The sequence below is a fragment of the Delphinapterus leucas genome, chromosome 8 (genome assembly GCF_059928025.1).
Source record: "Delphinapterus leucas isolate spDelLeu-1000000601 "Yukka" chromosome 8, BTC_Dleu_Yukka2, whole genome shotgun sequence".
Classification (NCBI taxonomy): Eukaryota; Metazoa; Chordata; class Mammalia; order Artiodactyla; family Monodontidae; genus Delphinapterus; species Delphinapterus leucas.
Genome location: NC_143136.1, coordinates 98,167,924 through 98,240,012, shown reverse-complemented (window position 1 = coordinate 98,240,012; position 72,089 = coordinate 98,167,924).

The following is a 72,089-nucleotide window of genomic DNA, read 5'->3' as shown; positions in this document are numbered from 1 at the left end:
AAGGTATGATGATCATGATTTTAAAAATGATTTGTGTCAAGCAGTGCCAATTTTTTTTTAAGAATAAGCAGTATGTTGTAAAATTCCCAATATTTTTTATTCATATTAAGGTATTAAGGGGTTCTGTTCCATAAAAAGAAAGGTCCTTTTAATGCATCTCTTATTTTTAGGAGAGTATCGATATAATTTTCTTCAAAAATGTTAGACTAAGGCCACTGACTCCCTAATAAATGAAAGGTGCCTGGGACCAGAGCCAATAATAGTAAGAGAAAACTGGTGTGTTACCTAGATTATTTTGGTCACACTGTGATTAACCAGACTATTGTTCCTGAACTACCTCTTGCCTATTGCTAGTAGGAAAAATATTTTTGTGTTTTGATATCCACTTTTCTGTGGAACATGGATCTCTTCTAAGAAGTGAGTTTAAGCAAAAGTGTTTATAAATCCTCTTGCCCCACCTCACATACGTAAAACCTGACAGAAGACAGCAAACAGAACACAGACACAGACTGATTATTTCAGAGAAGCTGAGGTCCTGGGGCATCACACAGCCACATGGAAATCAATCAATAAAAGCTTGGTAGTCTGACTAAATGTATACGCGAAGAAGCCGGAAACAACCAGTTCAAGGCTAACTGGGCCACATGAATATTGGCGCCAACAGACTTTCACTGGATCCGGTATCCTACAGCTACTATATTAAAATGTCTTTGAGGTCATTCATTCGTAGGCACTTTTGCTCTAAAAACTTCCTGAACTTTAAATTCCTTTTCTCCTAAAACACAAACCTTCTCAGTTCTCCTCAAACCGATAAATAAGACACAATAAGACTAGGCTTATGTAGTCATTGTGGCATGATATTTATTGCAGCGAATTTTTCTTCAGCTTCACAGCAAGGTGGTCCTCAATGAAGATCCTTGTGGTATCTATGTGACCCCATGTATTTGAATCTCAAATATTTGGAACATCAAATAACAATGTTCCTTTATTTATAGTCCTTGGGACATCATTTTTCCATTTTTCGCATCTTCTGATGCTTCCTTATTGTTACTTATTTCAAGAGGACTGTAATTTTTACTAGAACTCATTTTTGGTTGGAGTTGGTTTATTTATGCTTTGAGTACTGTGTGCCCTGGATTGTGAAAGTACCCCTGTAGAGTAGTTTACACTTCCTTTGTTAGAACCTCAAGGGCTTCATGAATTAGATCCTATCGATATTGTATTCTTGGCTTTGACTGGTGCAGAGGGAATCTGACCTCATTTCCATGCACAGCACCAGACAGCGATTTCAGTTTCTCACTGGAAAATTTCTTCTCCACAAACAACGGATGGATTGTAAGCTTCCCTGTCATCTTCTACTTGTTGGTCAAGTTCCTCTAGGTTCTGTTCTATGGACTTGGGCTATCCTTTGAAGATCCCAAATCTGTGTAGCTCCCCACATCAGCTGGGTGCAAGGTCAGGTGTCTTTGACCCCCTTTGGCTTTTTAACATTCTAGGTGTATAAGACTATTTCTCAGGTCTGACACTTTCCGCAGCATTAGTGAAGTTAACTACTTTGAGACTGACTTTGTCACACCTACCAATTTCCCTCTCACTGTCTTTAAAATCTTCCAGATGCTGCTATTGTTGATGGTGGTATTATTAGTATAATATTATTATGCATCAATGTTAGTGGATACAGGCAAGGTTGGTTTGCTCCTGTATCTGAACCATACATGGTTCAGTACTCTTTCCATAACTATGGCATTGGCCTACCACTTATCTTGTGCATTTTATCTAGTGAAACCAACACGTTTACATAAAGGAGTGATTATTACAGCAAGGCCCGTTAGAATATAACTTTTATGCAGATGAACTTTTACCAAGACTATTAAAAATCACACAATGGAAATAAAGGAGGTAGTTGCTTATTTCACTTATGCAAAAGGCTGTCTCTGATTGCACTCACATAATATCTATTTTCTACCGATGAATTGCTTCTTTGCTTATTCATTTATTAGGGAAGTCTTTCTGAAAACATTTATCCATAGACTCAATCCTGTTAGGCACTCTACAGGGACTGGAAGTACAGAGATAACTAAGGATGTGTCCCTCTTCTCAAGGAATTTACAGACTACATGGCTATAGACTCAGAGATCAAAGACTGTAGTTAGGACACAAGGAGCAAGGAGACGGACAGAACTCAAGAAAGTCAGACATCATCCCAGCACTGGGCAGAGTGGATCGGGGTCACCAGTGTTTGGAGATCGGGTATAGAGAAGTAGATAGTCCAGGTGTGCAATTATGAAGGAGTCTGTAGATAACAGAGCTGTTAGAAATTGGTACGCAAGGAGCAGAGTTTGAGGCCCAGGAAGACGCAAGGTCCTTAACGTAACAAGGGACCATACCATAAGGTCTGGAAAGCAAGCAACGGTAGCAGTGCTAAGAAAAAAAATTAGGCAGAAGGTTGTACGATCAGACTTTGTGTTTTAGAAAGAATTTTTGCCTCCTATGACAATCAGACCCCAATATCTGACCCTATGAACACATGTTATAAGTTCCCTTCTTCATCTTGCCCCCCACTAAGCACAATTTGAAGACAACTTTTAGCCAGAAGTCACGAGGATGGTCAATGAAGATGTTTTTCTCCTTCACATTTTTATGGACAGCTCTGAAACTGCAGTCTACGGATGGAGAATGTGGTGCTTGATGAAATCAGGCAGTACTCATGAGGTCTCGACCAAAGTCAGGCTCGAGCTGGTGCAGAGATGGAGCCAGAAGACTAAAACTTTGGCCATCTTGAATTGTCATCTTAAAACGGAAAAATCAGAATCTGAGTGCGGAAAACAGTAAGACTGCACTTTATCAATTTGGTTCTAAATTGTGGAAAAGAAGGAAGGGACAGGGAGACAGTTAAGCTTCTTGCACATTATTCTGTTGTGGACTTTCAGATCTGTTTTTGCTTTTGAAAGATGATTTTTTGTTTCTTGAAGATGCATATTTCTGATACTTTGTAATCACGTAGATCCTCACAGCCTTCTCCTGGGGTATTTGTTGAGTAATTGATCGGCACATTTAAATTCATGAAGACAACTTGAATGTCATGGCCTGGTATTTTGATTTCTCAACAGAATATGTCATAGGAATGAGACAGGTTCTTAGCCTTAATTCAAGGTAAACATATTAAGAATTTTTTTCAAAATAATGATTGATTTTATTAATTCACCATCACAGGCACATTATGCTGGATAAGATATTATACTGAAATTAATAATAGAACATTGAGCTGTGTTGGCCCCTAGCTTGGTTATGTTAGCACCGTCTTTTCCCTACGTTTGTTCTCAGTGAGACCTAATATATAAAAATGTATTTGCATGGGAAAAAAGTACCTGCAGTCAGTCAGAAGGAAAATGTGATGATAAAAAAAGGAGTTATCTCCTCAGGCCCCTCATGGTCTATTCTTCAAAGTCTCAGCCCGGGAAATAAACAGGTTCAGATGGAGTTTGACTCTTCTAACACCTTAAACTATTGCATATTAGCCCTGCCACGAGAGAGAGTGAGAAACAAGAAAGGAAACATGCTTCCTGAAAAAGTGTCCATTTAGAAGTGATTGGCAATATTCCGATGGCTAGATTTTTCACACCTCTTGACAATCCAATGATATTTCTTCACACCTTTTGCAGGTGTCAACCTGCAAAGGTGCTGCAATTCACTTTTTGCGGTTCACATACCATCCAGCTGAATGAGGCAACACTCTGGGGGAACCCAGTGACACAGAATTTGCTGAGAAACAACTAAACTGCTGTTAAAACTTGCTTAGATCTCAGGTCTGTTCTTGGTGGCTCTCTCTGACTCACAGTGATGTTTCATATGCATTGGGTTGGATTAGTGATTCCAAAATGACCTCATTCTGGGAACTATAAGAATTCCAAGGAATCCTCAACTCCTCCTGATTTTTTCTTTTACATTAATAAACTTTATTTTTAGAGCAGTTTTCATTTCACAGCAAAATTGAGTGGAAGGTACAGAGAGTTCCTATATACCTCCTGTTCCCATGTATGCACATTATTAAGTTGTTAGGCAGAGTTTATTAATCATTTAGTACCTGCTATCCTTGTTTTCCTAATTAGACTGTAGGTTTCCTGATTAGGAAGACGATGTGTGGCTCTTCTCAGCATCCCACATGTGGGAGGACCCTTATATGTTTTGGTTGACTGATCTAGATACCAAGTCTTATAGCACCTTGAGATGATGTCATATGTGGAGATGCCATATCACATGAAGCTTGGTATGGTGGGAATGGCATGGACTTTGGAATCAGACATCCTTCCCGTTTAATTTATTAACTACTCAATTTACTCTTCAGAGTCTATTCTTGATTCTTGTAAAATAAGTAAAATATTGCTGCATTGCATGAGGAGTGTTATAAGAGAATGGGTCTACTGAGAAAGCGTATGAGATACATCTAGTACAGACTTTGGTGAGTAACTTAGGCAACATTCTCTTCCTCCTTTACTCCCTCCAACCCCTGACTCTATTCAATATTAATTTTATACCAATTCTTGCCTGGAATTCATGTACTTTTATCTTGTTTAAGTATTCATTTTAAATATATAAACTGATAGCATGTATCACTGAAGCTAGGAGGAAAAAGAAAGGAAGATTGATAAAAGAGGATCATACAGAAAGTAGAAATAGGATCATTTGAGTTTCAGACAATGAGAAATGTTCTTGGGCACTGCCAAAGGCAGCTCTTAGGAGAATCATGGACACCTCAGTAGCTTTACTACATTTCAACTTGAAATGTACATGAATAGTGGGGCCTTTGAAATGATTATGTAAATATATGCAAAGCTAGCTGATCCTGTAGCCTCCAAAAGGTAATCTCTCAACCTTACCAGGGACCTTTTAATACCCCCATACTAGACTCAGATGTCAAAAATATCTCTAGTTTTCAGGTTATTGGTTTAATGGGAAAAGGGGGAGTGGGAAGGTCTGGCCTCTCACTTTGGCTCTTGTGTAACCTATTATCTAATCTTGGGCAAAGAGTTCAGCCCTTGACGAAGCTTCTTCTGTTGGGTATTAGTGGCCATGCTGCCTCTTTCAGAGTTGCTCCAAGAATCAAGGCTAGAACACACAAACACCGCACAAAGATTACTATGTACAGTATACCAGGGGCAGTGGGCAACAGCCTGCTGTAGGTTACAGGAATGTGCCCACTCTAATGAGTGAAGGAAAGACAAAATAGAGAAGAAATAGTGGACAAAGGGGGAATAAAGGGGGATCAAACTAATACTTGCTCTAAGAAGTCCAAGAGGAATGATTTTAGAGAACACACAGTGTAAACCAATCCTGATTAGATCGCAGTAGCTGAACAGTATGGTTTACACCAAAGAAATATTTTACCCTGGGTTTTGATGAAAAGGAGATTGGGTAGTTTCATTGTGAAATTAGGTTTGCTTTTAATAACAATAAATTTATGAAACAGGCTACAAACATGTGTTGGGAAGCCAGACACTGTAATGGTGGCTGATTAAATACACTCAGCGACTTAACATTTGAGACAATCTCCCTAGGTAGGGAAAGGAATAATGTTTCAGGAAAGACATTGATGAGGGAGAAGGGATTGATGGGAACAGAATTATAAATGAGAAAGGAGGTTATATTACTTTGGAGCACTAGAAAAACTGAGATTACAATAGTTGAAAAATAAACACGGAAGAGCATAGATATGCTTGAAGCTTTTAAGATGTTAAAAAGGATAGTAAAGGTCAACATAGATAAGCTTTGCCTATGATAATGACAAACACTGAAATTTAAGGACACGTGAAAATCAGCAGTGGATAGAAAATGATTTTTTCTTGTTCAGGAAACCCCTGCATTCTCTGTCCGCTGCTAAATTAACTTTATTTTGTTGAACAATCATAGCACAGGAAGGCAGGGAGTCAAAAACATTATGCATCATTGTGGAAAAAGGACAAGGATTCAAACCAGAATCAAGATAGCAATTTATAAAATATTCCTGAGGCTGCACATTTATTCTTTAGAGGACCAATGGTAGAAATACTGTAATATGTAGATTTGTTTAAAAGTCCTCTGAACTTTGTTCCTCCAACAAGGTTTTGTGTTGGTTTGGCCAAGAGTCATACAGGTATTACCATCCTGGGATTACTTTAAAATTCACTTATCATCTTGAGGGGTACAGAACCATACAAGGGGCTGGTGGAAATTAAAAGCACAAATGTGGTGAGGGCATATTCATGGTGAAATTGAGATCGGTTTCATGGTGAAACTGAGTCCCTGTGGGGCTCCCAGGTACAAACACTTTCTGTGTCCCCCTTTTCTTATTTGTAGGAAATAAGCTTCTTTCAGCCTCCTTGACCTTCCCTGAGTTCCAAAAGGCAGACTCAAACAGTTGCTAATCAGGGAAGGGAGGGGATGCAGAAACAAAGAAGGAGCAGTCAAGAAACAACAGTGCAGCCTTGGGGCGGGGTCCTGGTTCCTCCACAAGGAATATACAGAAAAATATCTTTGAGTTCTTCTGTAGGAACTAAGGTCCCCACCCAGGTGGAAGATGGTAACTTCAGGCTGAGCACAAGATTCCTGGCACACTGCCCTGCTACCTCACCATCAACCAGTTAGAAGAAACTCACACACCCTGCAGCCCTCACCCCAAATTTTGCCTTTAAAAAAATTTCCCCCTGACAACCATCAGGGAGTTCAGGGTTTCTAAGCATGAGCCAGCCACCTCCTTGCTTGGCCCTGCAATAAATCTTTCTCCGCTCAAAACTCCAACGTTTTGGTATTGTTTGTCCTCACTGTGTTTCGGGTACAAGGACTTGTGTTCGGTGACAATGGCATGAGCCTCAAACAACTTTTTGTTCAAACTTTTGTTCCCACCTGCCCTGAGAATGGGCAGATTTTGTCAAATCTATCCTATTTCTGGGCACCTCGCTCTTTCAGGGCTCTGCTTTCTACCAGGGTCTCTCCTTTCCCTTGTTCTGGGCCTAGTCAGTTGTCACTCTTTGCCTCAGGTTTTCAATTTATTTTCTGGGGATTTTCTTCAATTTCTAGCAGTTTAGAATTGTCTTTAAAGGGTATTTGTGATATTCTATACAGCATTTCTAGTTATTCTTTTAAGCAGCCTTCCATATTGCCTGGAAACATCAGTTACTGAACTTCTATGAATCTTTCTGTAAATAAATAAAAAAGTAAAATTGATACTTTAACTCAATTATGTGGACTGATGGGCAGTGACAGAAAAATCCACAAATGTCATTGACCCAAATGTGTATCCTTAAGACGTGAAAAAAATGTGTTCTTGCAGAGTCACTTCAGAGATTTTCTTGGGGAAGGGAAGACCTCTATCTACGGTATTCTTATCTCTTTGTAATGGTTTCAGGGCAAGTTACTCTACATCCTGACTGGTCTCTTTCTTCTTCTCCTTCAGGCTCAGTCACTCATCTCCTGGCCATCTAATTCATGATTGATTCAGAAACCCCAAAGGATAAGGCCATGAAGAGTTTCCTGCCAACATTCCTTCCATAGGCCCACAACAAACATCCAGGACATCATTGGTGGATATCATTAGTTCCATCCCATTTCGTCTACTCATTTGGTGCCTTCTGGGAAGGAAGACCAAAGAATCCTCACACGTAGATAAGATATAATTATTGCTAAAGCTAACCCAGTTTCTCATACTTCCATCCACTCCACTCCTCCCATAGAAGTCTGTGATACTCAATTCCCAATATCTTCTATCCACTCTGTTCTTTTTAAGGTGACAACATGTCCTAGTCTGCCCAAGAAAATCCAAGCTTTTGTTTGTGGTTCTGGCATAATCATTAAAGTGCCTCTTTCTCGTTTCAAAACTGAACTGGTGTGGGAAATAAATTATATGATCATTCTATCTCTAGTTCAGTTCATGTACGAAGCCTAAGGAAATTAGTTAACTGTTTTTTTCCTCACCATTGAGTCAGTCTTGGAGTGAAGTCATGCTCCTTTTACCTTGTGTGCTGAGCTTCTTTAATTCTCTCCACCTATTCAAGTCTCCTTTACTGCCTCAACTGATGCAGCACTGCAATTTCTAGATTTCTTTGTAACCCCAACTTATGGCTTTCCATGTTTACAGTCTGTGCTGGTTCAGTCCATAGGATTCAATTTTCACTTTGATTCTTAGTTCCTTGGTAGATCTGTTAACTGGTCTAACATTCTATTTTTTCTTCAGTCCTGGAAGTTGACTCTGAACCCCAGCTAGTAACTCTCTTCCCAGGAGACATGCCAATTCATAACTTGGCTTCCTATGAAAATACCAACTTAACCCATTCCTCGTCCCTGACTTTCACATTGAAACTCCATTTGAAATAAGTTAGTATCATTTGCGGAACCCAATCTTCTAGAGGCAGTCATTGCCTAGATCATGTTCAAGTTGGTTTTGTCCAATGATGTCTGCCTCAGATCACAAGGTAATGTCCGAAACCAACCTCATTAGACTGCCTAGATTACGAAGTCTTACTTGGTATCAATTATTAGTATTACTGTTGTTGTCGTTGTTATCGTTATTTTGGCTACCAGCCTTACATGGTCAATGATCCAACTTGCCAAATTTAAGCCTGCCTGAATCTCAATCGTATTTAATCTGATAATACATCTACAAACCAATTTGAGGGGCAAAATGTCAGAAATTTAATTTAGTTACACAATGGTTTTGATTGTTTTTCCCTTCTTGGTATACAACTAGTTAATAGTTATCGTTTCATGATAGACATGATAAACATTACTTAAATTCAGTGTGGCTTAAAAAAGCACAATATATATTCAAAACTTACTACTGAATCTCTACTGTGTGGTCCTGGGTTAGGCTCAGTGTGAGATCAGAAATAAACATGGCACATACCTTATCCCCAGCAGCTCCCACTTTACTAGAATGCTTGTTTAGTTTAATATATTTTGCATATGGAAGGCTGATTTTGTATGGCCATGGAGCAGATGCAGATATGGCTCAGAGAAGTCCATCTGCCCAGGATTCTAGTCATAATTAAATGAGTCAATAGCAAGGCTTATGAAAAATCACGGTAAAACCACAAATTGTCAAAGAAGTTGTTTAATAGTGTGACAATAAAATGCCTTTCCCTTATGTTGATTAGTGGGGGAAAAACAACCACAGAGCATAAATACTCTGTGACTTCTGGCATCAAACACAGAGGATGCAAAACAACAGTCAACCTCCAGCTAAACAAAGTGACACTGTTTTTGAATAAATCTATTAAATTAAATGGAAGGCTTTGAATGTTGGAATTTTCAAGGAGGTTTTCTTTTCACATGTTTCCTTATTTTAAATAAGATGAAAAGGGAGTTGTTTTTTTTTTAATTTTTGGAGGATTTGAGTTTCTTTTAAAAGTTGGGATCTATTGAGTTAGCTGCAGAGGAGCATAGTGAAAAAAGCATGGGTCAGAACCAGAAAATCCTGGATTTAACTCCCAGTACTGTGACTCAAATTCTACAACCTGTTCAAGATAACTAGCTGAACATAATTTCTCTTGCCCTCTGTATGCATACCTCTCCTTTGAGCAATAGGTTTCTTTACTTTCCCCTTTTTATTGATTGTACTCCTCCCTTTCAAAAATTGTTCTTACTAATATTTTCTGTTGTGGAAAACCAAACCAAAGCAAACCAAGCAAAACAACTTCCCTCCATCCTGTCAATCCCTAATCACTCTTCAAGGGCCAGCTCACAGGGTAGGTGTACCTTATGAACATTTTCAAAAGATTTCATTAAAACTGGTACTAGGTACTGACTGACTTGCATTGCTTTGCTGATTAACAGATTTTGTGAATTCTTAAAAGGGATTTTCATAGAGAGGAGAGATATTACTTTTAATTCAGCTTTACATAAACTTGGAGAGAACCACCACGCCTCCAGAAATGCTGTGTAGACCAGCAGATCTCTGTTGCAATTTTCATGCATAAAATTGCCCCTATTCTTGTTTTGATTGTGGATCCTGAGTATGCAATACTATCCAATAGTTTATTAAAGGAAATTCTTAAAATCCTATATCTTCTCTGAGCCTTCTTAGATTGATTAGAATTTTACATCTTTTCATGTTTCTGAAATATTTACCATAAATAAGGACTTTGAATCTTTTAAATTTCCCCCTTTTGTCACTATTCTGAAACTGATTTTCTCTCAGTCTAGGTACTTATAAACAGCAGAGAACAAAAAGGAGTGGAAAGAGAAGGGGCAACTTTGGAAACAAAATTGCAGAATGAAAGCAGAATAAAGCAGCTTGAAAAGAAAGTTAATATGTATGACAGTTGATAAGCATCAGAATTTCCTTGGAAAACATAAAGGGAAAATCTTTGGTTAATTAACATAAATCACTAAGTTAGCAGAGTTCATATTCTTCACAGTACTATTCTCACTCTGAAAGGACAATAATTATTTTTCAAATGACTATAATAATTTTGTCCTAATAAGTTTTGTTGAAGATTGCTAATAAAATGGAATATACTGTACATGAGTTTAGCTGAAGTCACTTAAGTTGATATCACTTTCTGTGGTTTCTATTGTAGACTTATGTGATTATCTATCTTAAAACTCTCTAAGGTCACAAGGAAGCTATTTTCCAACTTAAATCCATCTCTCTCACACCATATTTTAATAGGATGTACTTAATTGCCTTTTATCAAGATATCCCCCATGTGGCAACACAAACTATACAATTTTGCCATACCAGATGTAAGTGCTAAGATAAGGTAAGCAATGATTAAATTGCAGTGAAATAAAGTAGTATCTCTGTTAATAAGAATGATATTAATAGTATACTTGTCAAAAATCTTTTACTAGAGTTGAGATCATGTTGAGTCATTAAAATATATATCATAATATTAGAAAATACAGAGTGTGGTTTTATATATAAAACCACTTGGTTAATTGTATAAAATATAGTTAAAATTAACAAATATATTCTCAAAGTATTTGTTAAAACATAAAACTATGTCTAAATAAAGAGACTTAAGGAAAGGCTAAGAATGTACCCGATAGGGAACAGTAAACTCAAGCCCAGAGAGATCAATGGTATGGAGAGGGGCGGAGCAATCTGCATGGACGTGGTATAACAGGCTCCAGGAAGCAGAAGAAACCTGCTGGGATCAGATGCTAGGATGCCCCATGGTCACCCCTGAAATATGCCCTTAGGATCTGCTGGACTGACAAAAGTCACGGTCTTGGGGAGCAATTGCAAGTACCTTTCAGCAAGTTAAAAAATCAGTCTTGTCTTAGGAATTAGGTGAAGTTCCAATGTCACTGTAGAATCTTCTTGCAAATGCTATTGTTGATCACCAACTATCTGTATCTCCTCTTGCTTCCACTGAAGTTAGGATGCATGGGACTGGGTGCATGCCAATGGATTGGTGGAAGTGCTACGGCCACCTAAATGTCTGCCCCCTAAAAGTACCCATGTGGTCTTCAGCTCTCTCATTCCAAGGGTGGTGAGCTTAAGGGCACCCACTTCAGATGGCACAGCCACAAGGTAGAGAAGAGCCACTGGCTCACTCACATTGGACCTACCTGAGTACAAAAATAACCTTTAATTTGTTATGCCAGTGAGATTTTAGCATTTATTAGTTACCACGGCACGGCTTATTCTATTTGGGTTTCTATTCAGGCTAAACCATAAACTGACCCTAAGTGGGCTGCTATTGTATCCAAAACCGACAATAGGTGGCGCTGTTTTAGGGTTTGAGCAGTGGGGGGATGAGAAAACATATCAGAGACTAGGAAAATAAGGACTACTGTAGGGTAAAATTGTGTCCTGCAACTTATGGTTACCAGGAAGGAAAGGTGAGGAGAAGGGATAGATTGGGAATTTGGGATTGACATGAACACACTGCTATATTTAAAATAAATAACCAACAAGGACCTACCGTAAAAATAAATAGAAATAAATTAAAAATTTAAAAAACAAGAAACAAAAAAACCAAATATTATTGGTGAAATTGATCCAGTGGGTTGCTGAATTACAATGTAGGGTTTTTTTAATAGATTTTAATAAGTTATTTTATTTATGTTTTATTTGTGGCTGCGTTGGGTCTTCGTTGCTTCATGTAGGCTTTCTGTAGTTGTAGCGAGTGCACAGGCTTCTCATTGCTATGGCTTCTGTTATTGTGGAGCACGGGCTCTAGGCACGCGGGCTCAGTAGTTGTGGCTTGAAGCTCTCTAGAGCACAGGCTCTGTAATTGTGGCGCACGGGCTTAGTTGCTCTGTGGTATGTGAGATCTTCCCGGACCAGGGCTCAAACCGGTGTCTCCTGCATTGGCAGGCAGATTCTTAACCACTGCACCACCAGGGAAGCCCTACAATGTAGGCTGAATTCACAACTTCATCAAATCTCTCAGGTAAAAGTAATCAATAAAATTTATTGAGATCATTAAAAAGAAATTGTCTCCTGCAATAACATGTGTGGTGGATCATGTGAGAAATAAATATTAATTGCCATTGAGGTTTATTGGTTTATTTTGCCACAGCATAGATTAGCCTCATTTGAGTAACACATAGCTACTTACCTGCTCTTCTGTTTTCCCCACTTGTTTTTCAAGATCTGCACTTCTTTCGATGCAAGTAGAGACTTTCATGACACAGGTAGAGTTAAACTATTTAACATTCCAGGTTGAAGTACTCAAATTACTGAAATGCACTGATGGGTTTACCGATATTTTTTAGCTACTTGTTGTCTCCAGGTCTCTGCTAACTGTTGTGGGAGATAAGATAAGAACCTTGCCCTCAAGAAAGACAACTGGAGAACTATAATGTAACTATAATTATGAATTAACTATAACGGAATGTACCATGTGTCACAAATAGACCCTAATGTGCTACGGAAGACAGAGGAGAAATGGATCATTTCTAGGTGGGAATTCAGGAAATTCTTTATTGGGGAAGGAGTATTTCGGGTGTGCTTCCACAGAATTGCAGAGGGTTGAAGGATAGTTAGGGGTGGGCTGGAAGGAGAGCGTTCCAGGTAAGAGCCAAGATATCACCCCACAAGTATCGAAACCCACTAGTGACTGGTAACGGATCTGTTTCATTTTAATCATGCAAAAAGGATGAAGGACAAAAGGGGATAAAACTACTAGTCACTCAACCAATAGGATCTTCTCAGTTATCTGGATTTGAAGTAAAAGGATTTCTGGTTATGTGCTTCATCAGACAATTGTGTGCTAATTATGTGCATTCTCTATTTTTAATTTTTTACTTTTATTAATTGAAGTATAGTTGATTTACAATGTTGTGTTAATTATTGATGTACAGCAAAGTGATTCAGTTATACGTACAGCACAGGGAACTATATTCAATATCCTGCGATAAAACGTAATAGAAAAGAATATATATATGTATACACACACACATATGTGTGTGTGTGTGTGTGTGTGTGTGTGTGTATATATGAAGAATGGATTCTCTATTTCTTTCTTCTCTCCCTCTGATGGGATTGTAACCTCTGATGGAACAGGACCACATTTTTTCTCCGAGAGTTTTTTTTTTTTTATTGAAGTATAGTTGATTTACGATGTGTTAATTTCTGCTGTACAGCAAAGTGACTCAGTTATACATATATATATTCTTTTTCATATTCTTTTCTATTATGATTTATCACAGGATATTGAATATAGTTCCCTGTGCTCTACAGTAGGACCTTGTTGTTCTCCTAGAGTTTACTAGCCTACTGGGGACTTGACAGGTATTTGTATTAGTCAGATTCACAAGGATTTTCACAAGTAGTTCTGGAGTTTACTTTTACTCTCGGTAAGTAAATCTGTTCTTACTCTCTCTTTGCTAAATATTACTGACTAGGAAACAAGATCTTGACCTCAACTGAGAACATGCTTGAATCATTCAACACTGACTGGATTAGATGGACTTATGGAGAAAGTGATCAGCCTGCCACTAGAAAAGCCAGAATGTTCTGGCAAGAACTAAGCAAGTAAGTAATAAAACAAATACATATTTATTTTGTCATTAATATGATTCAGTTAAAAACAAATGTGAAAAAAATCAGTAAACATATGTATACATATATATTTGTATATATACACATCTATAATCTATCAATACATGTACATGTGTATGTATATATATTTTTGTTTGTTTGTTTGTTTTTGCGGTACGCGGGCCTCTCACTGTTGTGGCCTCTCCCGTTGCGGAGCACAGGCTCCGGACGTGCAGGCTCAGCGGCCATGGCTCAGGGGCCCAGCCGCTCTGCAGCATGTGGGATCCTCCCTGGCCGGGGCATGAACCCGTGTCCCCTGCATCGGCAGGCGGACTCTCAACCACTACGCCACCCGGGAAGCCCCCTATGTTTTTATATGTATACGTATATATCTCCCAGCAACAGTTCTGCAAACTCAATCATTGTGCTTTGACGGATTGGTTTGAGGTCACTTATAATAAGAGAAAAATCAGTACCACATGACACACAAATTTCTTGCCTGTGGGCTTCCATAGGACAAAAGTGGATTTGTGATTCGGAGTATATCAATTCTTGTCCTTCTGTTGCTCTGTCTATAGATGCCATTTATTGGATATTTATTATGTGTCAGGCTTTGAGCTAAATGTGTTATATGCAGAAGCTCATTTCATGTAATCTTCACAGCAGCATAATGAGATAAGGAACAGTGGAGACATTTGCTGATGTCAAAATGTCAGCTGAGGTTTAGAGAGCATCAGGGTGCAAACCTAGAGCTGCCTGACTCTGAAGAGCGCAATGAAAGCAACCTAAGTTCAATACCCCAAATTATCATGTCACAGAATGTTCCTTGTTATTACACACTCTCCTGTATGTAAAAGAGGCAAGAAAAGATATTTCCAGATGCTTTCCCACTTATTGCTTAGAGTTAAAGCTAATCATTTCTAATAGGAACCTCATCCAACAATAGCTAACGTTATTTTTTGAGCTATTATGTATGGAAGAAAGAGAAATATGCTCACGGCTTTCAAGCTGCCCTTATTTTCTTTGTGGGGGAGGGTCTCATTGCCAAGTAAAAATATGTTGATATTCAAGAGAAAGAATGTAATGAGATAAAAGATATAAGGTAAAACCTGGAAAACAGTTAGATAATTTAATTGAAAAAAGTCAAAATTTTCAGGCCAGGGGGTACTGTTTTCTTCGCTTGATTCATTTAAATAGTTAAAAAAGAAAACTTAGTTTGAGTGTATAAACACAACAGTTGCATCATAGATTATCTCTTCTACAAAGGGTGTCTAACGTTTCTTTCAATGGACTTAGTAAATCATGTATCTAACCTAATATTACAAGATTTATAGAATAAAATTATGTGACATGAATATGCCACAGAAAAATCCAACTAGAGGAATAGAATGCCAAGATTTTCATCAATAAGTCTAAGAAACAGTCTTCCTGTTTCTATAACTTTGAATATGTGAAATTTAGTTATTTTAACCAAAGTGAAAATGAAAATATCATATTTCCCAAGATTATAAATCACTGTGTGTATGACTGTGTATGCACGCATATATATGTATACACACACACAGTACATATTGAATGTTTTTAAGGCTACATTTTGTTTTCAAATGGCAATCACAGTTATCCAAAGTATAAAGATTTAGATCATTTGAAATTTCTTAGAAAATAGATGTATGCTTGGGTAGTCTTAATTCATGTCACATTTTTTTTTTTTTTGGCCAGAGATGTATAGACATAGCACCTCAGAACTCTTCCAGAGTACTCTCTGTTTATCCATTTATCTCTCCATACATACATTGGATTATAACATTAATTTCAAATATTTGCTTGAGTTCCTAGATATCTCTGTCTTAAGAAAAATAAGATTTCCTCGTTCATCTTAAGTTATATACGAGGGTACTTTGCAATTCTGACAAAAGATTTTATATCAATCTAAAATGGTATCACTAAGTTAAGGGTAAATGTACATTTAGGATTGTCTATCTAAAACCAAGTCTCTCTTGGGCAGACTCACAAAACAAAGGAAAAAAAAATAATGTTAGCTATTGTTGGATGAAGTTCCTACTATAAATGATTAGCTTTAACTCTAAGCAATAAGTGGGAAAGCATCTGGGAATATCTTTTCTAGCCTCTTCCTCCAGATACGTCGGTGATGCAGTACATTCTTAAAGTTTCACTCTGAGAAAGATCTATTCTGTTTAAGAACATGCCTTTACGTGACTTAATTTTAATTGTGAAATAAAAAGCTTTCAGAGTGTTCTCCCATGATCTGTTTTGAGTGTTTTATAACCTAAGACCAACTCAGCTCTGAAAAGTGAGAAAAAATGGGAAAAAAATCATCGAAAACAAATTTAAGCAAAAGATGCCACTCATTTAAATGGATCCAAATGAGGTCCTGAAATAATTTAAATCTTGAAGTGATAAGAATTTTTTAAGTATAATATATGTTTAGGAAAGGAGAGGGAAGGGGGGACTAGGTCAGAAAGCATCAACAGGACAATCTCATTTTTTACCTTGGTGAAAGTCACATGTATATTTAGGAATTTTTTTTTTAAAGAAAGAGAAAGGGAAAAGCAAACCTTATCTGGACACATAACTAGTCTTTTCAAGAGTCTTCATGCTGATAAACTATTTGAAGTATCAATGTGATATTTTAGAGAAATTGTACCCCCCTGCAACTTAATTTCCAATTCCATTAGGTAGAATTTTGATCTCTTCCTTTGATGAGCTTAAGGTTTTGCAAATTATGTGAAGACTATCTAACTCTTTACATCTTATGTCTTTTTTTTTTCCTCATGCTTTTTCTGCAAAACCAGCTTTTCCAAATGATCTTTCATTGCTAAAACACCTCAGACTGACAGTTTTGGCTAGAGACACTCAATACCTGTAATTAAAAGTTAGGTAACTCTTCTCTGTCACAAAAAATAAACATGTTTCTGTAAATGGGGTCATAATTATTTGCTTTCCAAAGGCCTATATGTCCAAGTTGGTCCTAGGTTATGAAACACTCAAAGCTAATTTTCAATTTGGTTTATAAGTGTGAAATACTGAACTGCTGGGTATTTGACCAGTTTCTCATTCCAAAAATATATTACAAACATCCCCTATGGCGAAGTATGGAGTACAAATATATGAACCTGGTATAAAGAGAACTACTTTTAAATGTACATTCTATTGAAGAACTTTTAGTATAACAATTTGAGAAAGCAGAAACAATGGAGTGCTATAATTATAACATTCATACTTTTAATTTTCTCCATTTCTTCTACTACCACATAAAATATGCTTTCATCGTCATATTGTCTATTTTTTAATAAAACGTTTCTGAAGTCCTGGTAAAATATGGCAAAAAAACGTCTTTGCACGGGTGTCTAAATTTTCCACTGCAAGTTGAAAAATTAAACATTTCATTAAAAGTTCTGCACATCTCTTAACACAAAACAAGTGGCTTGAGCAATGTTTGTTACTGATTTTTTTTAATGATAAACTGACTATAAATTTAAAAGTTATTAACCCATTTGGTTAGTGCAATCTAAAGAGTTAACAATCAGTTGTCTATTTAACAAGTTGTCTGTGTTTGTTTCTATGTTAATACAGTTAACAATTCTCTTTTAGACCCAATAAAGAAGTCATGTATAAACTTTTCTCTATATGTGGCAGAGATATAGGAAAATATCCATTAGGATGAAGAAACTGACAAAGGATGAAAGTGGTTTTAAAAAATAAGAGGTGGTTATATCTGCCTCAATTTCAAAACCATCTTATTCAGCAGTTGACAAGAATATACTATATGCCCGACATTATGTGTACTGGCTGTAAGGAGGGCGGGGAAGGCACATTAATTTAAATAATTCAGTGCAGAAGTGATATATAAATAGAAAAAGGAAAGCTAAAAGGCTACGATATTTTCCAATGAGTGACGAAATAGAATGTGACATTTTACCTGAGTCCTGAGAGGTGAATAGGAATTTTCCAGATGAAAGAAGGAAACAAGGATGAATATTCTAGGGAGAAAGCATGACTAAATGGCACAGAGGTTAGAAATCACATGGAACATTTGGGAAAAGCAAAGCAGGTTGACTGAATCTCAGCATAAATGGGATAAATGAATGGGAAAGAGTGTAAGCTAGGTGATGGATAGCCACATTATGAGGGTTATAAATACCATATTAGAGTCTGGCATTATCTTCTGAGCAATAAAGGATGACTAACGGCTTAGAGCATGGGACATTATGTAGTCATATCAGCATTTATAAAGAAAATTCTGATAGGGTTGTGAAAATTAAACTGGAGGTGGGAGAGACCTGGCTGGGACAAGAGATCACAAAGGAGGCCCTTTCAGGAGACATCCCAGGAGAGGATGGCAGTGAAAGGCAGTGAAAGTGGCAATTAATAGGTCCAAACCAGCAGGAATAAGAAGATAATGGGTTTATTTCTGTTTGGTAAGTAAGTTCATTTGTATTTTTTTTTTTTTTTTTTAGATTCCACGTATAAGATTCTGTATCCTATGATATTTGTCTTTCTCTGTGTGGCTTACTTCCCTTAATATGATAATCTCTAGGTCCAGCAGACATAGAAAACAAATTTATGGTTACCAAAAGGGAAAGTGGGGGGCAGGGGCTGGATAAATTAGGAGTTTGGGATTAATATACACATACTACTCTATATAAAACGGATAAGCAACAAGGACCTACTGTATAATACAGGTAACTATATTCAATATTTTGTAATAAACTATAAGGGAAAAGAACCTGAAAAAGAATATATATATATACATATATATATATTTAACTGAGTCACTGTGCTGTACACCTGAAACTAACACAACATTGCAAATCAACTACACTTCAATTAAAAAAAGGAGAAGAAGAAAATGGGTAGATTCAAGACAGACTGCAGTAGTAGCTTGAACTCCCCTTGATTGCTTAGAAACAGGAGTGTGGAAAGGAACAAGAAGGGATTCTGTGGATTCTGAAATGGATGTTTTTATTGAGGAAAGACATAGTGGCTATTTCAATATTTTTAATAAGTTTTAGAAAATGTGATGCAAAAACTCAGTTACTTTAGAGATTTTTTTTTTAATATTGAAAACTGTGAAGCAAATAAAATATGTTTCTCTATTTAAGAAGACATATATCTTGACTTAGGTCATTTTTTATGTCCTATGTGTCAATGTGTAAATAGCTGTATTCATTAGTAATTAGTCTGTCTCTACAGGAGACCTTAGATATATGCATTTTTAGATTCTGATTTCCCCCATTTACAAGACTCCTGTCTTTTTTAAGTCTATTTTTTGTTTTCCCTTAAATGTGCTTTTTTCACTCTATCGCACAAAAGTTCCTATGCCCTGGATTATCTGTTCATTTTCTCTCTCTCTTAAAAAAAAACACACACACACACACAACAAAGCAACAACAAAAAACCCCTCTTCTTTCTCCCTTTCTGCCCATCCTCCCTGCCCCAACCTACACAAGTGCATTCCACCCCATGTGATCCTATCCTGCTTGACCTTAGACATTTCAACGGCTAACTTCCCCATGAAGACATCAATAGTTGTGTTGGTCTTAAGCCTTCTTTCATTTCTTTTTTTTTGAAACTCTCGAAATTTCTAGTGTGTTTTTAGCTCACCAGTCAGCACATACTGCTTTGTACTTGTGCTGTTTTGTGCATTTATTTATTCCACAAATATTCATTGAATGCCTTGCTCATAGAAGGCGATTTTATGTGTATTTTAAGTACCTCCATCTAAACTACAAGATCTTCGAGAGAAAAAAATGAATATATCTTTGTAGTCCCACCACAAACAAGTTAGTAGACTCAGTAAATATTGACTCCCTACTTGTGTGCATGTATGTGCTGTGTGTAGGCATATAAGAATATATAGATTGTTAAAAATAAGACGGTAGGCCCAAAGTAAAGCTGCTCATGCTAAGCTCCATGCCACCAAATAGAGACTTAACTTGATTATAATCTTGGCTCTCTCAGAAATGGAATCTTAAACCAGTCAATCAGGAATCTCCTGATCAGCACTAGTTAGGTAATCTGCGATCCCCTAAAGTAAAGTAACTTTGCAATAACCAACCCACTTTTTTGCCTAGTATAATTTCTTTATTTCTGTTCCCTTCGGCCTACAAAAGTCTTTCATTTTGTACAGCTTCTTGCAGTTCCTTTCTATCTGCTACATTTGATGTTACCTGATTAAATCCCTTTCGCTCAAATACACTCATTAAAATTTTTAATATGTCTCAGTTTATCTTTTATCTATCTATCATCTATCTATCTATATTGTATCACTATGTACATAATTATATCACTATAAGTTTCTATAAGTAATAAGGACAGAAAGAAGTGCTATTAAAAATAAATTATCGGGCTTCCCTGGTGCTGCAGTGGTTGAGAGTCCGCCTGCTGATGCAGGGGACACGGGTTCGTGCCCCGGTCCGGGAAGATCCCACGTGCCGCAGAGCGGCTGGGCCCGTGAGCCATGGCCACCGAGCCTGCGCGCCTGGAGCCTGTGCTCCACAATGAAAGAGGCCACAACAGTGAGAGGCTCGCGTACCGCAAAAATAAATAAATAAGTAAATAAATAAATAAATTAATTAATTATCATTGGCTTCCCTGGTGGCGCAGTGGTTGAGAATCCGCCTGCCGATGCAGGGGACATGGGTTCAATCCCTGGTCTGGGAAGATCCCACATGCTGCAGAGCAACTAAGCCCATGCGCCACAACTACTGAGCCCCCGTGTGCCACAACTACTGAAGCCCGCACACCTAGAGCCCATACTCTGCAACAAAGAGAATAGCTCCCGCTCACCACAACTAGCGAAAGCCCGTGCGCAGCAGCAAAGTCCCAATGCAGCCAAAAATAAATAAATAAATAATCATTGGCTTCCCTGGTGGCGCAGTGGTTAAGAATCCGCCTGCCAATGCAGGGGACACGGGTTCAATCCCTGGTCCGGGAAGATCCCACATGCCGCGGAGCAACTAAGCCCATGCGCCACAACTACTGAGCCCCCGTGTGCCACAACTACTGAAGCCCAAACGCCTACAGCCCGTGCTCTGCAACAAAGAGAATAGCCCCCGCTCACCACAACTAGCGAAAGCCCGTGTGCAGCAACAAAGTCCTAATGCAGCCAAAATTAAATAAATAAATAATTTAAAAATAATAATAATCAAAATAAATTATGATTAACCTATGTGGAATTATACCATTGTATATAAAATTTATGTTCTGTTTCTCTTAAATCAAACTTTTCCATATAACTAGCCTTTTAAGAATATCTGACCGCTCTCAAAAGCTGAAACTTGCCCTATGCTCATGTTTTCTCTCCTTTGTCTGAAAGAATTGTACATAGAGTTATGCCACATTTTTTCAGAAATAGGCACTGAAATGTCAAAGTAAATGGAAAAAGCAAATTTCATTTTGACTGTGACAAGAAAAAAATATAAATAAATAAATAAAAGTAGCTTTTTTTCTACAAAGTGAGAAAAACAAAGCCACTGTATGTGTGAGTAAAAGTCTGCTTTTTATTATTGTAAAATAAGAAAATGGTGACATGCAAGGTAAAATTCGTTTTTCATAACTGAAAGCACTATTGCCAGAGGAGGGAAGTAAATTTGCACGTTGCCCTTTGAAAGGCAGAAAGGTTCACTAGGAAATCAAAACATTGAGTGTTTGAATCACCAGCTGTGCTTGTTCTAGGACCCTGCCCCCTCCCCAAGTAGGTATGTATCTTTTTACAAAACTCTTGATATGCTAAGAGCTTAATGGACTAACTCATACACGTTAAATTAACAATCAACAATTAAGTAGACAAAGTAAAAGTGATTTGAGGAAACTAAAATCCAGGTATAGTAAGCATATTTACTGGATGTAGACAATTATTAACCAGCTGATGGCCTTTATTTAGCCTTAATTAGATATGCAGCTGCAATTGTAGCTTCGTCCTCACTGACTAGGATCACCAAGCTAGTGCCCCGATTTCTTCAATACATCCATAGACCAATCAGTATCTACAACTGCTTTTCTCTTACATGGAGCTTTGATAATTGGAATATTACTGAATCGTGTTGCACAAAACATCTCCTGTCACCTGATTGGCATTGATTATGGTTAGGATGGTTGAATTCCACAACAGTTAGGATACACACCTCTCCAGATGATCACATCCTGGTCATCTTTCTGTTCTCTGGCATCTTTTCATAGTTCCAATTTTGATGACTGAACACTTATTTTTATTTATCTTATAAGCTTTTGTTTAAATCAGTTCAATGAAGTTTGTACATTTAGATCCCAGTCAATTCAATTAAACTTGCTCATCATGTGAATCAAATGTGTTAAAATACATTTCTGGAAGGCATGCCATTTACCTAGCCTGTCCCTTCCAGGAACCATAATGCTAACCAGTTAGAGTTTACTTGAGTCAGATATGCATCCTATAAAAACATTTACCAAATTATATATGCAAAAGCCCTTATTCCTACAGGGCAAATACTTGCTCTATTAAAAGTATGGGCACTCCTATGTATTTATTCCTACTGTAACATTTCACATGCCTGTTGAAGACTCTGAAACATCATTTATCAGCACCGTAACTAAATAAATTGTTTTTATTACATATTAGCCGAGACTAGTCCACTTTTTTTATGATCTGGGTTTACCTAATTTATTTTTCTGGGATGACTGTATCCATACTTGATCACACTGTTGCCATTTGGAGGGACTCAGTCTCTTGGCTGTAATTTCCCGAAGTTCGGACTTTAAACACTAAGTTGCAATTGCAGTTACTACGGCCTTTGCAACCTCTCTTCTTGATTACTGCATAAATTTCACTCTATACCTTACATATGCTGCAGTAAGGCTAGCCAGCACATATTTATCCATTAAAAATGCTGTTTTTCTATTTTTCAAGGCAGAAGTTTTGATCTGCTTATTTCCAAAAGCTCTGAGTTTGTTTGAATTACTGCAGCAATTGGAAGGTGTTTATACCCCAGTGTTTTTTTGAGAAGAAAGAGTAACTTTTAATTTGAAGCCAAAACAGCTTTAAAGATAAAAGAAACACATGATCATTTCGTTGCTACACTGTAAGTCATCTCCTTTTCTCACCAGTAGAAGTGACAGTAGTTTTACTACTTTTACCTTCTTATAGCCTCCATGGTTAAGGCTATGCAGGGTCACATGCAAACTGTTTGTACTTGTCACTACATAGTTCAAGGTCACTGAACTGAGTATTTCTTCAGACTCACCACCTATTTAAAAAAAGGCAAATCATATTAAACTGCATACATCTATTCATCTCAAAGTCCGAGTGTGTGTTTGGGTTGGTGGGAACATAAAATTCACAGACTGCTTCAATGAATCTTTATTTTAGGCAACAAATAATTGAGCATCCCTTTCATTTATGCCTAAGCTGATAGGAAAGTAATGCTTTAGAGAAGAAACAGGAGATATCTTCTCTGTGTTCAGGAAATACCCCATAACCCAAGAAAATCCTAGGAGAGCTATATACATAACTGAAATAATTATACTTGGTTGTGTGGTCACCCTGGGTCCCAGTTGGCCAATGACTCAGTCAGCCAGCACATGAAAGTAAAGGAAATAGAATTTGCAGGCATACAATTCATATCAAAGGCAAAGCAGGCTAAATGGATCCCTCTCAACTTTTATATCATCCCCTTCCTGGCTCCCAGTACTTCCTCTTTCATAGCATTTTCTGCCTGTGAGGAAGTCCCAGATATTAAATTAACTATTTTTCCAGATAAAAGACTTTGGAGGGAGAGACATAAAGTCACTCGCAGGGGGCCTGCTGGGAAGACCCCTGATAGATTTTATGCCAACAGATGAGGTTACCAAAGCTCTCGGCAGAAAGTGTGCTTCTCTGAAGTTTCTGATAACTGCATTCTTCTTCATCGGTCTACCCTTGATTTGATGATAACTTTTATACCTTCCACTGCATGAGTTAACTACACAGAGAAGATTCTCAGTGTACACTTGCTGAGTGAATCAAGCTAAAACCTACTCTCAGACCTATTTACTGGAGGATACCACTCCAGAAGGGTTGCCAAGATTCTCTTTTGCTTATAATTGGAGCATGTCTCTCTTTATCTATGACAGAATCTCTATTAGAGAAGACATAGAGCTATCTTATAAGGCTATTTCTCCTGGTCTTCTGAAATTTTATTAAATAAAGCCTTTTTACATATTTCTCTGGCATTTATGAATGCTAAAAGTCAAGGTTCCTTACACAGTGATTCACTTTTTAACCTATTGATATATTTCCAGAATCTTCCCAGCAATGAATACTTTCCTAATATTCTTTTCTTTGGCTAGTATTCTAAGTAAGCTTCTTTCTAGTAATTAATTCTTAAAATTAAAAAATAAAAAACTAACATAAAATTCTAGTCTACCGAATGTCTGAAAAGACCAAAACTTACTGAACGCATCGACTCTGAAAGCTATCTGAAAATGTCACAGAGGCAGCTTTTGCCTGAACTTCAATCTGGGGAATCATGTATTTATTTCTTTGCCTTCCATAGAACTGAATCTAGGCTGGAGCCAATAAAGAACGCTCATTCCCACTGTCATTTTGAAATCTCATCTTCAGTTTGATGGACTATCAATATTATGAGTCTTTCTCTCAATCTTTCAAAGGCACACAGCCCCTGATGCTATCTACGAATTCACCATCAGTTAATACGCTATCATCTCAGTAACTGAAGAGGAGTGTAGAATTCAAATCTCAGCAGCAAAATGAGGAAGGACAGTATTTCTTTCATTCTCGCTCTTAACACCTAGGTCATAAATGCACATTGATTTGAGTTCATCCTATGATCCCTAGTATCATTTTATCCCCTCAGCTTTCCACGTGGAGGCTGCCCTAGCTAAAACTCCACGGAGGGTTTTGATGTGTGGAAGTCAGGAAAAGAAATCAATTAAAAACTGCAGGCAGCTACTCTGCTTTGAAAGAAATGGAGAAAGGACTTCATCTTTGAGAAACGTTATTCCTTTGTTTTGAAAAGCCATCTTGTTGTAACCGTCCATGCCTCTCCCCCCGCCCCCCAGACCGTTTTCCATCATTTCTTGCCATGCTCTGAGTCACCAGAGGCTGACCTTTGCAAACGAGGTTTTTGTGATGGCTGATATCTGGTTGGATTCAGCTAATGGGAGGCCTTATCAGGAGAACAGAGGACAAGAGAGAGAATAGGGTATTTCTTCCTCCCTTGGGGTCATAGCGTCTCATTTTTGGAAGTGGTTCAGACTTCCGTAATTTTTCTTCTTACTAGGTACTCCCTCATTTACTATTCCAGTTTTTATTGCTCCAGTAACACTATTTTATTCTCTTATCCATTAAGATCTGGGCAGAGGGGTTAGTTAGGTATTAGCGCCCTCCCCCCGCCCCCCGTATTGCTCATCTCTGGATTCCTCATCATCCACTGTGTGTTCGCATAACCCTGAGTTGATACACTCTCCAGCCGTAATCTCCTTGGGGGCAGGGATTTGGGTCTTGTTAGCAGTCTTTCTGATACCCTAATAGGTACCAAAAAGATACTGATGCTGAAAGTTCAGTCTAGAATATGAAAATATTTTAGGATATTTACTTGTGTTTACAGCACACTAGGTATATTTACAGCTTTCAAAACTTAAAGATGTGATACTGTGGAAAGTGCATAGACATCGGTACCGTAGGTTCCTGGGATTATTGCTGCCTCTCCCTCTTACCTACCTTTGAGGTATTATGGCCAATTCTCTGATGCTCAATTTGTTTCATCTGAAAATAGTACTATCTCATAAGTGACTTTTGAGAAAGTCAAAAATGAGAAAAATTATATAAAACATCCATCACTGTCTCTGGCACATTGAACTAAATCCTACTACTCTTGCTTCAGGACGAATGTATTTTCAAAATCTGGCTAGCCTTCCTCTTTCCCACAGAGTAATAGAGCTATTAAAAAAAAAAAAAAAAAAAAAAAGAACAGGCTCAAAATGGCCACTCAGTCAAAATTACCAAATGTTGAAAAGGTCAAAACGGTATAACATACCTTTATAATCACAGATTATTGAATGCATTAACATTCCAATCCCTCATTCTTAAAGAAAAGATTTTAATAAGGACCCAAGATTGCCACACATTAATCTTCTCCCATGACAACTGTTGTTCCTCTTCTGGGAAATGTATAAATGTAACCTCTGCTGGCACTGAACTTCAATTTGGATGCCACACTGGTTTTGATAACAAATGGATACCCAGGAGGAGAGCAATAGGAAAGATGCTAGATGCTCACAAAAGAAAAAGGCTTTCAAATACGTTGTGGGTTAATTTCATCCAAACTGCCAGGTCTAGAAAATGATGTAATTGACATCCCTACTTAAGAATATTTGAGCTTTCACAAGGCTGGGCTGGGCTTTTTACACAGGTTTTAAACAAGCAATCAAGCATCTGCTTCCCAAATTAAAGAGCCAGAAGACTAACTGATGTGAGTCCATGATTACAATGTCAAATAGTTCTTTGTAACTGGTGGACCATTTTCAACTCGATCAGTTTTATTTTTATTTTTCATGATATTTCCAGGGGTAACATAGACTCATAATCACAGTCTGTTAGAATTATAAAGGGCTTTAGGGACCTCTTAGCCCATTCTTCTCGTTTTATAGATGAGAAAACTGAGGACCACAGAGGGTAAGTGGCCTAAGTTCACAGAGTTAGTGGCTAAGCCAGAATAATGCTGAAATCAACTTGAATTACAAATAGACCGCTATTGAAATTATTTCATACAGATTCCATTTTCTTCTAAATTTATCTTTAAGAAAGTGCTTAAAGCATCGATGATGAGGGAATCACACGACAAGAGGCTTGGATCACCTGAAGACAACTATAAAAATCAGGATGGGTAAACACTTTGGTAATTCAAGAGCTGTGTTCCCAAAATCTCCCAAGGAAAAGTCCAGCATTTCACTTCCTTCCCTCCAGCAGCCACTTGGACCAAGACTTTGCAAGAAGCTTAGGCAGCATTTCACTCAAATCAATTCAAAAAGCATCTAGTTATTTGGAGAAATCAAATTTACAATTTGATAGGAGTTCAAAATATAGTTTCTTGAAGAAATTTGGTGCAAAACATGCAAACCATTGTACTTTCATGTATTAAGGAATGGCACTGGCAAAATAATGGTCGTTGGTAAGGATGGATGCCAAGACATGGTAGAAAAGACTCATAGGATTAACATGGTGTTTGTCCTCTAGGCAAGCATATAACCTGTAAAAAGAGATGGATCGGCATCTAATCCCTATGCATTCCAGTAGATGTGAAAGCAAAATGACCTTGTGTTAGAGATCACAGTCCTAAGAGGCTAGTTTCAAAGATCTGCAATATGACCTATAGTAGGAACTGGTTTTACAATTTTTGTTTTTGCAGAATAAAAAGACATTTCATTTTGCTTGCCAAGAGTCCAAAAATACAAACAACAAAAAAGGGAAATATTGCTTACAAGTGATTAACCTTCATGAACAGGAATATGTTAGATCCTTCTCTTTTCTGTTCTTGATAATGAGGATTTGTTGTCCTGGTGATGGGGGATTTTACTCTCTGGTTTCTTCTTCCCAGGCAAAAGATTATACTTAGTTCTGGATGCTTTTTCCTCCCACGTCAGGGTAAAAAGATATTTTCTAATCCCTCAAGACTCTGGTTGCCTTCATATGGATTGGCTTGTGTTGGATAAACCCTGCTGGTAATCCTGGAACTCCTCTGACCTAGTTCCTTAAGTATTAAAAATGCATACCCTAAAAGCATCTTTGATCTTTATTTTCTGTTGCATTCACATATTGGAGAGTAAATAAAATCAGAGAGTAAATGTGGATTTCCAAGATGCAACCTCTTGTCACCTGGCTTACCTGCTATGCTAGTTATTTTTCATTTGTTTTCCTCAGCTCCCAAGGCAAGATCCATTTTCAGTCCTCCTTGGTGTCTGGGAAACCTGGCTTCCCTAGATTGCACATATCATCAGCTCTCTTACCCTCTGGCTTCCTGCTGGATTTGGCAGAGTGGAAGGAGAGAAATCTTGCTAATGTTCTTGCAAGAGCCATGTTTCTTTGTGGCTAGAGCTCCCATTGGCTGGCCTCTCCCCCAGGGCCCAGCTCTCACTGGACTCTGGCAATAGAATTTTCTTCTGTACTTTCTTCTGGCCAAAGGGTTGGAATGACTTCCAACTGTTGCTAGCCCCCGAATGCCTCATATTTCCCAGATAGTTTCCTCACCTTTGTCCTCATCTCTGTATAGAATACTGTCATAGCTTCTTTAACTTCTCTTTCCTTAAACCTTTTGTTTGAGCCCTTTGTTTCTTGCCAGGGCACTAACTGATACGCTGCTCTCACCGCGTATCTATTCTCTGTCTCCCATTTACTGTAATTACTCTTGACAGCAGAGGAGGCAAAGGCTGCCTCACTTTTGCTAGGTCCTCAGTATTCACTGCAAAGCCATGCAACTGGCATTTGACTGAGACGGCTGATTGATAGCACAGGCAAGATAGTACACTGTCTTGTCTTATTAAAAGCTGCCTTCAAAAGCTGTCATCAAAACCATTTCAACACACACAGGCTGCTAATGAGCTAGAATGACTCATGTCTTTGATTTGGACTGTGAGGTCCAATGCATTTATTTCATAGCCAGAGAGAAAACTAGTGATATTCACAGTTTATATTGTGCCCAGATAAAAACAATAAAAAAATTACTTTTTTTCGCACAGGTCTGGCTTTTTAGACGTCTTGTGTGTGAAAAGGGTTATGTGGAGGGATTCATAATCTGCAGGGATCTCTGACCTTCTTGTGTCTCTGATGGTCCCCAAAGGATCTTGATTTCCTACCACTAAAATTTGGAAGTTTCCATCTGGAATTTCCTTCCTTTAGGTAAATTACTTATTCATGTGTGTAAAAAATATTTACTGGGCACCTCCCACTACCTTGTTCTAGTCTTTGCTCTAGGAACTGAGATGAAGGTGGTATGGAAAATGGACATGTACAATAAGTAAATAAACAAATGAATAACTTAGATAGTTTAAGATATAAATGCATACAGGTAAGGAAATAAAACAGGGCAATACAATCAAGAAATGGGGCAGAGAGACTTTCCATAGAGTGGCCAAGAAAGGCCTTAGATCCCACTCAATTTGAGATCAAATGACCAGAAAAAAGCCAGATCTGGAAAGGTCTAGGGCAAGGGTCAGCAGACTCTGGTGGCCTGTGCACCAATCCAGTTCATCCCCTGCTTTTGTAAATAAAGTAGTTTTATTGAGACAGAGAAGAGTCGTGCTCATTTGTTTATGTATGGCTGCTTTTCTGCTACAATGGCAGAGCTGAGTAGTTGTAACCGAGACCAGATGGCCCCTAAAGGTGAAAATATTTACTATATGACCTTCTACAGTAAAAGTGTGTTGAACTTTCATCTTGGGGAAGAACACTTCAAAGATAAAGAAGGGCTAGTTCAAAGGCTTTAAGACAGGAACCAGTTTGTGGGTCCATGAGACTGGATTGCAGTATGTGGGGTGAAGAGTAGATGGAAACCATGTCGGGGGTGTGCAGAGTCAAGACCATAATAAGCAGACTGGATTTCATTTTACATGGGAAATGGAGACATTTTTTATTTTTATCTGAGAGTGAAGTGATCTATGTTTACTTTTGCAATGCCAGACACATTCCAGGAGATGTGTTTTTATGTATAGCTTCTTATCTTACTTCCTCCTAATACATATCTAGCTAGGTAAAATAATTGGTCTCATTTTAGAGGGGAGAAAAATAAAACTAAGAGAATTTAAGTGACTGGTCAGAGATCAAAATGCAAGTGGCTGAGCTGGGACCTGCCCAAATCCAAGAGGCCGGTGACTGCATGAGAAATGAGAGACATTTGATTTCCAAGCCTGTACACCTCAATTGCTCTCATATATAATAATGATATAATTAGAGTAGTAGAAAGACAGTCTGTCCCCCTGAATGCATCTTCTGTGTGTTTAGTGATGCCTGAAGTTCCACTATGAGAAGGTCAACCATTCGGCGGCTCTACCTAGGTTACAGAATAATTGTTCCCATTCACTTTGTCCATTTAGGTACTAACTTTTCTGAAGAGCAATGAAAGAAGTGCACTACATTCATATAAAAGTAAAGCATGAATAATTGTAGCCCTTCTGCCCTGAACACAGATGTCTTTGGAAAAGTTTCAGTTTAATGACAACCCCAAAACTCCTGGCCAGTGTGTGACAGTCTCCTTTGAGAACAGGGACCCCGTCCCACCTTTCCTTGTATCCCCGGCCCTTAGCTCAGTCCTTGGCAAGATTTAGATGCTGAGGGGGTGTTCTTAAGTAAAGGAATGTCTTAAGATGCAAATAATTCCAGATCAAGCACCAAAATAGAATTTTCCTTGACTCTGAACTTGTATGCAAAATGTGAGTGAAATTATGCGGTGTAATTGAAAATGCCCAAATCAGGTTCTTTCTCTTCTCTTGACTCTCTGACCCTACCACCTGCCAGCACCATCCTCAAGTGGGGAAATGGGATTTGGAAGATCACATTAATTGAGCACTGATGTAAGAGGGAGCAGAAGGGCGGGAGGACCCTTCTGCTTAGATTTGCCACCTTCTCCTGCCACTGTTTTCCTCTCTCCCTCATCCACGATGCTACTTAAACACCTGCCAGGTCCCTCTGGATGTTCCTGTGCCCAAAGCTCCAGGCGGCAAAGCCTGTGTTGACTTCTCTGAGGCGTGGCCCTGCCTCTTCTTCAGCTGGAAATCAGTAGCCTCAACTGGAGGAGGGAAGGAAGGATGGAAGGAAGGAAAGGTGAGAAGCATGATAGCATTCTCACCTGGACCACTGTGGACAAACAAGGCAAGAGTAAGAAGAGAGGAAGGCCCTTGAGCATGTCCTTCTTGTTGCCACAAAGCCAGACCTCCATTAAGGAAGTCAACATCGTATGTAATGCGGGATGTGGTGAAGCTCAGGTCCCCCCGAGGCCACTGGTGGTGATTCTCTAGAGTTGCTGTATCTAACAGAGTGGTCACTACCTACATGTGACTACTGAACACTTAAAACATACTAGTGCAACATGTTGAAATAATCATATTTTGGATATATCGGTTTAAATAAAATATATCATTAAAATTAACTCCACCTGCTTAGTTTGATTTTTTTTTAAATATAGGTATTAGAACATTTTTAATCACATATTACATATGCGGCATTGTACAGCGCTGCTCTAGAGGGAAAAAAGATAAAGTTGGAAATCCAGAGAGATGAAGAGAGAGGATATAACCAGAAGAAAGATTAAAAAAAAAATCTTCACCCAATTTCCCAATAGGAATATAGAAAAGACTCCACACATCATTAATTCATTAATTCTTCTTTCCAAAGAGAATAATACGTTAACCCACTGATATCTGCCGAAAGCTCTCATCACTGAAAATAAACACCATCCAAACAAACCATGACTTGTCCTTAATTGGTATCAAATGATTCTGTTTTGCTCCCCACAAAACTCTCTAAGATCTTTACAAGCAATAACCATGCCTTGATATTTTTCTTCATCTATCACAGTGTCTACTAAAACAATGATGCACAGAAGCACTCACAAAATATTGGGCATTTGATGAACCAAAATAAGAAAAGGAGTAGAGTTTTAGAATAGAAAGTTTTCGAGTTAATGGCCAGCTTGGTCTGTGCGTGTGTGTGTGTGTGTGTGTGTATATGTGTGTGTTTATGCATGTGAGTCTCACAATATTTAGCAGGACGTTATTAAACATGATTACCTCCTTCCCAGCTATCGCTGCTAGGGAAATATTTAATAGTAATACGCAACGAGTGTCATGCAGCCTGACATGACATATTCCTGATGAAGATGCTTTGTTCAGTTTCCACTCCAAGCCAAGAGAAACCCTTTTCACCAAAAGAGGTTTCCTCGCCTTCCCACCTTAGAGCCTTATAGCAAAGAATAACGTGACTCCTACAGGCATAATGTTTCTTTCAAAAACTCTGGTGACAACAGATGCTTGGATTAGCGACCTGGAGTGTTACAGCACCGTTCAGCCATGCCTTCCATAAAGACTTGAAACTAGAATAAAGCATAAGGGCTTTGAAGCAAAAAATGAAGAGCACAGACCATACAGTATAGCAGATACCAACCAGCAATTCTATAGCTATTTTCTCAGGTACAGTATTGTTGAAGAGGTGCCCAAGACTCAGAGCAGAACCCGACGTACGTAGAGACACTACTTACTGAGCACGTACTATGTATGGATCCAAGCACTTGGCAAATATTGTCTATAATTTAGGTATTCGTATTCCCATTTTGCAGATTAGGCAAATGAAACTCTGAGAAACCAACTCATTAGAGTTGGTTTGCATCATATCTAGTTTGCATTCGGTTAGGATTTATAATCAAATATGTCTATGACTAGTTTGCATAATTTAACCCTTTACATAGGTGCATGCTTTTCGTCATGATTCTTTGTAGTAAATTGTATATCATTCTCCTTCCAGGGTGTTCCTTCACTAATTATCAATGCACCTTTTTGTTTGTCTTAAGAAGTCTACAAGTAAAGATCCTTTCAGGGATCACTGTGGTCAGTATCCAAACTATCTGAATAGTGATTATGACGCATGCAGTAGCAAGAACTCAGATGAGGAACTTGCTGTATAGACCTCAGTTTTCATGAGGTCCACTTGTGCATGAGTAATACACTGTCTGCTGCATGTACAGAACTTCACACCAATGCTCAGGGGAGCCACGGTGCCCTAAAGAAACCAGAATAACACAGGTGGCATTGTCCCCTGGGGCACCAGCCGAGCATGCACTGTATTGCATTGTTCTGTAAGCTGGAAATCTGGCCTGTGTGACCCCCAAACCACAATTGTATGTGTGACAGTAGAGCTGTGAGTTTTCACTTCATTTTTGTGACAGTCACCCATTTTTATCTTAGAATGTTTACAACAGTAAACAAGTAAACAAAAAAACCCCTAACATTTGTGGAACTGGAAGTGGGGACAGAGGGAACAAAGGCATTGAGGCTGCATGGTTTTTTGAGCTATGACTCTTGAGAAAAATAATCATTTTTGAGAAAACCTGAAGATTTTAAAAGGCAGCAAATCAAGGTCTTGAAGCTTTCTAAGTTCAATTTCTCTTGGTGCTGACCCTTGGCTTCTGCAGATAACAATCATATAGAATATGTAGATTTAAATGGTTTTTCTGTAAAACACTTAAAGATTGAATATAAGTGCTACATTTAGGCAAAAGAAACATCGTTTGATACCTTTCGCTTGCAGAGGCTTTGATTTACTTTTAAACAGGTCTGATTTCTGCTTGGAAACCTGTGGAGAGGAACCAAGGGCAAAGCTGGCTAGTTCCCGGAATAGTTCCCACAGAGGTTGGAAATGAAGAGCAGAGATGCTAGGCCTCTGGATGTCCTCTCTGACTGAGAGCTTTTGTTCTTGAAAACCTGGCCCGACAAAAATGGGGAATCTAGATCACTCATGTGAGTCCAGAAAAAAAAAAAAAAGGATCTCTTTTACACTGTTGTGTAGAGAGCACATGGGTCAGACCTTATCCATCGCTTAAACTATAGTATTAATGAGATATTTTCCTCAGAAGGGAGAATGGGAAGTGAGCAGGAGGTAACTAGAAAGCTAAGGTTGGTGGGATAAGGGTGATGGGGTGAGAGGTGATGGTGGTGGAATAGGAATCGAAAGATATTGCCATGGCAGAGGTGATGATGGTGGAGGTGATGGTGGTGGAGGTGATGATGGGATGATGGAGGTGATGATGGTGGAGGTGGTGGAGGTGATGATGGTAGAGATGAGGGTGGTGGAGGTGATGATGGTGGAGGTGATGATGGTAGAGATGAGGGTGGTGGAGGTGATGGTGGTGGAGGTGATGAATGGTGGAGGTTATGATGGGATGGTGGAGGTGATGATGGTGGAGGTGATGGTGGTGGAGGTGATGATGGGATGGTGAGGGTGATGGAGGTGATGGTGGTGGAGGTGATGATGGTGGAGGTGAGGGCGGTGGAGGTGATGACGGGATGGTGAAGGTGATGATGGTGGAGGTGAGGGTGGTAATGATGGAGGTGGTGGTGGCAGTAGTGTTGGTGGAAAGATGGTATGAAGCAAGAAAAATGTACACAAAGATGGGACAATAAGGATTCTAAAAAAGTATTCAATTGTTCCCTAGTCGTTCTTTCCCTGAAATATCTCCTCCTTTGCCACATTAATTTAGGCTACTGGAAATGTTTTACTTCATTGACTAAATTGCATCATTTGTAGAATTTATGTTTCCCCACTGTGTTCAGTTGAAATCAGAATATAAGATGTTGTTCTGTTGTTGTTACTGAGGAGGAGAGGCAGAGATGTCCCCTCAGCATCTTCTGTGCCATAAAACTCCATGATAGGATGCAGAGCATTGACTTGTTTTCCTCCTTGCTGGTTCTGCCTTAGAAGAAATCTCTGGAAAAAAATTCATCCAAAGGAGAAACCCAGGGATTTGAAAGACATAACAAGCAGGGACAATCATTTTGCCTAGAAAATATTACTTATTCTATTTTTAACATGATGCCCTTTCTGTTGTGCTTCTGTGTTATCAGAAAAGTCTTCTGGGGAAAACCTCTGGGCTAGTTTCATTGACAATAAAGATAAGATCAATTATTTGAATAAACTGCTGTGGCAAACTTGAAGAATGCTAGCTGGAGAGGCTCAGGAGGAAACCCGAGGTGAGGACCCTTCTCTGTGTCACACCATTATCCATGTTTTTTTGCATGCAGAGTTCCAAAGTGGGTATCAGCAGGGAATAAAGAAAATAACACCAATGCAACAACATAAAACTAACAAATACTTGCACACACCAAGGGAATGCTGGATAAAGAAGAGTTGGAAATACTGATATTGCTGGAAAATATGACTTTCAACTTAGTCCTTAAAGGTTGAAAAGACTTGGGTTACTCAAGACTTGAGGAAGTGGCATTGAAATACCTTATATGACAATCTAAATTGGCGGATTGCAAACGTTGGTCCAAGGTCTACTTTAAAAACTGCTGATTCTTGGGCACCATCCTCACGATTTCTAATTCAAAACTGTAAACCAGGTGTGGGGCTTGGGAATCTTTGTTTCACTTTCAAATTCCTTCAGGAAGTTCTTGGGCAGCCCACCAGGATTCAGAAAGAGCTGATGTACGTGTTTTGTCCACAATGACAAATGTCATTTGTCATCAGTAACTGTTACTCTAGCTAGAAGTCACTCTTCATGTTTATGATAATCAAGTAAACAAAAAGTAAAGACCAAAAGGAAGTAAAACAGGTGGCAAAAGATTTAAATCTGGATAATGAGAAATAAGGGCAATTATTTACCAAAGTATGAGAAGAGGGGATGCATCTTGATTTTAGGGGATGTTTCCAAGGTCAACAAGTCTGAATTGTTGAAATCTCATCCGGGTAGAAATGTCTACTGACATTTTTAGAAATATGAGAGCTGTACCCCAAAGACATTGGAGCTGGGGTTAAAACTGAATTATATGTTTATAGGCCTTCGGAATCTTGGGGGAGGATCAAAGAGCAAGAATTCAGATACTTGAGGCAAAAAGAACAGGAAGCAGTGATTCTCCAAGGATGGCACCTAGACCAGTAGCACATGCATCACCTGGAACTTGTTAGACAAGCCGCATCTCCCTCGACCTACTGAGTAAACTCTGGGAACGGGCCCCAGCAATACACGTATTAAGAAGCCCCAGGCAACTAAAACTTGAGAATCGCCTCCCTGAAAGAAGCACAATCAGCTGAGATGTGACTGCCTTCAACTAAGATGACTGTTTTTATCCTTCTCCAGAGACGTGCAATTTCTTCATCCATAGCTTCCCAACTATCTCTGTTTCATAAGTTTTAAATTCACATAATTAACTGACCCATTCATGAGATGGTCACAAAGAAGAGGACAATTTGCACCCAAATCTTTTTTAAAGTCTCCACTTACTGCAGAACAAAGAGCTGCTTGCTGTATTGAAAAGACAGTTTTTCTAGCATCTGCTACTTTTATCACAGTCTCAAAAATATTGGAGTCAAATTTCAGCATCTTTAATAGCCTACAGCAGATGCCTGAGCATTACCCACTAAAGGATAGGGGGAGAGACAATGGAAAGAAACTGAAGAAATTAAAAGAGAAAAATTGGTAATGATAACAGTCAAATGGGTTTTATTCTTTAAACTGCCTTTTTACACTCAGGAATGAACCTTGTGATTACTGTTCTCTCAGACCCCATGGTGGCCAACTCAAAGTTTCGAGACCCAATCTAGACTATGAGATTTCGTTCAGTTTCAACATTCATTTTAGCCAAATTTTAAAAATAATTAGTATTACCGAAATCTACTTGTCCCAAGCACTGTACTAGACATAAATAAATATATAAGAAGAATGTAAAACTCAACTCCTGTTTTCAAACGCCTAGGCAAATTTGCGCAATTATTTAAATTATTATAAAAAATAATGCATTAATTAAAAAACAGTCTTCTGGGACTTCCCTGGTGGCGCAGTGGTTAAGAATCCACCTGCCGATGAAGGGGACACAGGTTCGAGCCCTGGTCTGGGAAGATCCCTCATGCCGCGGAGCAACTAAGCCCACGCACCACAACTACCAAGCCTGCGCTCTAGAGCCCGAGAGCCACAACTACTGAGCCCGTGTGCCACAACTACTGAAGCCCGTGCACCTAGAGCCTGTGCTCCACAACAAGAGAAGCCACCGCAATGAGAAGCCCGCACACCGCAACGAAGAGTAGCCCCGCTTGCCGCAACTAGAGAAAGCCCGCGCGCAGCAACGAAGACCCAACACAGCCAAAAATATACACTTAAAATAAATAAATAAATAAAATGATGAGAAGTAAATCTAACACATGGCACATATTCTTTAAAACAAAACAAAACAAAAACAGTCTTCTGCGTACTCAAGTCACTGTGGATTCTAATGGTAAGAGATTTTAAAAAATAAACAAATACGTAAATAAAGATAATTTTATGTGATGATATGTAATCCCACGAAAACAGAATAGTGGGAGGAGAGAAACTAGGAATGGGGAGTGGGATGAAGTTTAGATTGGTGGTTAGACAAGTCTTCTCTGAGGAACAGACATTTAAACTAGGGGTTATGAGCTTTTCTGGCAGAGGAAACAGCAGGTGCAATGGTCCAACGTAAGGAATGAGTTTGTTTTGTTGTCAGACTACGAAGAAGGCCAGTGCAGGTGGATATTTATGGCAAGGTCCCATACTAGGTGATGAACTCACAGAAATGTGTAGAGAACAAGTCATATAGGCCCTTCTGGGCCATGGCAAAGCATTGAATTTTTGTGTTGAGTGCTGTTGGAATCTCTGTAGGGTATCAAAACAGAAAGTATTACATTTTGTTTTATTTTATTTTTTTTAATTTATTTTTGGCTGCATTGGGTCCTTGTTGCTGCACGCAGGCTTTCTCTAGTTGCGGCGACCAGGGGCTACTCTTCGTTGCGGTGTGCAGGCTTCTCATTGTGGTGGCTTCTCTTGTGGAGCACGGGCTCGAGGTTCGCAGGCTTCAGTAGTTGTGGCACACGGGCTCATTAGTTGTGGCATACGGGCTTACTTGCTCTCTGGCATGTGGGATTTTCCTGGACTAGGGATCAAACCCATGTCCCCTGTGTTGGCAGGCGGATTCTTAACCACTGTGCCACCAGGGAAGTCCAAAAAGTATTACATTTTAAAGAGACCACTCTATATTGGCAAGAGTGTCCCTACTTATATACTTGGGGCCAGTGTAAATTGCTGTGATCACTCTGATAAACACATTGACAGTATCCAATAAAGTTGAATATTGTGTACCCCAAGACCCAGAGATTCTACTCCTATGTATATTTCTTCTAGAAATACATGCTGACTTGTACCAGAATATACACCCAAGAATTTTTATAGGAGCATTGTTCATAATAGTCCAAAATGGAAACAACCCAAATATCTATTAAAAATAGAATACATAAATTATAGTATATTCATACAATGGAATACTACTGAATTAAAACATGGTCAGAAATTACTAGACATTTCTCCAGTCAAGAGGTGGGGTCCGTGTATCCTTTCTTTGACTCTAGCTTATGAGAATTCTGACCAACAGAATTTAGTGGAAATGCCACATGTCTTCAGAGTCTAGGTCATAAAATGGCACGCCTTTCTGCCTAGAGCTTCTGGAACACTCACTGCTGGAGTCCTGAGTTGCCGTGTAAAAAATCTGCCTACACTGATGCCACCCTGCTGTAAGGAAGCCCAAGACACATTGAGAGGACACTCGGAGGCAATCTGACCTGCAGTATTAACTGAGTCATCTTGGCCCAGATGGCAGACACGTGAGTGAAGAAGCCTCCACATGATTCCAGTCCCCAACATTATGTAGCAGAGAGAAGTCTCCAAGCTGTCTCTTCTATGAATTCCTGACCCACAGAACCTATGAGCATACTAAAAAAGCTGTTCATTTTATGTCACTTCGGTGTACCAGTGGGAGTGGTTTGTTACACAGTAATAGGGAACTGGAAAAACTATATCAACTTAAACCACAGATACACATAAGCCATATGCATAACTATATCAAAAAAGCAGCTAGATATCAAAATAATACAAATTATATGACTCAGTTTATATAAAATTCAAAAAGAAGTTAGAAAATGTATATTATTTGAGGGTGCATATACAACAAAGCAAGGGAGTGATTACCTAAATTCATAATAAATATTACATTTAAGGGAGAGAAAAGTGGTTTTGATCAGGGATTAGGCCTGATGTTCCTGGGTCCAGATAATATTCTATTTCTTTTTTCTTTTTTTTAAACATCTTTATTGGAGTATAATTGCTTTACAGTGGTGTGTTAGTTTCTGCTTTATAACAAAGTGTATCAGTTATACATATACATATGTTCCCATATCTCTTCCCTCTTGCATCTCCCTTCCACCCTCCCTATTCCACCCCTCTAGGTGGTCACAAAGCACCGAGCTGATCTCCCTGTGCTGTGCGGCTGCTTCCCACTAGCTATCTATTTTACCTTTGGTACTGTATATATGTCCATGCGGCTCTCTCACTTCGTCCCAGCTTACCCTTCCCCCTCCCCGTGTCCTCAAGTCCATTGAATGTTCTATATCTTAATCACATTGATAACTATATCTATTCACCTTACAATAATTAGCTAAATGCTGTGTTTATGCTTTATGCACTTTTCTGTACATGCATTATATTACATAATAAAAAAAGTGTTAGAAATTATTCTGTCTTCTAGGTGAAAAACGACTCCAGTAAGTAAGTGGGGACGCAGGAAATAAGTTGCAAGGCTGCTTCTGTACTCCGTGAGAAGTATACTAGTGGACTGGACTAGCTGTGCAGGTGGTGAGAGGAAGCTGGTTTTGATAAATATATCAAATAAAATTTCCTGCTGGACTAGAAGGGACTAGGAGAGTACAAAAAAGGAAAGAGTCAAAAAGATGGTAAGTTTTTGATTGAGTAATTGGTTAGGTTGTGATGGTGTTAACTGAGATTATTATGTACTTTAGTATTATTGACTGGCATTTAGTTTTATCGTAACATGCCTAGTATTTTTGATGCGTGCTTTTGGGATTAGTAAACAAGTAAATTTAAAAGTCTAGTGACCACTTACTAAGCTTGTGAAGCAACAAATACCTTCAGGATAATTCATTAAAATTTAAGAGCAAATTCTTCTACTCAAACTTCCACTCATGATTTCCAGTTATTATGAAAAGAAGGTGATATAACTAAAATGAAAAAAAAAATCTCCGCAGCCTCTAGGGTATAATTCTACTTATTCTAATTTTTTTGAGAAGGCACTAAAATGGTCTAGAAAGAAAAGTATAGTTAGGCCTGAACCGAAAAATTATAAACTACACTTTACCATTAAATCACATAAACTTTCTGTGATTTAGCTTCATACTGTCAAATGGGCTTACTTTAATCGTAAATGTTTTTATGAGAATAAAGTCAGCTTTTAGAGTAGCTTGTAATGTGAACATCTTTCAGAAATCTGGCTGTGTTATACTCAGGTCTCCTAGCTGAGTCCAAATTAGATTAGTCCGTGAACCTAGAGTGTGGAGAAACTCTGAAGATGTCTTTTTGCCTTAATTGATTTCCTGAGATGGATGGGTGATTTTGTTTACTTCCTGCAGAAGGAGTGGTCTGCTGTAGAGATGCCTGGGCGGAGATTTGGAGAAGGAGGTGGAAATAGTGGTGAGTAATACAGGCAGCAGGCTTTCAATGGTCCTCACTCAGCCTGATTTTGAGCGCATTTGCAAATTGGTAGCGCTGTTCATCAAATACTTTCAGTTCTCCTTCTATCAGGCACATGGTAGGACTGCACTTCCTGGACCTCACCCCTCCCCCGAGTGGGATCATGAGACAGTTTTGGCCAATAAGTTGTAAGTGAAAGTGACATGTGTCACTCTCTGATCAAGCATTTCATTCATTGTTTATTCAAAAGGGGCCAGCAGAATTTGAGATGGGGGATAATCATCCTACCTTAGTCTCTGAGTGCCCGCTATAAGCAGAGCTCCCTTCCTGACCTGTGATAGACATCTCGTGGGAGAAACAAAGAAACATAATGGTTTTAAGTCACTGAGATTCGGGAGTGGCCTAACATAGCCGTCTTGACTGATACATGAGAGAAGGGCTAGAGGAGGGACCACAGGAGTTTGTTCATGTCAGATTTTTTGTGTCTGAGCCAAGTATCTGCTTCAGGAGACAGGTAATCAAGAATAGTCCAATTAAGGGGGGGAGCTACCCAAGCCTCAATCTCATTGCCCCAAAGTGCATACTACTGCATTGATAACCTTGAGCACCAGAGTGCTACTGAAGGATATTACTATGCCCAGAGGAGAAGGTAGCAAAATGCTTGGCACTTCAGAAGCAATGGCCTTGAGTTCTCATGAAATGCAGCAGAAGACGGAGAGATGGGGAATAAATTGACTGGAGATGGGCATATACCCAGAGAAAAACCATAATTCAAAAAGAAGACATGCACCCCAATATTCATTGCTGCACTATTTACAATAGCCAGGCCATGGAAGCAACCTAAATGCCCATCGACAGACGAATGGATGAAGAAGATGTGGTACACATATACAATGGAATATTACTCAGCCATAAAAAGGAACGAAACTGGGTCATTTGTAGAGATGTGGATGGACCTAGAGACTGTCATACAGAGTGAAGTTAAGTCAGAAAGAGAAAAACAAATATCATATATTAACGTATATATGTGGAATCTAGAAAAATGGTACAGATGAACCTGTTTGCAAGGCAGAAATAGAGACACAGGTGTAGAGAACAAACGTATGGACACCAAAGGGGGGAAAGTGGTGGTGGTGGTGGTGGGATGAATTGGGAGATTGGGATTGACATGTATACACTAATATGTATAAAATAGATAACTAATAAGAACCTGCTGTATAAAAAAATAAATTAATTAAATTAAACAATTGACTGGAGATATTCTTTTTTTTTTTTTACTTGCAATAACTTTATTTTTTTTAATTTTTACTTTACGTTGGAGTATAGTTGATTAACAATATTGTGTTAGTTTCAGGTGCACAGCAGAGTGATTCAGTTTTACATATACATGTATCTACTCTTTTTCAAATTCTTTTCCCGTTTAGGTTACTACAGAGTATTGAGCAGAGTTCCCTGTGCGATACAGTAGGCCCTTGCTTGTTATCTATTTTAAATATAGATAATCCCAAACTCCCAATCTATCCCTCCTCCCCCCTGGTAACCAGAGGTTAATTCTTTACGTCTGTGAGTCTGTTTCTGTTTTGTAAATAAGTTCATTTTATCACTTTTGTTTTTAGATTCCTCACACAGGCGATATCATATGATATTTGTCTTTCTCTGTCTGACTTACTTTCTTGGTGACTCCTGGAAAATCTGGGAGAAATGTTAAAATTCCTCAAATGTTAAGAGCTGTCATACTATGAACATTTATATTCATGTGAGCACATTTGAACCCAATGATAGGTGATGCTCAGAATAACTGGATTATGGTTTTATAATTTGCCTTTGTTAGAATTATGGACTCACTTAAAATGAAAGAACTAAGAGTCAAATACTCATCATTATGTCCTTGGTGAGAACACAGCTGTTTAATGTGCAAGGAAGAATATATAGAAACTAAAAATGAGACAACCCCAAGGTCTTTTCATTTCACTTATTTCCTTTCAGAGCCCATTGATATACAAGCCAGAAGCAGTCACTTTTATTACTGACCCGTGACATTCCGTAGCCCTGAAACCCAGGCTTGGATATTCCATTCTGGATGTTACATTTCTAAATGTTCTGTGGATTATTCCAGATCGTGAAGAGAGCAGGTAATAGTTAGGATACAATGCTACTAATGAGGTGATATTTATACGTTTTATTTTTAATACAAGAGGCTAATTATCTACTGAGTAGCAACATCTCTGATCTACCAGAATGCAAGGCTATATTTAGTTGTACCAGACGACGGGGAAGAAAAAGTTGTTTTGGGATGTAATCAAACCGCATTTAAATATTTTAAAAGTTTCAATATCTTCAGCCCTTATTACCTATATTTACACTTGCCCTCTCCTTTTAAATTATGCACAACTGTGAAAACACCCTTCCTAGAACCTCATGCCTGATTATATTCTCAGTTTATGTATTTAAGATATTGGTTACTCGATAATTTATATTCTTTCACTTCTTGTTGAACTTACATAAAATATTGGTCTTCACCAGGCTGACACCTTAAATGAGAAGTGAGTAATCCTGGCCTGATTATTGAGCTTATTTATTCTCCTACTTCTAACACCATATTTATACCTAGCATTAAGGAAATTGCGTTAACAGCAGACACCTGGAGACATTTCCACAAAAATCTCTTTCACACAGCAAAGTAGAAATTTGGAAACTGGTGAACTGGATCCACATGAACAAGTATCTCCACTTTGAATATGTCAGTTTTTGGTCCTTAAGCAAGTAACATCATGTACATGGATCCAAGCATCTGGACAAGAAAAAAAAAGAAAAGAACAGAACCAAGATCTATACACTTGATTCACATGATGCAGAATAATTGGTAGGATTTGGCAATTCTTCTTTGCCACCACAGTGCAAATAACCCAGTCCTGTGCTGTCAGTTTCCTTCATTCGATTGAAGAGAAAGTTTATGAAATGAGGAGGAAATAACATTTAAATGCCTAATGTAATCCAAGTGCTACCTTCAGTCCTTTATATGTATCACCTTACTTAAAACTCACAATGAACCCCAATGATGCGGACACTATCTCTCCCACTTCATACATTAACAAAATGAAACACAGAGGTTACTTGCAAATTGACACAAATAGTGGTGTAGAGTTAGTCTCCAAACTGCAAGTAGGATGCTTTCAAGTTTTGTCTTTCTCCTTACATCCCAGTGACGCCCCATAAGGAAGGAAGTGTTGGGGTCCCAAAATGATGGCCTGCAATGCCCACTCTTTTAGGGTCAGTTGTGCCCCCTAGTGTCACTTATTATTTGCTTGTTTTCTTTATCTTCTGTATCCATCGTAAGGCCTTTTCAGGAAAAGGATGTAATTTAAAAATCCCCATTTTCTTCCTCATGCCCTAATCAAGTACTAAAATTCCCCTGAGGTATTTTTCAATGGTAGTCACTAGGAAAATGGAGGGTCAGCAAAATGTTGCACCAAAGTGGTAGCTTCTGGATCACATAGGGTCTGGGTTCAAATTCTAATGGTTTCTCCAGCCTGGGCTTAAAGTTACTTACTTTTCCAAGCCTCAGTTATTGCATGTATAAAACTGGAAATGGCAACACATACCTCTCAGAATCATAAGGATAAAATGTGATCATACAGGCAAAACGCCTATTCTCTCTAGAAGAACAAAAACTATTAGTTCCATTCTCTCATATGTGACATGATAAAATAGACACAATGGGTCTAAGACACTGTATGTATTTTCATGAGCTTGTCAGAATGTCTTGCTTATAAGATCCTTTTGCTCTTATCTCCTTGTTTTCTTATTATTTTCCATCCTAATTTTAATATTCCTTGGGTGTGATGTGTATATTCAGAATGTTAATTGAATAAGTGTACAGAGCTAGTGTTCTGGTGAAATAGAGCACATTCTCTTGGATCTGTAAAAACTAATTTACATATTTCTCATGTTAATTAAATTTTCTTTTCGGCATGTCATTCCTTTACTAGTATGATATCTTTATTATTAATGACTATCTTTAAGCCCAGTTTAAAATCTATATTATGAATATTTCCCTTGAAATCAATCACAAGTTCAAGGTTTTGTTTTTGCCCCTTTGCTTCAATAATTTCATTTTTCATTGATACATAAATTACTTTTATTTTATTTTTTTAATTGAAGTATAGTTGATGTATAATATTATATAAATTACAGGTGTACAATATAGTGATTCACAATTTTTAGAGGTTATACTCCATTTATAGTTATTATAAAATATTTGCTATATTCCCTGTGTTGTACAATATATCCTTGTACCTTATTTTATAATTCATTTAATAGTTTAGAGCCACATGTCATGTGGTTTGAATCTTACAGTCACATCGTCTTCCCATTGCGCTGACAAGGAGTAAACAACTAAAATACCTACACCTCATTTTCTCCTAAACATAGTGAAGGGAAGTGTATCAAATTGAGCCGAGCAAAATAACAGAGGTTGGTACACTCCTCATATTCAAGGTTTTGCTTTGCCTTTTCAAAATGCAATACTGTCATCTACCCCATTCAAAGTATATTAAATACAGAATGATTCAAATAGTGCCAGCTGCCAATTTAAATTTCAAATGGAAACCTGCCCATTTGCTGACTCTTCATTCACTCCTTCTCTTTCACCACTTTTTTTTTTTCTACTTCTTTTTCCAATTTATTTTAAAGCTACTTGATAGGTATTTCTCATGGGAGAGCCTGCTCTAAGTGAGTAGTGCCTTTGAGTCAAAAACTACTTCCATATTTTTCCCTGTGTAATAGCAATATTTTCTAGTTACCTGCCATTGCTTACAGACAAAGCCCAGATTACGTTAAAAAATGAATACCCCATTCTCTAAGTGAATTGCTCAGAAAGGCGGAAATGCCTTTTCTCTTATTTTTTCCAGTCTAAGATTAAGAACTTCATAAAATAACTGAGACTTGGAAGAAAACATATATGATCCATGCAGGTGGGCTTGGCATGGAGTTACTAGGAACCGTGTCTTTACTCCCTCTGTGTAGGTCTTGTCTAAATACTGTGGTCTGCTGTTACCTGAGGAGGTCAGAAGAGACTTTCAGTTTCTGAGTAGTTGAGGTATGATCCAGTGAAGGAGGTGTTTTCACTGCAAATTCTATTTTCCACTAGGATTTGAAGGGCGGCACGTACAGCTGTGTCATAACCCTGAGAAGAAACGGTGAGACAGGCTGGGACCTGGGACCTTGCAGCCCTTGCTGAAATGCTTGCACCTGGACAAATGTCTCCTCCAGCAACAAAATACAAAGAAATTATATGGGACCAAAAATAACTGTGTGCATGCGCAAGTGGGGCAAATTATGGACAAAGAGATAAAAAAAGACCAAAAAAATCCAACTGCCACTTCTGAAGAGCTAGGAGCAAAAACAGGGTGTTGGGAGAAAAAGCAGGGTACTGAGCATCCCCCTGTACACCACACCACCAAAGGGGTGGGCAAACTACCTAAGCCCCCCTCCGGCCTGACCACTGGACACACCCCTGCCCTCACCCCATATAAGGAACCAGCTTTCCCCACCCTGGGGAGCAAACAAGGGAACCTGTTACTTGTTTTCACTCCCACCCCCCTGCGGCAGTAGGTGCCCCAATAAAGCCTTGCCTGAATTTCTTGTCTGGCCTCTAATCAATTTCTATTGACTGGGGAAGGCCAAGAACCCTGGTTGGTAACAGTTGGCCTTAGTTACAATGAAATGAAGCTTAGAGGAGAGAGATGGCCCATCCTTTAAGTGAACTCTAAACTCGAACTCTCCATCTCCCTCTGGTATTTATCCTTCAATATGAACTTAAAAAGTAATTCAAGTACAACGTATAGATAGAAAAGTGAACAAATCCTAATTTTGTCCTACTAGACGAATTTTCAGAAAGTGAGGATACTTGTCCATGTAGAGCAAGCAACAGGAAATTTCCACAACGCTGGTGGTCTCCTCATGCCCATTTCTGGTCACTGTCACCCTCCTCAAGGGCTAATAGCCATCCTGACTTCCAACACCTCTATGTAGCTTTGCTTGTTCTTGACCTTGCTGTAAATGTAATCACACAGTATGCAGTCAGTGCCTGAGACCCCTCATTCTCAATATGAGAAAAAAGGAGAAAAAAAGAACTGACTTTTTTGTCACCACTTTTCCTTCTCCTCCTCCTCCTCTTTCTTTTCCTACTTCAATAAAACTTTTTATTTTGGAATAAATTTAGATTTACAAAAAAACTGTAAAAATTGTACAGAGATTTCCTGTATAACACTTACCAAGATCTCCTAATGCTAACATTTTCCATACGTTTGTCAAAACTAAGAATCCAACATTGCCATTACTTTAACTAAACCTCAGATTTCATTCATATTTCACTAGCTTTCCACTAATGACTTTTTTCCCCTGCTTTAGGATCCCATCCAGAATACCACGGTGCATTTAGTCATCATGTCTCTTGAGATTCCACTGGTCTATGACAATTTCTTAGTCTTGCCTTGCTTTTCAAGTCTTTGGCACATTGAAGAATATTGGTCAGGTATTTTGCAGTTTGTCGATTTGGGTTTGTCGGGTGTTTTTCTTGTGATTAGACTTAGGTCATGGGTTTGTGGAGGAAGCATATCACAAAGGTGAACTGCTCTTTTCTCCCCATCTTATCAGGGAGTACACGAGACCAACATGACTTATACTGGTGATGCTGACCTTGATCACTTTGGCTACAGTAGTAGCTACCTGGTTTTTCCACTATAAAAACACTGCCCCTCCCTTTCTTCTACATTCTTCGGATGTGAGTCACTAATCCATGCCCCACCAAGGAGGATTGAGGAGGCTTGGGAATTACATTCCAATTTTTGGAGGGGACACTACCTATGTTGTTGTTTGGAATCCTCCTGTAAGGGTGATTTATCACTTTCTCCCCATCTGTTTACTTATTAACATTTGTTTATAGCAGTATGAACTCATGTCTATTTACTTTATACTTTGGATTGTAATCTAGTGCAATGTCATTAATTTTGTTGCTCAAATGGTCTTTGGGAGCCAGTTCAGGTTGGTTCCTGTGTCCCTTTAACATGTGACCATCCTTCTTTACATATTTATTTATGTATGTATTTATTGACTGCTCCCTTACTTTCTGGCACAGGTAGTCTTTTAAATATTCCAATATTATCTGGGAATGATGACACTCATTTTAAAAATAGAATTGAAGCTTAGAATAGTTCAGTAACTTGCCCAAGATCACCAGGATGTAAATAATAGAACTAATATTTAAACCCAGAAACCCTGATGCCCAAGGTCCTACGTTCTTGGCAATACCAGGTCCCATGTAAGAAGAACGTCACTAGACATCAGCTAGTGGAGTCAGAAACAGCTCTCTGGCCTTGGAGGCTCTGGGAAAAGAATGGGGGCTGCTGTGTCCCTGGTGGTACATTAATTATGAAAGTTCAAATTAATTAAGGAACTGGGAAAGCTCCAGGTTTCTGTTGCTAGTTTGGGGTTCTTGGTGGCATGTTGGGGTCACAGCAAACTAATATTAACTTGCTTATTGTTTCTCATTTTGTTTTATGGTTTTAGGTATCTGGATTGTTTAGTTATGTATCTCTTCAAACAGGGTTCTATGATCAAACCACCTAAAGCCTTTGCCTATTTCTACCACCACTATAGCTACTAGTCAAGAGATGTGTTATTAACTTTCAGAAGGTGACCTCCCAGAGACTCTGGTCCATCATTTACACATTCAAATAGGTATTGCTTTTAGCTGGCCAAACATTCCACCTCAAGTCAGCTTGGTCAAACTGCTGGATTATAACTAGTCATAAGGAAGTTTATCACTTATACACAGCAAACAGATACTTACGTTTATGACAGTCAAAGTACTGTTCCTAAATTCAGGGGGCAAATTGCTCATACTGGGTTATGTGTATAAAATGTCCACAGTGGGCATATAATGGTACACTTGTGTTGGGGCCCAGGGTAGGTCACCCCAAAATGTGCTTCAATGGCATATTGACTATTCTGGTTGGAATTAAAGTTACTTAAGAAAGATCCAGTGCAAGAAGTACACTTTGATCCTCCTCCCTGTCTCCCTGAAAGCAGGAAATAAATCTCTCATGAGAAAAGTACACTCCCTGCATCTGGATGTAGAAGAACACCTTTATCACCAGAGATAGAGCCAAGAAACCTATGTAAATAAACATTGATATTTCTTTAATTTACTACCCTAAGCCCAAACTCTATTCAGATTCCTCACTAACTAAGCACCCAAAGCCTACTTTTCTTTGTCCTGTCAGTTCCTCCCAGATTTATTGTTCCTTTGCCTAAAAAGTATAAAAAGCTGTCTGCTTTGGCCATCTCTTGGGTCCCATTTCTATGAGACCTCTGTGCTCAGGAATTAAAATTTGTTTCTTTTTCTCTTGTTAGTCTGTCCTGTGTCAGTTTTACTATGAGTCCAGCGACAAGAACTCAAGAAGGGTAAAGAGGAAATTTTCCACTCCGCGACACTTGCAAATTTAGGACAGTGAACTTTCCTTAAATTAACACAGGGACAAAGGAATTCTATCGCATTTAGACCACAGTTCTTTATCATACTCAGAAATCTGGATAAAGGTTTCCTGTCCAAGAGGAGAAAACTCTATATTTTAACAATTGTGAATTCAATTTTTATTAAATCCATGAACACTGAAACAATTTTTGAAAAATAAATTTAAAAAAATTTTCAAATCAGGACCAGGCAAGTAAAAGATACATAATTGAATGGTATACACAATACTCTGAGAGTACCATAGGAATAAAAATATTAATGGGTAGTCTACACGACTCCAGATTATTAACAGTGATATATGTCTCAAGCAACGTACTTAGGACTTGAACTACCATTCTTTAATTAATTCATTTCATCATTCTGGGGCCAAATAATGTTTAATGATGCCAATAAAAGGTAATTAAAAACTGTAATTTTGACTTAGAACTGAGAATGTGTTTATAAATGTAGCCCAGGAAAGTGCTGATTGATTTATATGTCCTATTCTGAAATACATAGAACCGAGAATGTGTTTATAAATGTAGCCCAGGAAAGTGTTGATTGATTTATATGTCCTATTCTGAAATACACTCCCCTCATTTCTCACCCAATGACATGGAATTACTGGAAAAAGGGAGGTGGTACTTGAAATCAGAGTCTTTTGTTTGGGGATTGATTACTGTAGTAGAGAAACAGATTATCTAGGTATTGATGAAGCCACACTTTACCCATTAATTTGGGTACAGAACTTGTCCAAATTATTTTGACAAGTGACTGAAAGTCTAAATTTCCTCCCCAGACCTTCACTTCCCAACTGCCCCTGCCATTCACTGCTATCTTTTGGCTTCTCGGCCTAAAATTATTTTTGGATCAGGGGGGATATAAACAAGAAACTACAATGGAACAAAACACCTTCTCTTTCTCTGAACCTTTGAATTGTATGAAATCTGTGTGAGAGTGTCTGTGCTTATGAACTTTGCCTCAGCTTTCTTTTCCCAAGTATCTGTGGCTCTCCTCCATGGCCACGTGATTCAAGTGACAAGTTCTCTGAGCCTCGTGCATTGTTACAGATACATGGATTGGTGGTGGCTCAGGGACTTGACCAAGAGCCACAGCTAGACAAAGACTGGAATTACCAGTCCTGAGAACTCAGAGTCCCAGGGGAAAATGCCATCCTTTCGTCACAGTTCTTTTGGGAAAATCCACAAGTAAAATATAATGTGAACGTGCTGTGGCTGTGAGGTTAAATGTAGCTTGAAGGCAGAAGGTTTTAGTGCATTGGAAATATTAAAAAATGTAAGCTCAGAGGTAATGGTCTTAGTGCATTGGAAATAGTTTAAAACTGATTAAATGTTTCTGAAACACACTTTGTCTGTAGGACACCAGACTGAGCAAACTTAGGAGAAAAAAAAAAAAAAAGAAAAAGTATATTGTGTTTGCTCTCGACTTACTAGAGAGATGAAACATACCCACATGAAGAACTGGAGAATGATTACAAAACAATCTAGAAAAAATTACATGGTTTGGTCAACATGAGTTGGCCTCAAAGGGATGGAGAATAAGGGAATTTGCATGAAGTAGTATTTTAGGAATCATTTTTTTAACCTGACTGCTAATTTGATTGCAATGATGATGGCCAAAGTAGACATTTAGAACTCAAATACTCAATGTGTAGGACATCCCAGCATTTTGCTAAGGCAACGTATGACATCTTTTAGTTTTTGCTAGGGCATTTTCTCTTTTGAACACTGCGGTCACCCCAGTAGCCAGAATTAAATCTGGCATAGAGTAGGCAATTGATTAACATCTGTTCTCTAAGTGATTATTAAAAAAACACAATAATATAGTTGCATTGGGGGTCAACGTCGTGCTAAAAGAACTCACGTGACTCTAGTCATACTTACAGCTGTGATGTATCACAGTGAATGGATGCAAAGCAAAATCAACAAAGGGAAAAGACACATATACTGAAGCCTGGAGGAAATTAGGTGCAAGCTTCTGAGAGTCCACTCCTATTGGAATCACATAGAACATGCTTAATTTTCCAGCAATGAGTTATGACATCATGTGTAAAATGTTATCTACCAGGAAATCTTATTAGAGACCCAGGTCCTGGGGTTTTTATTGGACGCTGGTCACATAGACACCCTCTACCTACCATCCCCCCAAATTCCAGACACCCAGAAGGAAAGCATGTGCTCAACATAAACCATATTTTTTGCATAAACCATCTAAATACAGTGAACCATTCTTACCAGGGAATAACCGTCTCAAAATCCATGTTCCCAGATGCTGGCCAAGGGCCATCCTTGCAAACAGACCTACAAGCAGCAGACACAGGCCTGCTATGTTAACTCTTTTCTGTACAATCATTTAACCTATTTCCCTTGGGGAACATCTGATTTTGTGTATAGATGACAACTCTACAGAAAAACGTGGTGGTTTCCTAATTAATCTGACTATGTGTTACTTTTCACTGTGGGTACACTTCAGAGCAGTCTTATTTACAGGTCATCTCACCATCTCCATCATTACCCACGACAAACCCTTTGTTAGTTGCTAATATACTTCAAGCTCATATGGTGCTCTGTGCATTGTAATCTCCTACTGAAGCAACATCCTAAAGATTTGATTGGCTTATTTATTCACAATTTCACAATCATCGCTCTTCTTTCATAGTATATGATGAAAACAAAGTATAAACTGAGACTAGATCTCAAGTACCAATAAATGCAAGGTTGGCTAAAGTACCAGGGAAATAGCCTGTGTCAATTTAAAATTGTCCATTTATTTCACCGACACTTCAATCTCACAAAGAAATGAACAGAGGCAGGATGAACGCGAGACATGATTGGGTATCATCAAATGCTAGTTGAAAGTGAAAAATATGAATTCAGTGCTACAGTACTTAGATAACCAGAGTTTAGAATTGTATCAGAACTGTTTTCTAACTTTCTAAATAACAGTTATAATACTAAACAAACACTTTTGCATTTTACTGTAAATATTCCTGACATCTGGGTATATTCGAATGTTGTAGCAAGTTTCTAGTGTTTTCCTCCACTTGACTACTCACTGCCTTTTTTTATTCCCCGTTGACCACGTTCATTGGTCATTAACCTAAACTGTAACGCCCATTCAGTAATCTACAGTCATCGACTTCTCCTCAGTGAAGACACAGTGGGCATGTACAAAAGAGTTGAGGACCTGGGGTATTTTCTGGCATGAGATATTGAAATAGGTACTGTAGTTTTCAAACTCCACCCCCCCTCCCCCCAAGTGAAAATCTACTATCAAACAATCTCTCACTTGGAAGTCCAAGTAAAAAGTGAAAAATCAGAGAAGGCAAAGAGTAAAAAACGGGGACGCCCAACGCTGTACTTCTTTCCTCTCTTGATTTTCCTCTCTCAGCATCTCCTAAGTGATAATGTCAGCCTTCTAGAAAATAATCTAAGCACTACTACTCTTTTTGGGGTCTAGCATTCGTTCGTTTGTTAATATGCAAAGATGGTAACTTGGTCATGGTCACAGAGCTACTTCAGTGGACGAACCAGATTATGCTTGCCCTGACTCCAAAACAGAATATGACAATACTGGACTTTACTGTTTCTGAGGTGATTTGGAGAACTCCAGTTTCTCCATTTAGAGATGGAGTAAAGGAGTCCCAGAGAGGTTGTATTACACAGATAAGACTCCTTTGCTATCTGGTGTGACCTCACACTTGAGTCTAGGTTGCTTTACTCCCAGGACATGAATTGGCTACTGTATCAATGCAGTTTTCACGCCTCTTCATGTTACTCTTTATTCTTCTCAAATATATTTTTTCTCCCCTCCTTCCCCCGACCCCTTATATTCTATACTCATGTTTATGTCTTTTGTCTGTAAATTTCAATCACCAGCATCGTTATGTGAGAATCAGCAAGTCCCTCGCGCAGGATAAATTAATACTCATAACGATGAAAGGAGAAAAAGGGCCTCCTCTTAGCTATACTCTTGTCTGATAAATATGTTACAGTAAATCATCTAATTAAACAAGCATAACATGAAAATTAGATGTTTGTTTCTATACATCTTTGAAGAAGTAACCATTTTTTCCTTTCTGCGCTATTTATTGTCTCTTCAATTTGCAAAAGCTGAGTAATCAGGGATTCCACACCATGGCTTTAATTGCAAGCATATCCACTAAGTGCTGATGTGGGATGTTCTGTGGCTGAGCTCTTTAAAAGTGACAACTTTTTCTTTTCTTCTCATTCTTTCCTTTTTAGTAATTAAGGTGGCCTATAGAATCATACCACACCCTCGTCAGCTCAGTATTGCTTTCCAATATGTATAGTTGCGTTTAATAGTCTAACCTCGAATCTCCAGCCACTTGTGTATTAAACAATACACTTATTTACCCGGGAGACTGAAATCGGGTGGTTTCTTTTCCCAGGGTCTCTCTCACTTTCCATATCTCACCTACCATCGGGTTCTGCAATCTTCTCACACTGAGATACCTATGAATGCCCTGGGGATCTTGTTAGAGTGCAGATTCTGAATCAGCAGGTCTGGGGCATGTCCAGAGATTCTGCATTTGTCACAAGTTTCTACGTGATGCCACGCTGCTGATCCAGGGATCTCACTTTGAGGAACAAGGTTCTTGGCAATTCTAGAATTGAGCTTCCCCCCTCCGTCCTCGGCTATTGTCTTGACTATGTCAGAGGAACTGAGGACTTTCATCTGTGGATGAGTTCATGAGACTAAATCCCAACATGCAAATGTTTTCTCGTTTTGCTCAGTAAAAACTGACCATACGCCTCCTTGTCCTTTTTCCCTTTAAACCTTGTAAAGCCCTAGTCAGGCAAAAATGTATTCCTCTGTTATTCCAGTTAGAGAGTGTAGACTTCCAAGCCCTTGCTTTTGGGTAGAGAATCATGAATGCTTATGGGTTTCTCAGATAAGCTGTTCTCAAATATTTGTATCTGATGGCTCTTAACCCAGAGAGATATTCTGATGTCTTAAATTGGTAAAAATTCTGTTTCCAGAAAATCTCTGAGGGACTTTTAGACAAGAGCTTGTTGAAATCTGTATTATCAGCTGATCGATTTTTAGAGACCCTCATATCGCACACAGCTAATTTTCCAAACATATAATGGTGAATTCCCTCTGACCCTCACAGTTTATCTTGCTGTCCCATGGCACCAACTTAGTCCACTTTCTTATCCTTAGGGATGACCCTGCCTGGAAATACTGCGCTAATGGAAAAAAGTGTATGGATCCATGGCAGCCTGTGGAGAGATACCATTGAAAAATGATTAAAGAGTCAGGGTGGTGAAATAAATGTTACTGAAAAATGCTCAACTCTTTTAATTAGTATGTCAAGGAAATGCAAATGAAAAGATTTTTTTTTGTCTCTACCAATAAGAGTTCCAATAAAAGAATAATACTCAGTATTGCTGAGGATATGAGCAACATAATATATTGTTGATGTTTAAACAAGTTTAAGGATAATTTGGAAATATAGATTCAATGCATTAGAAATGTGCATGTTCTTTTCCATGCCCACCAGTTAAACTACTGAGAGTTTATCCTAAAGAAATTTTTAGGCAAATGTGCAAATATAATTTATGTACATATATTTAGATAAACACAGGGATGTGTATGAATGGCATTTCTCAAGGTGCTGAACACTTAAAAGTAAATAAAATATTTTGCAATATGGAAATTGTTACATTATTATGTTGAATTATACTGATATAATCGGTGTTTGATCATCAATGACCTAAAAAGAGTCATTATAATTTAATAATAATATAGTACATATAAGTAATAGAATACTAGCATGCCATTAAAATGTACTTATATGTGTATATATGCACGTAGAAAACATATATGGAAGACTTTCAACCAAATGCTAATAGTACTTATATCTGAGTGTCGAGATGATTTTTACTTTTTTCTTTTCTGTATTTTATAATTTTTCTCTCAATGAACATGGGCAAATGTGTAATTTCAAAATAAATAAAGAGGCCAGTGTTGAGATAACAAATTAGCAAATTTTTTTTTTTTTTTTTTTTTTGCATTAACGATTTGAAGCTCATTTCCGTTAACCCAAACTTCAGGGTACTTCAGAGTATTTTCTGCAGCTGGTGATGTGATAATATGTGTTATTAGAAAAAGTAATTTCCAGTTATTGTATTGGAATTCAGTAATTACTTTTTCAATAAAGAAAGTGAAAACTATTAAAAGCAAAAACGTGAAATAAATTAGCTTTACATCCTACACTCAATTAAACTATCATAGCAAGAAGGTAATGAATTAAGATAATTTGAGGATAGGAATAAGGCTTTACAAAGCAGAGACTTAACACTCTGCTAAAATCCATTAGAATACTCCAAAATAAGATCACAGCAAAGCAGGTGGCCCACAAGATAGTTCAGAGCAATTGCAGTCTGCATACTGAATAGGTAAAGAGAGAATTTTCAACCTCAGAAGTCTTAGAGGATCGTGCAGAGTAGCTCAAGCAGGCAAAGGGTGGTGTGGTGACAGTGGCCCAAAGAGTAAAGCTCAGTTTTCCACTAGCTTCACTACTTTGGAGTAGTGGCCCTGATCAGCAGGCATGTGTCTTCCCAAGGATTTCCATATCCTATTTGAGCAGCCAATGATATATAAGCATTTATTACAAGGGGGTGCACAAAAGTAGGAAACTCTTGCCACTTCCCTGCTAAAACTCTCCCATGGCATCCCACTGCATTTGAAATAAAAAATAAGATTCCTTACTGGGATCTCCAAAGCTCTAGAGGCTCCAGGTATGCCTGTCTCTCCAATGTCACTCTCCATCATACACACTGGCTTTCTCTCTGTTTCTAGAACAGGCCATATTCATTCCTGCCCCCATGCATTTATGCTGGCTGTTCCCTCTACCAGGAATATTCTTTCTCCTGTCCTTTGCAGGGCTAGGTCTTTGTCAACTTGGGCTCATATGTCACCTCCTCAGAGCTCCCCAGTCGCTAGCCAAACAAAAATAATCCTTTATTCTCCCGTAGTCATTTTCTATCATATCACTTTTTTTTTTAATGTCTAGTTTACCTCACAGTACATATCACCATCTGACACTCCTTTTCATCTGTGAACCACACGGGAGAGTAGGATGTATCCCCAGTTCCTAGAACTATGCCTGGCCTGTAGATGCTCCAATATACTGTTGAATAAATGTCCTGGCCACCAAGGGAGAGGTCTGGATTGTTTCATTTGTGTGGTTAGAAGCGTTGAGGGGAGTAGCTGTGAAAAGATGGACAGCCCATGCATCTCAGCTTTCTGCAGAGCTCCAGCCAGATTTGGCCCATGTGGCTTTCTTGACCAAAATACCACCCTTCTGTTTGGTTCTTCTAATTTTTTTTTGGTTTCACTTTGATATGAACTAAATTACCAGTAACCAGATGGGTGCTCAACACGGGTTTAGATCACTTTTAATATAAACATCTGAAGGTTCTGGAATGAACCCCTAAAGAGACATTTCTCTGCCTGGGAATCATTATATTTTTTTTACACTTTTTCCATGATTTTTTAAAAATAAAAATTTACTGTTTTTTTTTCATTTTCTAAACATGATGATACACTTCAATATCACTTTAATTCTTTTCTACACACACCCTGGCCCAATTTGAACCCGCTTCACCATCTGGGCAGACACCTTCCTTCTGCTTCTCCCTCCTTCACCTTGAGAATCACTAAAGCAGAGTAATCTTTCTCCAACTATTATCCTCTTACCCTTGAGGGTGCATATATGTATTTTCAGGAGTCCTTGAAAATGTGCTTCCTTTTAAAGGTGTCTGAAGCACCAAACACAAGTTTGAGAATCAAGGTAAAAAATTAAATGAAGGAGGACTTATATTTAAAATAGTAATATCTCTAGGAAAACAGAAGTTCCATCAGTCATTCATATTCTAGTGATGGAACTTGGCTTATTTTCCCCCTAGGTGGGACTAGCTGTTCTGTGAGAATGGAAGCTTTGCTAGAAAAGAAAGAGAAGAGTAATTTCAGATCATGAAGCTACCACTCTTGCTCTCCAAAGAAGACTTCCTGGGCACAGGGCATTAGTATTAAAAAAGAAGGAAAGAGGCAGGTGAAATGAAAGTGGAGCTTTGTGTGCCGAGACAAACTATCGTTTTAAATCCTGGCCTGGAGTTCAGGAAAAGAAAATGAAATTACCTTCACCCACCTTTTTATTGCTGCCTAAATCTGGAATTTAGACCTAAATTCCCCATAGTGATTTATTTAATTTCTTTATAGTTTAAAGTAACTTTTATAGGTTAACATGGAAAAACTAGACCCCAAACCTAATGGTATTAAAGCAAAATGCATTCTGTATTTAAAATCCAGTCTAGGAATCCTTTAGCTCCACAGACAGTAATCTCCCAAGAGCGGGACTCCATTGTATCCATTGCTGAACTTCCCAGGCCCTATAAATTACCTCTAGGGTAAATTCCCAGGGGACACTTTTGAGTACAAGTGTTGGGAACTGGGGACACAAATGCTCCCAAGTTGGGATCTGTGTTTTAGGTTTTCCAGTTTAAGGAGCTGTTCATGTCTGTGCAATTCATGGGGCTCCAAGGTGGTATCTCACAATCATGTTTCTCAGTGACTTTCCCCTCCCCCTGCACGGATGAGACCCTTTCCATGCCAGAAAACAGAGGGTCATGTATGGTGTCAGTCTTCCAGTAGGAAGACAGTAGGACTTAGGACAGAGCTGCCAGCAACAACTTACGTGACAACGGGTAGAAGGATGCCTATAAGAGTGAGAGATGGCAACTTGGTAACAGAAACTTCAGGGGAAAGCAACAAACAAAACATACCCTATTTCCTTCACCTCTGCCAAATGAACAGCATGCTCTCTGTTTTTATGAACTTTCTAATACCCACAGGTCTCAAAAACACAACAGGGTGAGGGAGGAGGCATGGGTATAGAGTTCAATTGTGTATTTCCTTCAATCATTCAGTGACCAGGAAGGAGCCTAACCCTACTTTCCCTAGAGGATCACCAGCTGCAAGGTGTTCGGATGCAAGGAAAATAAATGAAGCAAAAATACAACATCCAGGTGGAAAAAACTCGAAAAAGTTTAGTAAGTTTCCCCCTGCCACCTGCAAAAAAAACTTACTGGCTCTTTCAGCTTCTTATGCATATTGTAAAGGCAGAGAAGAATAATGTGAGTATCTTCCTTTAACAGCTCAGCCTAATTTGGCATGCCATTATAATTTCTGGCTCAGTTAGCAAATGACTGGAAACACTGCTTTCTGCAATTTTCCCCACAATATGGCAGTTCTATAAGTTGTTCAATTGATGTACTTGAAACCAATCCAAGATGGGAGTGACTATTATTCTTAATTTTTATGATGAGGGAGGTTTTATTATCAGCGAGTTCCTGTGTGGAACTGCCTGATTGACCATCTACATACTGTGATTATGGATTTGGGGAAAAAAAGATCTGACCAATTTCAGGAATGAAGATGCCCAGAATTCTACTGTTAGAGATTAGCTCCTTTGGATCAACACTGTACCCTCTGGGATACTAATTTTCCATCTGACTATGCTTGAGCAGGCTGTAATAAGCAAACACTGCTGAAATCTTCACATGAAGAGGGTCAGGAGTATCTCAAAGTCACTGGAGGGGAGGGAGAAGAGAAGGCAGCTTTAAGAAGAAAATTTTTAAAAACTGGATTATGTTCTGAAGATAGTTAAGACAAGTGGTGGTGTTCTTTAAAAACAGGGTGACCTTGAGTACATTACATAAGCTCTTTGCTCCCTGATGATTCTTATCTGTAAAGTGAGTGATAGAAGAGGGAGTTGAAAAGGATAGGAAAGCAAGCCTAACTAGTGCTATATTACCAGGTTGGCTGTCACTACAGGAGCTTCTTCTTCCCAGTGTGCCTTCTGAGAACCCTTGTCTAATATATCTCAGAGTTTCCACATCAGCTCCAGACCACTGCTCGTCAAAGGTGATCTCACAGGCATCAACTCTCTTGCTCTGGGGTTGGGCAAGTACAAGGGCAAGGTGCTGTCAGTTTGCACTTGAAAGTGACTGATAGAAGTTGTCAACGACAAATTGGCGCTTGCCATTGGCACTCGCCATCTACCTCTACGAGGATTAAATCAGGAGCCGCTGCAGCGGCTGACCTTCAACACCCCCTGAAAGGAGTTCAGGGTGGAGAGCAGAAACGGGGCCCTCTGCGCTCTGGGAAAAACTGGAAGAACAGGCCTTCAGACAGTTAGATACTTTCAGGAGAGGATTTTATGAGCCCAATCCTTGTATCTCCTCATATCTAGAAAAGCACTACAATCCTTCATGGTGACGACTGTTCCTCGTGACTAGAAGAAACCTTCTGCAAAAAAATATGTGCTCGATTGCATGTACTCCACCTTCACCAGAATCACATATATACTGACCTTCCCCCCTGCCCCTTTGGAGCGATTTCTCAGAGCTGTCTGAAATGCTGTCTCCCAGGCTATAGTCCTCATTTTGCCCCAAATAAAACTTGACTCACAACTCTCATGTTGCACATTTTTTTCTAACTCGACCAAGTCTTCCCACAACTGGTCACTACAGCAGTGACTGGGGTAAGAGGGGGCTTGGGGAGTATTCTAAATGTCACAAAGGAAATGCCAAATGCACATATTTAATGTTTATGTGTTTAGTTATTTCATAACTGTTTCCTGTCTCTATGAAAGTAATTTCCACGAAAACAGGCAAATTATTTTGACTTATTCATGACACCTGTTCTCAGTCAATATTTTTTGAATTAATGAAAGAGCAAAGAGAGCTGCCTTTCTATTTTAACGATGAATTTTTGGTGGGTGTGTTTTAGTTCTGAAGTGCTTGTTGTTTTGACTGTTGTTCTGGTGTGCTTTATAATTGTTTTTTAAATTACTTCTCTTAAACACCTTCCCTTTTTTAATTAACTGTGTTTTTACCATTTTTTGCTTAGATTCAATTTTTTACTTTCAAGAACTGAGTTAAGGGTCTTTTCAAATCTTGGTTATTTTTAGATGCTTTAATTTAGATTTCATGTTATATCATTACATTTCCTTAAATTCTTACTAAACCCGCTTTTAATTTTAATGATTTTGCTCATAGATCCTTTTTGTTTCCAATCTGTACTTTAATTTTCCTTGTAATGGGAATAGTTTATGTTTTTGGATTAGCATATTTTATCAATGTTGTCTCATTCGATCACTATCTAGAGACTGACTGGTAGAAATGATAGGGAGAGAACTAAAGTCCTTCCTTCTTTTTGAGACCAGAAAGCTGAGGAGCGTTTTCAAACTGAGGTCCACTGGTCCTCACTCTGTGTTCTTTCCACTCCACTGTGTAGAGTGCATTGTGCGAAATCACTGAAACGAGCTCATTTAAAGTCACTGAAATTATTCTCAAGAAATGCTGGGGTATAGTATAACATTTATTTTACGGAGGCAGTTAACATAAAATGTTACTATAGTCACTACCCACTTAATTAAACTTACTTTTGCATAATCTATTTACCATGGCTCTGAAGGATCTAAATCTGGAAATGTGACAGTAAAATGAAAAGAGAAGTTAAACTGGTCTTGATGACAACTACAGTCAACTGGCCATTTGGTTTCCATGTTCCATCAGAGCATTCAGTGTAACTTTTATTTTTCTCCCTCACTCGAATGGATTCCTTCAGATTCTATGAACCCAATATTTTAATTCTAGGGAATTTTCTCTCCCTGACTTTTTTTGCAAGAGCCAAATACAAATATAAACCAAATGTAGATACATATATTTAACTATATACACACAGACACACACCTTGACCTTCATCTCTCATCTGCAAAATGAAAAGAAAAAAGAGAATACAAGTCATGCTCATAATTAGTATGAAGACTCCATGGGGAGTGCAGGACACAGGCACACACACATATAAACACACACGTGGGCTTCCCTGGTGGCGCAGTGGTTGACAGTCCGCCTGCCGATGCAGGGGACACGGGTTCGTGCCCCGGTCCGGGAGGATCCCACATGCCGTGGAGCGCCTGGGCCCGTGAGCCATGGCCGCTGAGCCTGCGCGTCCGGAGCCTGTGCTCCGCAACGGGAGAGGCCACAACAGTGAGAGGCCCGCGTACCGCAAAAAAATAAAAAATAATAAGAATAAAACACACACGCAATTGTAATTTAGGAGGCTGAGGCTCAGCTTCACGAGCTGACTTTGAAGAACTGACTGACTTCGGGTCACTTTATTTCATTTCCTCAATTATATCAGGGTAATGCCTGTTTTGGGCTACTTTAGAGGAATATTCTAAGGATAAAATAGGGTGATGTGTCTGTGAAAGGGATTTAAAGAATACAAAGTATCATATAAAATGTAATGTGCCCTGTAAAAATAATATATATACACACATATGTATATTCTTATTAAGAAAGTGACACGTGGGGATTATGGAAGAGGAAGGTGAGGAGAGACAAACGTGGATGGCCTTCCCTGGACGTTCATTCTCTTCTCGATGTCAGTAGATTTCTCAGATTGCCTAGCTTTGCCAATCTCAGATAACTCAATGGACGATCCGGCAGATGTCAGAGGCTGACCCCATGAGACTTGACCCTTTTTTAAAAGATCAATTTCTCTATCAAGATGCTTCCATCATTATATATTTACCTAGCTATGCCCTGCTTCCCTGTTTCTACATATGTAGACTATCACAGTGACGGGGTTCTCTACCCAGGTGCTTTTCCTAGCATGTCAAGCTCTGCTGGCTCCAGCATATCTCTTAATGGAAAAACGATATAAGCTTTTATATCATCTTATATTTTATATCATTTTATAACATTTCAGTATCATCTGCACTGAAATTGCTATCGATGAATCTTTTTATATGTCTGCACCATGCGTCACAAAGAGTGGGTTATACCTGCGCCCCTTTGCAAACAAAGAAATGAATAAATGCATAAATTAATATTAAGCGTACGAGTCCTGAAATCCATGGATAATAACTTACTGACATTTTTTAACAGCATTTGGAATTCATCTGGAAATATTCAAGTATTTGGAGATCCACAGCTAAAAGCAACTCGCCTCTGTGAGCTTTCCTAATCATGTATGTAGCAAATTGATAACCGTGAGGTGACAAGGAGATTTAGAAAAACCAGAATGTTTTGACTCTAAACTGTATGTGTAGAGAGATTTCACTGGTTTAATCGAATTTTCTTGGCATTATAGTGCCCTCTCTGAAAAATGCTATTTTGTGTTTATTCATTTATGTTTTTTCATTTTATTCAGCTATTTTGTGTTAACTACAAATATGTAACACATTGTAAGAATCTAAGAACTGAAATGTTCTTGACTTAAAGAGTGTCTCATATCCATCATAAACGTGTGCAAAATTCTCATTCATAATAATTCAAAATAGGAATTTATTAAAACAATTTAGGTAGTCTACTAATTTAAACTGTCCTCCTCTTATGTCGGTAAATTTACCAATCAGTTCTGTAAACACATTCAAGACATCTTTTGTGAATACAATTTAACAAAATAATTAATAATTATAATACCCTTCAAAAGCATCTTTCTTGAGGAGTGTAGAATCTAAATAAATACATTCATAATGTAATGATGTGTTAAGGTGACAGTAGTTGAACACTGAAAATTCAATAGCATTTAATAATAACTGGCTAAGTTTTGTTTTAATATATGAACACATTGTCTTTTAGTATATCTTAAATCCAAATGCTCTCCTGTAACCTAAGGCATTAAAACAGTGGTTCAAACTTCTGAAATTACATTGGTACTTAGGTTGGTGCTTACTTTGGCTAATTATTAGTCTTTTGATTTTCCAAGGAACATACAGTTCACACATAATGTTATCCTCATGAGAAAACATTTTTGGAATTCTTGATGACTATGGTGTGAATGGTTAAATCCCACCTGATGAAATAACAATACTGGCTTAATTCCAGAGGCCTATCAGATGATTCAGTGCACTTCTGGGCATCCCTAATGCCAGAATATGGTAAGGGAGGAATTATCTCAGGTCAGGGCATGTCATGAATAGGCCATGGAATCAAATGAAATGTAAGGTCAAGTTAGGTTTATGCTGGGATATAAAGAGTCAATTGAAATCAGATTGAACAATGTCAAACTTAGCAGTATGTTTATAAGGATTCAGTCATGAATTAAAGTTTTATAAGGTATGAAAGCAATAGGTCCTCTAGAAAAACTGGGAGCCCTCTGGTGCCCTAGATATGATATAACTAATGAGAAGCTGTTGAGAACCTTGGATAGCTCCCAGGGAGAGGGCTCTTACTTTGTTAACACTCAAAGTCATACTCGAACATCTACATCTATGTTTATATCTATATATAGAGAGCGGTCCTCAGAAGAATCTGGTTGCCTAAATAATTTTTCTTGTGAGTACTTAGCTTAATCTTTATGAAACAAAGATTTCCACATTCACATGAAGAATATCTAGTCTTCACTTTCACATTCAGGAGAAAAAGCCAAGTCTTGTCTAGAAGTTCCACAGGGATATATACTAATTAGAAGATCACCATCCTGGTTACAACAGAAGAACTCTGGATTCTGCAATACTGGATGTCTCAAGCCCTGAGGTACCAACTCCACTGGACCAAAGAAAGAGACCAGGCATATGCATGGATTCCAAGACAGCTGCTGTCTGCCATTGAATTAAGCAAGGTGCTGCTAATTTTTACAGTAACATGTCCAAGAAAGGGGAGGATAGATTATACATTATTTTTATAAATACTTTAAGTGAATGTGATGCTATTAAACTGTGTACTGTCTTTTATTCAATTAAACTCATGATTGGTTTTAATATGCTAGAACCCTGAGGCAGAGGCTGACAAGACTCAATTCTCATTTTGTCTTTCACCTGAGCAAACAGGTAAAGTGTATGTTCCACTCTCCTTTGGGATTAAGTGCTGACATGTGACCAAGTTTGGAGAAATGGAATTTGCATGAAAGTGGAATATACCTCCTCCAGGCCTGGCTCATGCAGTCTTCTGTGATGTCTTTCATGAGTTCTCTTCTTTTTTAGCCTCCCAGTTTGATTAATGTAGGTTCAGAGGGACACTCCAAGACTCTAAAGCTTAATAAAGCCATCAGATAGAATAAGCCTGGAGGGCTTCCCTGGTGGCGCAGTGGTTGAGAGTCCGCCTGCCGATGCAGGGGACGCCCGTTCGTGCCCCAGTCCGGGAAGCTCCCACATGCTGCAGGAGCAGCTAGGCCTGTGAGCCATGGCCACTGAGCCTGCACGTCTGGAGCCTGTGCTCTGCAACGGGAGAGGCCACAACAGTGAGAGGCCCGTGAACCGCCCCCCCCCCAAAAAAAAGAATAACCCTGGAACCGTAAATAACTGTGTGGAGGAGAAACAACGTTCCTCTCTAGTCATCATAAATTCACTATAACATGAATAGGAAATAAACCTTTATTGCATGAAGCCACTGAAACTTGGGGTTGTTATAGATTTGTCCACTGCAATCAGTGCTGTATAACTGGATATTTTTGAAAATGATTTATCTGATCAAATCACATCATATGAAAGTGAAGGTCCCATGACTGATGACACTTGCATTTTAATAAGCTGAACTTCTTGAATATAACACATTGAATATAATATAATACACCTTGATGTTTTGTTTTTGAATAAAATATAATACACTTCAATGTTCTGCATTTTGAAATCCCCTGTGATCTTCTGAACGGACCCAAGGGTAAGTCTACAGTTGCAAACACAGCCCCTAAATGTTAAATACGATGATCATGACTCTGATGATGATGTCTGATGGTGCTAGTGATGATATTAACAATAGCTTATTGAATTTATCATCCTTACAAGTAATGTATTTACTTAACTCACCTTACTCTCAAACATATTCAGGATGAACACTATGATTCCTACCTAAGAGTTATTGCAACTGAACCCCAGAAAATGTTAATAATAAAAGACAGAAAAAATTCAAATTCAGGTCTTCAGGTTATTGACCCTAAAGTCCATGCTTTACCATTACCCTACAATTTTTTTTTTTTTTTTTTGCGGTACGCGGGGCCTCTCACTGTTGTGGCCTCTCCCGTTGCGGAGCACAGGCTCCGGACGTGCAGGCTCAGCGGCCATGGCTCACGGGCCCAGCTGCTCCGCGGCATGTGGGATCTTCCCGGACCGGGACACGAACCCGCGTCCCCTGCATCGGCAGGCGGACTCTCAACCACTGCACCACCCACTACCCTATAATTTTTTAGGCAGGGCCTGTTACCAAATTGTGGGTGTGCCCAAGTCTACTTAAAGGGCAAGGAGCTCTGTGTGTATGTCACTTGACAGAAGTTACCATAAAACATGTTGGTACTGCAAATAAAGCAGTTTTGTTTAATGACATCATTGCCATAGAGCCAGGACATTATACTGCATTTAAAAGATGTAAAGTTGTCATTTAAATATTTACTGCTTTTGGCCTCATATTTATTACTGATTAGTAGCTTTGAAATTAGTAGCTTAAACACTGCTCTACATTTATTTTTCAAGCTCTGTCATAAATAATCTCAGAACAAGGCATTCAGTATTTCTAAAATGGCTACTTCTCCCCAGTCAATAGCATCTGGTTAAACTCCTTTCTTTACTCGTTGTCGATGACCTTAACAAGTAGCTTAATAATAGAAACTGAAATGGGCTAATTGCCAACTTTCCAAAACTTTTCTGGAAGAAATATAATTTAGTAGGAAGAATATATCCAAATGCAATACTCAAAAAAAAAAGAATCTGGAGGACTGCTATAGACTGTATGCTTGTGTCCCTTACCTGCACATGTATATGTTAAAATCTAATCCCCAATGTGATGGTATTTGGAGGTTGGGCCTTTGGGAGTTGATTAGGTTATGAAGGTGTAGTCCTCATGAATGGGACTGGCAGCCTAATAAAATAGAACCCAGAGAGCTCTCTCCCACCTTCTTCCACGTGAGGACACAGTGAAAAGATGGCCACTTATGAACCAGGAAGTGGGCCCTCACCAGACACCAAATCCACCAGCACTTTGATCTTGGGCTTGCTAGAGCTGTGAGAAATAAATATTTGTTGTTTAAGTCACTCAGTCTATGATATTTTTGTTATACAGCCTGAAAAGACTAAGACAGAAATTGGTACCAAGAAGTGGAACACAGCTGTAACAAATATCTAAAAATGTGGAAGCAGCTCTGGAATGGCGTAACAGATAGAGGCTGGAGGTGTTTTGAAGTGTAGCCAGAAAAAGCCTGTACTGCTGTGAATGGATCTTGCAAGGTGATCGTGGTGAGAACTCAGAAAGAAAAAAGGAGAACTGTAAAGAAAGCTTTTGTCTTCTTAGAGAATACTTACATAGTCATGAACAGAATACTGGTAGAAATATGCATGGTAAAGGCCAGTCTGATAAGGTCTCAGACAGAAATGAAGAACATGTTATTGGAAAGTGGAGAAAAGACAATCCTTGTTATAAAGTAGCAAAGAGCTAGGCTGAGCTGTGTTTGTGTTCTAGTGTTTTCAGAAGGTAGAACCTTCAAGGGATGAAATTAGATATTCAGCTGAAGAGATTACTGAAGAAAATCTTGTAATAGTGGCTTGGCTCCTCTGACTGTACTAAAATGTTGGAGAGAGATGATTAATGATGGAACTGTTAAGCAAAACGGAAGCAGAACTTAGAGATTTGCATAATTCTCAGCCTTCTGATGTTGCAAAAAGCGAGAACACTAAGGATGTGGCCAGGAGACCATCAGATAAGGAGATTATTATGCATAAACCATCTCAATGGAGATCAGGCGCTGTTCTTCAAGACAACGGAAGAGGGACCCTAAAGGAAATTCTGAGATCATCAGGGTGGCCACACATCACAGCCAGAGTGCACAGGGTTCCAGGGGCATGTCTGCCTACACCTGTGTTTCAAATGACAGGGCTGCCCGAAGCGGCAGGGCTGTAACATCAGTCTAGGAAAGTCAAAGGTACAGGATACCGGCCCAGACAGAGAGCCAAGCCCTAGGGGGACATCACTGTGCACCCAGTGGGCCTGGAATTCAGAGCATCAAGTCAGAGACGATTATTCTGGAGCATCAGGTTAAATTTTGTTTGTCCTCTTGGGTTTTGGACTTATTTAGAACCCATTGCCCCTTTCTTCTTTCCTATGTCTACCTTTTGGAATGGGAATGTCTATCCTATGCCTCTCCCGCTAAGGTATTTTAGAAGCACATAACTTGTGTGGTTTCAGAAGTTCACAGCTAGAGAAGAATTTGCCTCGGGATGAAGTGTAGCTTGAGTTTCACCCATATCTGATTTAGATGATGCTTAGAGGAGACTTTGAGCTTAGACTTTAAAGTTGACGCTGGAACAAGTTAAGACTTTGGGGCTATTAGGTTGGAGTGATATATTTTGCATGTGCCAAGAATATGAATTTTTAGGAACCAGGGCTAGAACACTGTAGGCTGAATGTTTTGTCTCCCCACCACCACCTCCCCTTCCCCAAATTCATCTATAGAAACCTAATCCTCAATGTGATAGTATTTGGAGGTTGGGCTTTGGGGAGGTGATTAGGAAGTGAGGGTGGAGCCCTCATGAATGGGATTAGCAAGCACCCTTATAAAGAGACCTCAGGAAGCGCTCTCACTCCATCTGCCGTTAGAGGACACAGTGAGAAGACAGCTGTCTGTGAACGAGGAAGAAGTGGGCTCTCACCAGACATGGAATCTACTGGCACCTCGATCTTGGACTTCCAGGCACCAGAACTATGAAATAAATGCTGTTTAAGCCACCTGGCCTATGTCATTTTAATTATAGCAGACTGAACAGCTAAGACAGAAATCTCTTCAGAGATGTCTGTTTCTAATGGCCATGATTTGTAGGGTGCAAAACACCCTACAAAAAAGTCCTACGGGCCTTCTCTGGTGGCGCAGTGGTTGAGAGTCCGCCTGCCGATGCAGGGGACACGGGTTCGTGCCCCGGTCCGGGAAGATCCCACATGCCGTGGAGCAGCTGGGCCCGTGAGCCATGGCTGCTGAGCCTGCGCGTCTGGAGCCTGTGCTCCGCAACGGGAGAGGCCACAACAGTGAGAGGCCCGCGTACCGCAAAAAAAAAAAAAAAAAAAAAAAAAAAAGGTGAAGCCAGAAAACAGAGGACATTCACATTTCCAACAATTAGAATCGCAGCCCGCTTTGTTTAACCTTTTGAATTACAGTCAAGAAGCATATCATTAGTTCAACACAAGTCATAAATATTGGGGACCTCCAGTATATCAGGCACTGTTCTAGGCTCTGGCAACAAAAACAATAAAAGGCAACCCTAGATCTCAAGGAACTACCACTTTGGGTGACAGAGAGAAGCATCTATGTAAATAAAGTTACATTATTGGTAATAAATGCACAGAGGCATGTGGAAATTATCCTGAAGGAAATAAAATTCGCTGTGGCTGGACGCACAATGCAGGAGAGAATGGGCATGAGAGGAGAGGGCATAAGGAATGTCTTCTCGGAGGAGTTGACGAATGAGATGAGTTTTAAAGATATGATGGGAAACACACTGATTTTAGTTACAGCTGTAGATATAGATAAAGAGGTAGACAAAGTTTTAGAGAAAAAATTAGCTGTAGATAGATCTTAGTTGTCATGGGCTGTATCTAACTGAGTGAACAACTAGACAACAGTTTGAAAGAGCACAAAAAGTCCTCCGTGATCTGATGCCTGGCTACCTCTCCTTTTTTTTTTTTTTTTTTTTTTTGCCGTACTTAGGCGTCTCACTGTTGTGGCCTCTCCCGTTGCGGAGCACAGGCTCCAGACGCGCAGGCTCAGTGGCCATGGCTCACGGACCCAGCCGCTCCGCGGCATGTGGGATCTTCCCAGACCGGGGCACGAACCCGCGTCCCCTGCATCGGCAGGCGGACTCTCAACCACTGCTCCACCAGGGAAGCCCCCTCTCCTTTTTTTGGCAGCTCTTTCTGTTGCACCCTGGGTAAACAAACACTCCATGCAGGTCACACATCCTTGCCTTTGAGCACACTACTCCCTCTGCTTGAATGATCTTTGCTGCTTATGCAGAAGGCAAAAAAAACCCCACACTCATCCTTAAGGTTGCAGATCTTCAAAGACGACAATAATTGATCATTCCTTCCCTTGTGGTGGCTCTGTTTCTAGTACATACTTTCATTACAGCAATCGTTACCCAACATTATATAACTTTCTTAAACTGAATGCCTATCTTCCTTAGTGCCTTGAGAGCTGGCACTGGATCTGAATAACACTGCCAGTGGTGTGATGGAGTTGGCACGTATAAGCTCAGGAGAACTGACTGTTACATATACAAGAATTTTGTGAGCCATTTATTAAATCTTTGTCAGCTTGAAATCATCTATGGTGGGAGTATGTATACCTCAGAAACTGGCAAACGCTACAAAACAGAACCCTTTTCTTTTCAGAGCTTCAGTTTACAAGCAATCAATAACTGTATTTCCTGGGTCTTACTCATTATGATACAAAGGAAAATGTTCAAAAATGTTTGTTGAATAATTAAATTATATTAGACCAAGTTTTAAAGTAACACATTCAAGTTTCAATGATTTAAATTAAATAAAGTTAGTGCAAAATATAAGAATGATGAGTAGTTGAGAGGCAGGTGAGTAGAGAAACCTCTCTGGGCACGGTGAGTTCTGAAAAAGGAATTTAAGTTCTCAGAGAAAAGACAGAGTGATAATTATAGGAGACATTGTGGTAGCCAAAGAGACTCTTTAAGGATCAGATTTCACATAATTTTTTAAAAGGTAGGTATAATATTTCCTACCACAAAATTTTGTGAAGATAACATATTATATATAAAATGTTGTATAAACTTTATAGTATATAACTATAGTTGCTATTATTGGATTAAAAACCATTGATACAGGTCATATAAAATATGTTAAGATGTTCTTTCCTTCAGAAGCAAAGGGGACACACTCTCTGGGATTGGGTAAATTGTATTGTTTCTAATGACCATATTCTCATCTATTTTTTGAAATACTTCCTAATGTTAAAAAAAAAATAGATCATATTCAAGCCCTATAATTCTATGCCATAGGCAGTACTGTCCTGTGCTAGAAATGGCTGCCTCTGGTCCTGCTCCAGCGCTCCCTAGGACTATTTATTTATTTATTTATTTATTTATTTATTGCGGTACGCGGGCCTCTCACTGTTGTGGCCTCTCCCGTTGCGGAGCACAGGCTCCGGACTCACAGGCTCAGCGGCCATGGCTCACAGGCCCAGCCGCTCCGCGGCATGTGGGATCTTCCCGGACCGGGGCACAAACCCGTGTCCCCTGCATAGGCAGGCGGACTCTCAACCACTGAGCCGCAAGGGAAGCCCTCTGGCTTCACCTTTCTAATAACAGATGCTATATACTAAAAGGGAATGTGTTTTAAGAGTTCATATTAAACTTATTTAGAGAATGAAGACTTATTAAACCCTTTCAGCCTGCTAGAACTTTCCCTCAGGCTGAAACCCACCCAGTTTAAGCTCAGCTCAAGTATTGTTACAGGGAGGCTGATACAAAGAAGGAAGGATTTACATGATGCCCAGAAGTGGGATAGAACTTCTGATCCTTGAATTTTTGTGTTTAGCTTTAGGACATTTTTAAACTGGGCACCAACATAGGTCTACCTCCGCCAGCTACAGAAACCAGAAATTTCCTTTTAAAATTAGTGAATTTCAAGGCTGGAAAATAATTTTGGGTATCTACATTGGCACATCTCAACTTGAGCAATACTGAGGCAGATACTCCTAGTATATGCCAGTTACTACTGATCATTCTTTGGACATGTTGTGGCCTTTAACTGCTCCATGTATAACATTGGGACTATAATAATATATATATTATAGAGTTAATTTGAGGACTAAACCAGATGATGTATATATAGTGCCTGCCCTCTAGTCATATCTCTATCTGTGCTCTTATTATTGTATCTTATGCAGTCAGGGGTAAGGATCAGGGCCCAGACTGATTGGGTTCAAATTCCATCTCTCCGGGCTTCCCTGGCGGCTCAGTGGGTGGGAGTCTGCCTGCCGATGCAGGGGTACACGGGTTCGTGCCCCAGTCCGGGAAGATCCCACATGCCGCAGAGCGGCTGGGCCCATGAGCCACAGCTGCCGAGCCTGCACGTCCAGAGCCTGTGCTCCGCAACGGGAGAGGCCGCAACAGTGAGAGGCCCGCATACCGCAAAAAAAAAAAAAAAAATTCCATCTCTCCTACTTACTGGTTGAGTCACTTTAATTAAGTCACTTCACCTATCTGGGCTTCAGATTTCTCATCCCTGAAATGGGAATAATAGTAATAACTGTCATAAGGATTGCAGACAGAATTAAATTAAATGCTATGAAGAGTTTGATACAGGATCTGGACCATAATTAACTGGAGATGAATTTAAGAGATAGGTTAGCATTACATCAAAGAAGTAATTGAGTTTCAAGCTTCAGGAAAAGAAGTTAACCTCTGTAGGGCTTCCACGATATTTTAAACATTCTCCAATGTTACTGATTATTACTGTTGCTGATTCATTACCAGCCCATTGCTGAACATCTCAGTGAACTTAGCATGTATCATTATTTACAATCATGATAAACAGTCATTTTTTGCTTCACAGCTCTTCTCTAAACTTCAAAACTACGTTCAGCATTTTATAAAAGTTTCTTCAATCTCCTTGTAAAAAAGTTAAGCTGGTATTAGTGTACAAATTTGTTTTCCTTAAAATAAAATTATCTGATTATTACAGAGTCTCCCAAAACCTCCTGCCTCTTTATTCAATTTCTTTCTCTAATAAGCAAGCACGCCTTGAGATTATTTTCTCTCTTTTTTTGCCATCAGAGGTCCAAATATGTTGCTCTTTAACAAACATGGTAATAAAAGCAAAGCCTCAAGGTCCCACTTACTGTTATGTAAAGGTTGGTTATAGAATGCAGTGCATGAAGAACACTTGCTTGCCTAGAAACTATTCAGGCTCACATAAGTGTCAATTTCACCATACCTGTCTCTTGATCATTATAAAGTATGAGCTTCTTGAGGACAGAAATTCTATTTAATCATCCTTAAGGATCCCTAGCTCCTGGCACAGAATATGACCCACAGTGGGTGTGTTGATTGAATAAGTATAAAGAAATAGAAATACTTGATGCTTCTTAGTCATTGAGTTACTGATGTTCAATTTTCTATTTGATTTTTCTTTTGATGCACTGGCAGATGACTATTTAAAGAACAAGCAATAAAAAATTGGGATCGTATCCATATGAATCACTCCATGAGTTATTTGTATATGGATTTCAGTACATCTTACATCCAGGATTTCGTAGTCGTTTTCAAGGGACCTTGGTAAGTTCAAAT